At 38.8% G+C, this 72089-nt stretch overlaps 1 long non-coding RNA gene across 1 annotated transcript; it reads left to right on the top strand.

Annotated features, from left to right (window-relative positions):
• The first annotated feature begins 8123 nt into the window (after positions 1 to 8123).
• Positions 8124 to 15160, top strand: LOC138844404 (uncharacterized). Its single transcript, XR_011380184.1, has 2 exons — positions 8124 to 8205; positions 12676 to 15160. It is a non-coding gene; the product is annotated as an uncharacterized lncRNA (long non-coding RNA).
• The last annotated feature ends 56929 nt before the right edge of the window (positions 15161 to 72089 follow it).

The raw sequence follows: 72089 nt of genomic DNA on the forward strand, positions 1-72089 counted from the left end.
AGTAGTTGGATCCCTGCCACTCACATGGCAGGCCTGGACTGAGGCCAGAAGATGCCATAATATTATAAATATGATTTAAAAATTGTTCATATCTTTAGTATTAAGATTAAAAATCAAAATAATTACAATTGTAATGGATATATTAATATGTAAAGACACAGGAAATGTGAAAAGAGATAAAATGGATATCAAAATTTAGAAATGCATGGAGAAATGCTATACAAGGGTAAAGTTCTTTATTGGTATTTCTTATCTCTTTTTTGTTTCTTTTCCTGTATTTATAATTAATGTCAAGTTGATGTCATTTCTGATGAGCTTGTTATAAAAAACAAATGGTAAGCCTTGTGGTAACCACAAAGAAAAATCATACAATAAATTTACAAAAAAAGAAGTTATCAACACACAGTAATAACACAAAGGACAAATGTGAAAGAAGGAGAAAGAAAGAAACTACAATAAAACTAGGAAACAAGTATCAGTATGGCAGTAGGAAGACCTTGATTATCAACCATCACCTTAAATGTAAATAGATTTCTTCATTTAAGAAGTAGACAAAATGGACTTTTAAAAAAAACAAAGACCTAATTCTATACTGCTTACAAGAAATACACTTCACCTATAAGGAAATACGGAGACTGAAAGTGCAATTAAGGTATAAGAAATTCCATAAAAATTGAACCTAAAATAAAGCAGGAGTAGCCTTCCTTAAATCATATTAAATATATTTAAAATCAAAAACAGTAAAAAGAAATAGGAAAAGTCATAATGTAATGATAAAGGACTTAATTCAATAAGATGAAATAAAAATATTTGCATACAATATCTGAGCATTTAAGTGCATATAGGAGGTATTAATAATTCTAAAGGGAGGGACAGACTTCAATACAATGATAGTAGGGAATTTAACACTCATATTAAGAAATTGACTGATGGGGTCATTGCTATGGCATAGCGAGTTAAGCCTCTGGCTGCAGTGCCAGTATTCCCTGTGGGTGCCAGTTTTAATCCCGGTTGCCCCTCTTCTTATCCAGCTCTCTGCTTATAGTCTGGGAAATAGTGGAAGATAGCCCAAGTGCTTGGGCCCCTGCACCTATGTGGGAGACGTGGAAAAAGCTCCCAGCCCCTGGCTTCAGGTTGGCCCAGCTCCAGCCCAAGTTGTGGCCATTTGGGGAGTGAATCAGCAGATGGAAGACCTTTCTCTGTCTGTAACTCTACCTCACAAATAAATAAATAAAATATTTTTAAAAAACTTTCTTTTAAATATTAAAAAAAGACATTGACTGATATTCAGACAGAAATTCAAGAAAGAAACAGCAGAGTTTAAAGGCACTGTAGATCAATTGGAACTAACCGACATCTAAAGAATATAATAGCAACTGCTGCAGAATATATGCCCTTCTTGGGACAAGTGTTGTGCTACAGACGGTTAAGCCTCTGCTTGAGATCCTAAATTGGAGGACTGATTCCAGTCTCAGCTACACTGAATTTCTGAACTAGCTTCCGGATAATGCACCTGGGAGGCAGTGAATGATAGTTCCAGCACTTGGGACATCATCACGCTCATGAGATACCCAGGATGAGTTCCTGGTTCGTGGCATCAGCCTAGTCCAGCCCTGGCTGTTGCCGGCATTTGGTAAGTAACTAGTGGATGGAAGATGATTCTCTGTGTGTGTGTGTGTGTGTGTGTGTCTTACACCCTCACTTTGTAAACTTTCAAATTAATTAACATTTTAAAGATTTTGTATTTATTATTTATTTGAGGGGCCGAGTTACAGAAAGAGAGATGGAGAGATGGAGAGAAAGATCTTCCATCTGCTGATTCACACCCAAAATGGCCACAACAGTTGGAACTGGGCCAATCTGAAGCCAAGAGGCAGGAGCTTCTTCTGACCCCATGTGTATGCAGGGGCCCAAGCACTTGGGCCACCTTTCACTACTTTCCCAGGCTGTAAGTAGAGAGAGCTAGATTAGAAGAAGGGCAGCCAGGGCACAAACTAGCATCTATATGGGATGCTGGCAGAGAAGGTGGAGGCTTAGCCTACTATGACACAAACAATACATGCTCTTCTCAAAAGTTCATGGAACATTCTCTCAGACTTCATATCATAAGTAATAAAATAAATGTCAACAAATTTTTTAACCCTCTTAAAATTATATTGACATGTTGTATTTTTCTTTAATTTAATTAATTTAATTTTAATTAATTCTTTAATTTTTCTTTTAACCACACAACCTGAATTCTTAGGACACACAATATCAATGCTGCAGTCTGCCCAGAAGGGAACTTGAGCTAACTTTGTTTCACCTTATTCAAATAGTGTAGGTTTATTATGTATTATAGATATACAAAATATTAAAGTTATAAATATCCTAAAGTCAAGAAAGCAAGGTATATAAAAAAATTCAGAAACTACAACAGAAGCAGAAAAAGCAAAGTTTATAATAACTGATGCCTTCTATCAAAAAGACAGAAAGATCTCAAATAGACAACTTATCATTGAACCTTAGAGAATTTCAAAAATAAGAACATATCAAAACCCAAATCAGTAGAAGGATAAAAACAATGCAATATGGAGCAAAAACAAGTGAAATAAAGGCTAAAAAAAGAACAAAACAAAATGAAATGAAAAACTCTTTGAAAATATAAACAAGTTTGACAAACTGATAGCATGATTAGTTAAAAAAAAGGAGGGGTGCAGGTGCTATGGTGTAGTGGATAAAGCTGCAGCCTGCAGTGCCGGCATCCCAAATGGTTGACTCTTTGAGACCCAGGTGCTCCACTTCTGAACCTGCTCCTGCTAATGCACCTGAGAAAGCAGTGGAAGATGGCCCTGGTCCTTGGGCCCCTGCACCCACATGGGAGACTGGTAGAAGCTCCTGTGTCCTGGCTTTGGATTGGCCCAGCTCCAGCCATTGTGGCCATTTGGAGAGTTAACCAGCGGACTGAAAAGCACTCCCCCCAACCCAATTCTGCTTTCAAAAAAATAAATAAATATTTAAAAATGAAAAAATAAAACTCAAATAAAAAATTTAGAAAGAGACATTATAACTGACACCATAGATATTCAAAGGATCATTAGAGATCATTAGAGATTATTGTGAACTACCAAAAGGCAACAAATCGAACAATCTAGAAGAAAGAGACAAATTCATAGAAACATCTTAGCATGATTAAATCATGGAGATATAGAATATTGAAACATACCAATAATTAGTAGCATGATTGAATAGGTAATTAAGGGTCTCTCTTCAAAGAAAAGTCAAGATCAATTGGCTATAGAAAAGGAATGAAGCAGAAAGCATTATCCACTTAATTTTAAAATATATTATAAAGCTACAGTAACTGGCATAAAAAGGAATCCATACACCAATAGAATACAATTGAGATACTATAGGTACACAAATCTATATCCAATTGATCTTTTACAGAGATGCTAAAAACACACTTTGGAAAAAGAACTGTCTTTTCAATAATGATTCTGGGAAAACCAGATGTCCACATGCAGCAGAATACAATTCACCATGTCCAAAAATCACTCAAAATACATTCAATAATTAAATGTGAGACCTGAAATTTTGAAACTACTAGAATAAAACATGTGGGCAAATATCTTAAGACATTGGAATGGGCAAGTATTTTTCTGGATCAGATCCTAAAAGCACAGGAAATGGAAGAAAAAATGAACAAATGGGATTTCATCAAACTAAAGAGATTCTGCACAGCCAAATAAACCATTAAGGGAACAAGGAAGCAATCTACTGAACGGGAGGAAAATGTTTGCAAATTGTTATTGCTTTATGCTCATTTTTCCACCACATATGAAGGCAGTTGTCCAGTCAACTATATATATATATATATATATTAAATTTATCTATCTAACTTTATCACCCAAGAAAAGTAATGTTAAATAGGGAGAACAAAAGTGCAGAATCCCATGTGCAAAAGACAGTGAAAAATATAAAACTCCCTGATACTAAATAGTTATCAATTCTTGTTCTTCAGAAAATTGCAGACCATAGCCCTGGCTATGGAGCAATTGCTTGGGTAGGTGGTCTGACATCCCTGGTTCTATTCTTTAATAGAAATTTCCTTGCAATTGCCCTCCATGTCCCATAACCTTGCATCCAGGATGTTCTTCCTTGTTTATTATGTGCCATGACCACTTCTGAAATGGGTTTGGGAGAGTATGTCTGTTGTACTACTCAAAGGAAAATGTGTAGACTCAAATTAATTGTTAAGAATAAATGCTACAGTACAGAAACTCAACTCTCATTTTGAAAATTTATAAGTGATTAAAAAGAAGTTTTACAGATATAATAAAGATAAGGGGGGCTGAAATTAAGGAAATGGAGGACAAAAATACATAATGGATAAATTAAAAATGAGGATTTTTTGTTTTTAAGAAGATGGATAAGATAGAAAAATTAATCAACTGCTAAAAATAAGAGAACCAAAATGGCTAATATAGGAATAAGAAAGCAAATTTAAAAATCACAGCTAGAGAAAAGATCATAAGTCAATACTACATATAAATACATGCCAATAAATTTGAAAGTTCAAATGGATCATTTCTTCATAAAAATTAAACACACACACACACATACACACTCAGATATATATCTTGATATAAGGTGATAGTATTCTGTCTAAAATGACACTCAACTCTAAGGTCTTTCTTAATTTTCCTTCATTATAGATGTCATTACCTGATACTACATCATCCATGTATTAGCATATCTATATATCTAGTGTTTCCATAAAAACAAATGTAAACTGCTTGAAGGATAGTACTTCATTTGTCTTGCTCACAACAGTTTTCCTAATAACTGGATTCGTAAGTAGCACAGAGTGAACATATGATAAAGTGCTTTTGGAATCAATGAAAATGTATCCTTTCTTTGAATCTCTCATGCACTGTTAAAAGTCTATGTTCTTTCCTACTAAGTGACACATCTTAGAAAATACTTCATGTATAATTTAAAAGCCTTGGTTTTGTAAAGCAACATCTAAAATGAAGCATTGAAGAAAATTATACATAGGTTTCTTCAATTCCTAAAGAGCAGTTAAATCTATATCTTACTTTAATTTTTCTTTCAATATATAATATGAGTATGCACTTAATACGGGCTAAAGGGAACTGATACTCATCCCAAATTGGAGAACTGAGTTATTTAAGGAAAGAAATTCCATTAAATGAGAAAATTAGTATTGTAAGGTTCATTTCTTTCCAGATAAAAATAGTCATACTATTAAAGTCTCATAGAAAGCATACTCCTGATAAAGATTCTACCAATATTGTCTTGCAAAAGAATTCAAGGAAGTTACTAGACATGTCCTTCATTATAAATCACCATTAATGTGCCCCATTCAGCATTGCAATGAGTTGTTTGTAATACCCTCTATCAATAAACTGCAGCACTTAACTTTCTGGAAAGGACATTACTTGAAAATAGCTTTTTTTTCCTCCCCTATTACAATGCACAAACTTTTCTTTCTTTCGCACTATCCAAAAGTAAGATAAAGGATGGAGATAACTTAATAGCATTTTTATCCATTCACACAAAGAAACTGAAAATAGTCATGATTCTTCCTAAATGAAAGATGACAGAGTATTTTCTGGCAGACCACCAACTAGAACCTCCCTACTTAACCTTTCTAAAGCTCACCAATTCCCAATGCTTACAGAAGATAGGCAAGTTGTAACTGAGAGTGTGGAATTTAGGCAAGACGAGTGCACAATAAAAGCTGCAAGAAACCAGTCTGAGTCACAGAATGTTAAACATAGAATGTAGGAAGATGTATGTCGCTTGAATAGGAAGAGCCTTTTCTACATCATGGATGTATATTGCAGCGGAAAGGACTCTCCAGCTCCCCCTCTCTATATCCTGGACACTCTACTAACCCGTGACATAAAAGCTCTGGCAAAATGCTTCAAGGAAGGCAATTTCTTTATGGAATTCTATGTTGTCACAGCCTCCTTCACGTGTCCACATGTAAATAAAGATTTCCTTTGTGCCACTACCACTGGAAGTGGATTATTCAATGACATACCAAATGCATGGACCAACTAACTGTACCTTATAACAAAGGCCACGGGCACTGATGGGAACCTAAAGGGTAAAGAAGGCATGGACAAGAACCAAGGTAAGAACAATGGAGAACTGAGAAGAGAATCAAAACTAACATTTGAATCTAAGTGGAACCTGGAGGATAGAGGCTTCCACTTCATCCTGGTAATATTTAAGAACTCAGATGGACAGGTTGAGTTCTTCGTAATATTGCAGCAGGAAGAGTGTTGTCTTTTTAAAACATGAAGGAACAGACAGCAAACAAATAAACTTCTTGCTAATGAACCACTAATTTATGGAGACAGAAATCTCTATGTATCTCACTACTACTACCAGTGAAACTTAAGGCACTTCATTTATTTGAGCTAAAACTTAGAAACTGGAAAATGATTCTGGATCCAGAGATGAAAAAATAATAATCTGATGCTGTGTCAATCAAATTGTTAGAGGAAATGGCAGGCATTTAGTTTAACATTTAACATGCTAATTAAGACTGTTATGCCCCAAATTGGAGTGCACAGGTTTAATGCCTTACTCTGCCTCTCGACTGCAGCTCCCTGCTGATGTACATACACCCTGAGAGGCAGCAGGTGGCAGTTCAAATATCTGGGTACCTGCCTCCAACATGGGAGATCTGGATGGAGTTTCTGTCTCTCTTTCAAATAAATGAATATTTCAAAAAATTACTAGAAGATGAAAGTACATCTTAGTGCTTTGTCCTTTCACCCACCCTTGAAGACATATTTATTGGAAATTAAAGTTTAACTCACAAAGATTTTTTGGAAAAATAAGGCAATGGCAGTTTATACTCAATAATGTATTGCAGACATTTGCCAGTACAATAAAGAGAAGTCAATGAAAAGTTTAAATAGAAAAAAATTTAAAAAGAAACCTCAAAATAAAAAAAGAACCTATCATTATTTTCAGATGATATGATTATGTTTTCAGAAGTTCCATAAAAATCTATAGACAATCTTTTAAATGAATTAGAAATTTTGTAAGATATTAGACACAAGATCATTTAAAAAGTAACTGTGGGATCTGGTGTGTGGCACAGTGGATTGTTGCCTCTACTTGTGATACTAGCATCCCATAAGAGAGTGCCAGTTTGAATCCCAGCTACTCCATTTTCTATCCAGTTTCCTGCTAGTGTACTTAGGAAGGCAGCTGAAGATGGTCCAAGTACTTAGTACCTATCACTCATGTGGGAGACCTGGATTGAGTTCCTGATTTTAAGCGTCAGCCTGGCCCAGAACTGGTCGTGGCAGGCATTTGGGAAATGAATCAGAGGATGGAAGATCTCTCTGTTCTTCCCTCTGTCTCAGAACTTTAAATAAATAAATCTTTTTTACCAAAAGTAATTGCTGTTCTGTTACATCATCAAACTTGGTACAGTAATTTTTAATAAGAATACCACTTATATCATCAAGAAAAAACAAATACATCCTTAAAAACAATATTCAAAACTAAGATTGAGCCTTAAGGTAAACTATTGACTATGAATGATAATGATGTGTCAGTACTGATTCATTGGTTGTAAAAAATGTCCAGTGGGTGAGACATACATGTGTGAGGTCAAGGAGTGTATGGAAACTCTTTGTACTTTCTGCTTAACTTTACTATGAAGCGAAAACTGCTCTGAAAAAAATTCTATTTTTAAAAATTGAATATGTAGAATGGTAGCTACTCAACTGAATATTCATATAGTATTTGGTCATTCTATATCTCTTAAGTACACAAAAATTAATTCCAAGTGCACTGCACTTGTGAAACTACTTAGCTATTGAACAAAAAGGAAAGATAATGTTTTTATTTATTTGTATGCATTTCATAGATACAACTTTAGGAACACAGTAATTCTTCCCACCATACCCACCCTCCCACCCACGCTCCTACCCCTCTGCCTCTTCCCTCTCCTGTTCCCAGTCTTGTTTTTTTACTAAGATTTATGTACATATAACTTTATACACAGAATATTTATTTTAGGTAAAGAGTTCAACACTTTGTATGAGGATTAAAAAAAGAGAGAGAGAAAGAAAAAAAAAGCAAAAACTAAAAAAAAAAAAAAAAAACAAGAATAAAAACTGTACCTCAACAGTCCAGACAAAGACTGTTAGAAGTCACTGCATCTCGAAGGTAATTTTGTTTGTTTTTTAGAAACTTAATTATCTTTAAAGAAGAATCCAAGAATGATACATCTTTTGGAAGCACTTATAGCTATAAAATATGATACATAAGAAGATCCTTCACTTAATACACTAAAATGAAGTAATTCTTTGAGAAAAAGTTTTACTATTAAGTCTCATAACACAACTCTTTGAGGACAGAGGTCCTGCATGGGAAGTTAGCACACAGTGATTTCTGTTGTTTATTTGACAACTAACACTCATGTATGATGTCAGTGATCATCTGAGGCTCTTGACAAGAGCTGCCTAGGCAGTGGAAGCCTTCTGGATCCATGAACTTCTTCAGTATTTCAATAAAGCCATAGGCAAAGTGGAAGCTCCTCCCTTCTAAGGAAAGTATATCCTTCTTTGGTGGCTGCTTCTTTCCACTAGGGTCTCACCCACAGAGGTGCTTCATCTAAAACATTTTTTTGCCACAGTGTCTTGGATTGCCATGCTTGAAATGCTCCCCTGGGCTTTTCCGCCCAACCAGAATGCCTTAAGGGTTGATTCTGAGGTCAGAGTGCTACTTAAGGCAGTTGTCATTCTATGAGTCTGCTGTATCAACTGCCTCCTTTTTAATTCTATTATTTACCAAAGTCTTAGTCTAATTTATATGATCACTTTAACATTTGATCCTATCTATATGATCACTTTATCCATATGATCTCTATAACACTTAGAATGCTATTTTTACCACCCAGCTTAAGGGAATTTGGGGCCCTATGCCAAGTTTTTAAGCCATACCCTTAGAAGTAAGTCCCTAAGAATGTATACAGAACAATACTACTTCACAGTTACAAACTTCATACATTTCACAATTACAACTTTAAGGTCATGGTGATTCTTCTCTCTGTGCCTGCCCTCCTATCCATATCCCTGCCCCCTTTCCTCTTTCCTCTCTTATTTTTAACTAAGATCTATTTTCAATTAACTTTGTACACATATAGTTAACTCTATGTTAAGTAAAGAGTTCAACATTTAGTTTGAAAGAAAAAAAAGGTAAGTAAAATAAGATAAAAGAAAAGAAAGGGAAAATTTTTTTAAAAAAAATCTGTTCCTCAACAGTCAATGCATGGGCTATTCAATGTCATTGTTTCTCAAAGTGTCATTTTCACTTCTACAGATTGCTTTTTAGGTGCTCTATTAGTTATCATAGGTCAGGGAGAACATATGGTATTTGATGGTTATGTCCCTTTGGGATTGGCTTATTTCAATAAGTATGATGTTTTCCAGATTCATCCATTTTGTTGCAAATGACCAGATTTCTTTTTTTTTTACTGCTGTGTAGTACTCCGTGGTATATATACCCCATAGTATCTTTATCCAGTCTTCAGATGACAGGCATTTAGGTTGATTCCATGTGTTTGCTATTGTGAATTGAGCTGCAATAAACATGGATGTACAGATAGCTCTTTCATACGCTGACTTCATTTCTCTTGGGTAAATTCTTAGGAGTGGGATGGCAGAGTCATACAGTAGGTCTACATTCAGGTTTCTGAGTATTTGCATACTGTCTTCCATAGTGGATTTACCAGTTTACATTCCCACCAGCAATGGATTAGGGCACCTTTTTCTCCACATCCTCACCAGAATTTGTTATTTGTTGATTTCTGTATGAAAACATCATGGTTTTGATTTACATTTCTCTGATGGCTAGTGATCCTGAACATTTTTTCATGTGTCTGTTGGTCATTTGGATTTCCTCTTGAAAAATGTCTGTTTAAGTCCTTTGTCCATTTCTTAACTGGGTTGTTTGTTTTGTTGTTGTGGAGTTTCTTGATCTCTTTATATATTCTGGTTATTAATCCTTTATCAATTGTATAGCTTGCAAATATTTTTCCTCATTCATTTGGTTGGCTTTTCAATTTGCTGATTGTTTCTTTTAAAGTACAGAAGCTTCTCAATTTGCTGTAATCTCATTTGTCAATTTTGGCATTGATTGCCTATGCCTCTGAGGTATTTTCCAAGAACTCTTTGTCTATGCCAATTTCTTGTAGGTTTTCCCCAATGTTCTCTAACAATTTGATGGTATCAAAAGATAATATATTTTTAAAAAATTATTTATGTATTTAAGAGTCAGAGAGAGAGGTAGAGAGAGACAGAAAGAGAAAAAAAGATGAGAAAGAGTTCACATCTGCTAGACCAGGCTAAGGAGCTGGGAATGCAATCCAGGTCTCCCATGAACATGGCAGGAACCCAATTAATTGAGCCATCACCACTGCCTCCCAGGGTCTGAATTAGCAGGAAGCTTGAGTAGGGAGCCAGAACTGGGTATTGAACCCATGGACTCTGATGTGCAATGTGAGCATCATATATATATATATATATATATATATATATATAAAATTTATTAAAAGGCAGAGTTATGGGGCGGGGGGGGGGAGACAAAGGGAGAGTGAGAAAGAGAGATTACATCTGGCAGTAATGGCCAGTGTTGGGCCAGGCCAAAGCCAGGAGCTTCAAGTCTCTTTTCGTGGGTGCAGGGACCCAAGTATTTGGGCCATCTTCCACTGCATTCCTAGGCACATTGGCAGGGAGCTGGATTGGAAGTAGAGCAGCTGGGACTCAAACCAGCACTCATATGTGATGCCAGTGTCACAGGCAGCAGCTTAATTCACTGCACCACAACACTTTTGCTTCCACAAACTTTTTGATGTAATTTCACGTTTCCTGTGAATTGCTGATTAAATCTATAGGCTTCCTCAGATACAGTGAACAGATCTTTAAACTTAATTCATACATTTTGCATGTTATTTAATCTCATTCTACAACACTATTGTGTGTGTATGTGCGTGTGTGTATGTGTACACACACATCTTTATTCCTCTGGTATAAATGCTCAGGACTGCAGCTACCTGGTTATATGGTACATGGCATGATTAGTATTCTAAAGATTTATTTATTTATTCATTTGACAGGCAGAGCTATACAGAGAGAGGGAGAGGCAGAGAAACAAAGTTATACAGAGAGAGAGAGAGAGAGAGAGAGAGAGAGATGGATCTTCCATCAGCTGGTCCATTCCCCAAATGGCTGCAATGGCTAGGGCTGTTCCAGGCCAAAGCCAGGATCCAGGAACTAAGCCCTGGTTTCCCATGAGGGTACAGGTGCCCAAGTATTTGGGCCATTACTCTCTGATTTTTCAAGCATAAAAGCACAGAATTGGAATGGAACTGGAGAAGCTGGGTCTTGAACTGGCTCTCTGATATGGAATGCCAGCATGGCAGATGGCAGTTTAGCATTCTGAGCCAGGACACTGGCCCTGCATATTTAGCTTTTGAAAGAGTGTTAAATAGTGATTGAAGTGGTTGAAGCATTTTACATTCTCACCACCAATGCATGTATAACTCAATTTCTTAGCATCCTCAGCAACTTTTAGTGTTATTACTATTTTTAGTTTTAATTATTCTGAAGCTGTGTACTGTTATCTCATTACTGTTTTTATTTAAGGAATTTATTAATACATTAGATTCTCAGGGTTACAGCAAATGCATGCTTACTACAGCACAATTCTCACTAATTGTTATGTTGATCTGATATTATTAAAGAGAAAATATTCAATACAGTTCAAGTAAACACCGAGATCCTGTTTTGTTGCTTTTTGGGTGCAGGACTTTGAATAAATCATTGAGTTTCTCTAACTTTCAGATTTCTTTTATCTGGAAAGTGAAGAGGTTGTACTAGGCTCAAAGAAAAATACAGCTCCTTATATAATGGAATCAGTTTGAATAATATCTATAGATAGATTGTAATCAGCAATCCCTCATAGCAATGCTGGTGTCGGCAACAAGGGACATTATGCTTGTATAAAACTTTTTGTGAAAATATCATGAAAGTAAGTTAAATGGACTGAAGAAAATGGGCTGTGATTGGAAAATAAATAGTAGTTAGTCAGGCATGGAGAGTGGCAGATTATGCACTACTAGCAGGACAAGCTTTGCATAAGGCTATCTGATATTGCACTGTATTGAACTGAAAATATCATTGATTGCTACAGTACCATCAACTCTCCATTTCATAAGAAAAGGAAAAAAAGGCTAACAATTATATTGAATGATATCATCTAATATTTTTAGGTATTAAAATGTGAAAACAATGTGTGCTCTTACAATCAATGAACGAGTGCAATTTCTTCAAGCCTCAAGCCTGGCTTTATAGAAATCTGACACTGGTAAGCTGTATGACCTTTAAGTAGTTATTTGATTCCTATTAGACTCAATTTGCTCAGCTGAAAGAAAAGTATAATATGAGTAAAATGCTTCAGGAATTATAGTCCAGATTAAAAAGTCTGTGTATTAAAAAATTCCAAAGATCATTATTAGAAGGAACCATCATTATTGGCACCTGAAACACTGAGTAATCTCATTACATAAAGCAAGTGCTGAAGGATGTAAAAACTCCAGGATCATGTTTATTTTATCTATTACATTATCTCTTTTAGAGCTCATGAATCTGTGGATATCAACTTCCTGAAAAAATTTCATCTTCCACTATCTCTCAGAAATCTAGCTACTTATACCTTCAAACAAGCTCTAGGTAATAACTGTAACAATTTCTTATTCTATATCTTTCCAATCTTTATTTGGACTCACATTTATTCCTCAGTGGATACTCTCTGTATTCCTACATTTTTCTTTATCTCATAGTATTTAGTTTATTTTATCTATTTTTTAAAAAGATGTGTTTATTTGAAAGACAGAGATACACAGAGAGAGAAGGAGAGGCAGAGAGAGAGATCTTGCATCTGATGGTTCACTCCCCAGATAACTGCAATAGCCGAAGCTCTGATCCGAAGCCAGGAGCCAGAAGCCTCCTCCAGGTCTCCCACGTGGAGAGCTGGATCAGAAAAGGAGCAGCCGGGACTAGAACCGGTGCCCATATGGGATGCCGGTGCTTCAGGCTAGGGCTTTAACCCGCTGTGCCAGAGCACCGGCCCCAAGATAGCCAAATGATCTTGTGGTATAGCCATTTCTGGCACTTCTGGTTTAGTCACCAGGAATCTCATTCCATGTGAAATCTCCTGGTCACATGCACCAGAATTCCTTAGACTGATCATATCCCAGGTCAGAGTGTTTGCATTAGAGAATAAACAATATTTTTATAATTTTTTCCCTAGTTGTTTTCTTCTTTATTGTCTGAATCCCATTAGTTGGCAAGCTCATTGGCAGTAGGGACAATAAACTGCTTTATTCACTAATATCTTCTTGTACCTTTTCTCAAGGAAAAAAAATTATTTAATAGTTGTTAGAGAAGATGATGCAAGTAACCTGAGAAACATTTGTTCACAGGACTCCTCTTTTCTTCCTGACAAAGAAATCTGTGACTTATCACCACAGAAGTTGCCTCATACAATGAAATACAATGTAATCATAAATAAGTCTCGAGGACACTTTTCAAAAAAAAAAGGCAAAATTATTATTTTGATCATTAGCACTATGACTAGGGTTTAGAAGTTAAGTCAGATGGTTTAAATGAAGACAGAACTGAATCCTTTGTATTATTCCCACTTATCAGCTTGTGTTCATTTTTATTTAACCTATCCAAGCCTGATTCTGCATATTATTTTTAAAATATTTGTATGTGATAGGTTTATTTTTCTCATGAATTATGTTAATATATTAACACAAACAGAACAGATTCAAATGTAGCTCATAGACACAATTCTAAGAATATAACTCTCTTTAAGAATCAAAATTTTGCATGTAAAGAAATGAACATAAGGTCTACTAAATGGTAGGTTTTCAATAAATGTTATATTTTATGAATTCTACCTTGAAAATTAATATCTTTAACCATGACGACATTATACATTTTGGACTTTATTTTGATCACCAGCATTGCTCATTCTAACTCATCACAAATATAATTGAATAATACAGTTTCTAGAGTTCAAGCTAATAAATACTTTGAGATCATTCCCTTAATATTTTATCTTTTGAACCATTTTTTCTTAATTTAAAAATTTAAATACTATTTTTACTAGGAATTTTGAAACCACTAAAGGCTGCCCCTTGCCTAGGAAACAAAAGACCTGGCCAGTCTGATAAGCATTGTTTAGTAAATAATGTTTTTATATGTACATGTGCTATCAGAAACGAAATAAAAGAAAGAAATGAGGGAATCTAGTAAAAGGCATCAAACTCACTGGGGTCAGACCACAGTACAATGAGATAATGTGGATTTCTTACTGGGAAAATGAACTCCAATTGATGGAAATACTCTCTCAGTAGGAGAAATAATAACAGAGCTTTTCAATCTAGTTTTATAATGTGTTAATTTGAAAGAAGCTCAAATACCCACTAGCCATCAAGAATTTTCTCATTCTACTATAAAATGACAACTTATACATTCAAGAGCTTGTATTTTCAGGAGTCAGGTACTGTAGGATATTTTTCTGTCACTTACTATGGATAAAATTCTGAAAAGATGATTCATTGCTATTGAAATGTTCACAATTTATATGATGAATCTAATTATTCACCAAATTATTTATTCTAATCAAGCTTATATTCTCTGACTAGGAACCATTTTAAGAAGTTGGAAACTGTTGGCCCTGAATTCATGTAAAAGCAGCAGCTCAGCTTCTATTTCACTGCGGTGGACTGGTACACCCAGTACCCCTAGTGAGTTACTTTTTCAAAATTCATGACCTTTTGTAGTTGTTTCCCACATGGACTCTGGGATTCCCCAAATGATCTTGTCTGACCAATGAGGTGTCAACAGCTATCATCCAAGCAGAGGCTTACTCAGTGCTTAGGCATGGGTCTTCCTCTCTTGGAATGCTATTCCTACTATGGAGAGAAAGAGCCAAGTTCCAATCAATCCTCAAGGAGAAAATATCTGTATGAATGAGCCCACAAGGAGCCAGCAGAAGAACCATCTAAGCAAACCACAGAATAATAAAAATACTTAAACTACTCTTTTCAGTCACTAAGTTTTGGCATTATCTGTTTAAAGTTATAGGTTGCTGATATAAAATCTAGTTCTAGAAATGGGCACAAAATTTGGAACAGATGACATCAATTTTGAGACTGGGCAGTGAGCGGAGGCAGCAAAAGTGAAGTTATGATAGCCAAAGAACTATAAAGAAACCAATGCTAGAGACTATAAACATGGCGATCTGCATTCCATGGTAGCAAAACAATTGGTAAAACCATTCCCTAGAGTAACTCTGATATAAAATGTTCCCATTGAATTTAGGGATTCAGGTTGATTGTGGAAGCAGAATTTAACACTCCATTTTAACTGAATTTTAAGCATGGAATTTTTGAAGGTTATACAAATAGAATGAATTCTGACCCCAAATCTCCTGATGCCAGGCTTGTGGTTGGAATTCTTAAAGAATGTTTTTTTCCACTTTACTAGAACAAAACCCAAACAGGCAACTATTGTCAGTGTAAGGTTTTATTATGTATTTTTTTTTTTTTTTGAGGCAGGGCATGGGTTTCATTCATTGAAAATATCACCTCCAGGGATCCTGGATTTACGAAGGGCTTATCCTGTGTAACTCCCACTTAGGGGATGCCTGTATTTCTGCCCCACTAAGGTTACAGAAGATGGATAGATATTTCTAGGATGAATTTTGCTTCAGGGATACCTTGCTTTTCTGTATTCAGTCTATCCTTGTATATTATCTCTGGTGTTTTCTCCCACTTTCTAATTTATTCATCTATGAAATTATACAGTGAGTGATCACTTATATAAGCTCTAGAAACTTATAGTTTGGAAGAGATCCTTAATGAAAAAGTATAGAAAATAATTAACAGAAATTTGCTAGCTGTGGAAGGGGTCCTAAAACTTAAGTCTCAAATAACTTCATGGTAAGTTTCCCTCTAGTCTATATTTTTAAAGATTTATTTATTTATTTGAAAGTCAGAGCTACAGAGAAAGAGAGGCAGGGCAGACGGAGAGGTAGAAGTAGAGGTAGAGGTAGAGGTAGAGAGAGAGAGAGAGAGTCTTCCATCTGCTGGTTCACTCCCCAAATGGCGGCAATAGCCAGAGCTGGGTTGATCTGAAGCCAGGAGCTAGGAGCTTCTTCTAGGTCTCCCATGTGGGTACAAGGACCCAAGCACTTGAGCTGTCTTCCACGGCTTTCTCAGGTGCATTAACAGGGAGCTGGATTGGAAATGGAGCAGCCAGGACATGAACTGGAGCCCATAAGTGATGCCATACCATAGCCAGAGGCTATGCCACTATGCCATGGCACCCTCTAGTCTATATTTTAAATAATAAAATAATATTATTTTATTTAATAATAATTTTATTTAATAATATTTTATACATAGATTATGAAAAATATTTCTTTAGGTATCTAATGTGTCACATTGCCTGCAGTGGAAGTGTATTTACTGTTTAGTACGTATTGTTATACCCTATTTGATTGTAGCTCCATGAGCACAACAATTGGCCTGTTTCATTGTTATGTACATAGTATTACAAACAGGAAGCTCAGTAAATGTACAACAAATGAAAGGTTGATTATAAAATTAGCTGGAGTTTTTATTGATAAGATATCTTTACACAAAAAAATGAAATATCAAAGTTATTACTAGTATAGGATTATATGAGGAAAGGTAAAAATTCATTTGTTCAACAACACAAAAGTATATTACCTGCTAGAAAGTAGGTAGTTTTTTTTTTTTTTGAAAGTAGGTAGTTTTAAGTTCTCTGGAAAATCAGATTGTTCTATTGGAAGTCTGTCAATAACATATTTTCTCCAAATACTTATTTTAAGAATCCACATTCTTATTTTAAGATTTAGAGCTCTTGAGAGTCAAACACAATACTTTCACATCTTTTGTAGATAAAAATTGGATCTGTACACCTGCCAGCTACTCATATCCACGACAAAATTAGTTGGCCCTTTCTTCAAGGAAGAATATAAATTCCCAGATTTTGGAATTACAGAATGATGATTTAGTTCTGTCACATCTGATTGCTAAAATTCTCAATGACACTTTTAAAGACTATCTTAAAATGTGCACATATGGGGGCTGGTGCTGTGGTACAGTAAGCTAAGCTTCCAGCTATCATGCCGGCATCACATATGGGTGCTCCTTCGTGTCCCAGCTGCTCCCCTTCTGATCCAGCTCTCTGCTATGGCCTGGGAAAGCAGTGGAAGATGGCCCAAATCCTTGGGCCCCTGCATCCACTTGGGAGACACAGAAGCTTCTCCTGGCTCCTGGCTTCAGATGGGCCAAGCTCACTCCACTGCAGCCTTTTGGGAGAATGAACCAGCGATGGAAGACCTTTCTCTTTCTCTCTCTCTCTTTCTCACTCTCTCTTTCTCTGTCTATAGCTCTACCTCTCAAACAAAAATTTTTTAAAAAATTTGGATATATGATATGACAGTTTCAAGAGATGGGAAGCTTTCATTCCTCTGAATTTGGTAAATTGTGTCTCTACAATGAATTAGATATGGATCACATGAAATTCTTCACATAGAAACCCATATTATTCAGGGTCCTAAAGACATGACTTGACTGGTTTCTTTGCTATGTTCTGTAAATTAATGCACTGCTCTCAACCTTTGTAGGTTGAGAGATAAAAGCTTTATCAGAGTAGTATTGTTTTTCCTTTGGGACAAACAAAAATAAAAATAATAAAAACTATACAGACTACCCTTTATCCATGGATCTCCATGATTTATGTCTCACTGAATTTCTATCCAAGAAATAATTTGCCCCTGCAGAGGGACTTTTATGACTATTACAACAGACATGGATATACCTAGTTAAGTATTTTTTTTATCTTAGCTTCCAGGAAAGTAAGCCAAACTGTGTGACCAGCAGTAGTGAGGCCATATGAGCAACATAAATTTATTATATTTCTCTAAGCTTGTCTCAGTCTTCTTTTCTATTTTTATTTGTTTTGAGTTTAATTATTGAATTGAATGCATTTTAAATTTTTAATTCATGTCCAAATCATATTAAAGCATATGAGGTTAAAATAGGAAAACAGATTTTTATATGTAAATATTTTCATATTTTATTTATATGTATATAAATATATATATTTAGATTTATTTATGCATTTGAAAGGCAGTGCAAGAGAGAGAAAAACGGAACAGGAGGACAGAGAGAGCTGTATTTTCCATCTGCTGCTTCACTCCTTGAATGGCCGCAGTGGCTGGGGCTGAGCCAGGCTGATGCCAGCAGCCTGGGACTTCATATGTTTCTCTCATGCTGGTGCAGAGGCCAAAATGCTCAGGTCATCTGCTGCTTTCCCAGGCAGGGAGAGAGATCAGAAGTGGAGCATCCGGGACTCGAACCAACATCCATAAAGGATGTCTGCTTCACAAGTGGCTGCTTAACCAACTGTGCCACAGTGCCAGCTCCAATGCACATTGTAAAGGGAGACTAGACGTCACGCCTCTCAGTAGACATGAGCTAGCTGAAATGTGATCACTCAATTCAAAATCTCTGGATGTAATTAAAATATACAGTTCAGATTTTATATGAATACTATTTATCTTTCCGTTCTTTTAAGAACACTTAATGTATATCTACAACAGGCCTATTTAGAGAATAACACTGTAGATATTGTGGTATAAAATGAACATTTTTTACTAAAAGTCAAGTTGAAGCCAGCATTGTGCACACCAGGTTGAGCTGCCACGTGTGATGCTGCTCCATAGGAGCGCTGGTTTGGGTCGAAGATACTCTACTTCTGATCCAGCTCCCTGTTAATGTGCCTCAGAAAGCAGAAGAAGATGGTACAGGTACCTGGGTCCCCACCACCCATGTAGAGACCTGGCTGGAGTTCCTGACTCCTAAATTGGGCCTGATCCAGCCTTGGCCATTGCAGCCAGTTCATGGAACATTCTCCTCATAACTTTTGCTTTCAAATAAATAAAACTTTGTTACAAAATGACGTTGGAGAAACAGTAATATAAAATTAAGTAATTTCAGAGGCAAACAGTTGTCAGCAAAAAGATCAAGGTGACAGAAAGTGACTAAGACTCTCCACCAATAACCTCCCTATAAAGACACCAATTTGAGCAGCCAATAACATACCAGTCTACCTTCAAAGGAGCTGCAGAACAGATGACACACCATAGTTCCTAGTTTTAGTATAAGAATAAGACAAGATTCATTGAAGAGGACAAAAAGGAAAGAGTTGCTCCCACCATCCTTTCCCCAACTCTAAGCAGCATAACATCATAACACAGACAAGCCAGCTCCACTGCATATCTACTGTTAGGCTGAGGTTTGCAGCCCCTGCTCCAGGCTAGTACCTATGTTCTGAATTTCTGGAACTCAGTTAGTCAGGTGGGCAAGGGACTGCCTCCCCACCTCTCCTTCAGCTGTGGGCAACAGAGTATGGAGGAAGTGTCAGTTCAAAGCTGAGTGGTCCAGGACAGTAAGCACAGAACTAAATTGTGCCAAATACACAGATACACATTATGTCCTTATAAGGAAAGAAACTATAAACACAGCAGCTGCCATTCCATTTCTTGAGATTGACCCTGAACAGAGGGTTTGGTCTGGTAGGAAAAGCAATAGCAGGAGGCCTCCAGAAACCCCACAAACATCACAGATACCTGAGGCATCTCCCACTGAAGATCTCTACTGCCTTCAACAGGCTGTGAGCTCAGTTTGGGGAGCTCCTGGGTTACCACACCACTGCATTGTCCCAGAGGAAAAACTTAACCTATGTTGTGCCCTCTCCAACCTAGGATCTTGCTGAGCCATCTTGAAACTCCTCCCACCTGGAATTCTATAAAACAGCTGCTCCCAGATGCTCCACATATCTAAACTTGTGAACCAGCCAAAAGGCTTTTCCTACCCTTCCCAAGACTCCAGAAAGAAACTGGGAGGCACACCCTGAGGGGCTGAGCCTGAAGAAGCCCCAAGAAAACAACTGGGCAGCCCTGCCCAATCTCTTGCTGCTGTAGAAGCATCTGAATGGTCATGTCTATGCCTGTCCCCCTCACCTTAGGAAGCAGCCAAGAATTTTTCTTAACAGACATGGCCCATTTTCTACCTATAGGAGCAGGAGTCCGGCCCAACTCACCCTGTGATGGACCAGGAAGCAGCTGAATGACCAGTTCTCAGAAGTTTGGCCAACTGAGGTCCTTGTTTACAAGAATCTGCTTCTTGGCTCCTGGAAACAGCTGGGTACACCTCGCAAAGCAAGCTGGATACTAGAAGTTCCATGAAGTTACCTGGGCACCTTGTCTAGACTATTTATTACTTTATCCCCAAGGACACTGGAAGGCACCCACCCTACTACTAGGCACACTGCTGTACCTACCTTAACCCACAGGGGTGTGCTTGCACTTATATAATCACAGTAACTGGTAAGCACCTCATACAGTCAGGCATACTGTGTTGAGTTACCAGTGAACTTGCCATTAATAAGGGAGCTGCATCCCAACTGGTGGTGTAGTTCCACAATCTCTTCAGCTTAGACCACTGAGATAGCCCTCAAACACTGACAATATCAATTACAGTTGAGGAAGCTACATGGGTACTCACTAAAGTGTCCACCTGGAACCAAAGCCAATAAAGCATATACAATCAACATCCCAGGACACATTTTGTGCAGAAGGCTTTTAATAGGAAAGTGACTCTACAAAAATTGGTAGAAGAAATTGCCTCCAAAGAAACACAACAATTTCTATCAACAGACCACAAAAGAATAGAAATAGATTACATGACAAAGAATTCAAAATAATTATTTTAAGGAAACATTGGTCTACCCCCACCTGTTGCAGGCATTTAGGAGATATACTTACAAATTAAAGATCTCTTTCTCTCTGTATCTCTATCATTCTGTTTTAAAAAAAAATAAGTAAATCTCTTTATTTTAAAAAAACTAAATGCTTACAGGAATCCTATATTAGAAGACAAAGAATGATAACTACAATCATCAAAACATACAAAAGTTAAAGAGAAGAAAAATCTTATGATTTGCATTTTATTCTTATAATTTTAATTGATTTTCTATTTATTTAGCTAAGCTCTCCTGAGTATTAATTAGGACTATAGTGATATAATTGTTTTCCTTTATGCAATGGGTTTTGATATCAGATTTATGTTCATTTGTTCATCTCTTAAAATGAACTGGAAAGCAATTGATTCTTCTATGTTTTCTGAAAGAATGTAATACTGTGCTGTTATTTCTTCTCTAAGTGTTTAGAGTAACTTACCAGATAAACCATGTCAGTGTTTGGTTACGTCTCGGAGAATACTTTTAAAATGAACCTAATTTCTTAATTATATATGGGACTATTCAATTTTTTTCTTTCCATGTTAGTTTTTATCAATATCAATTTTATGAATTTTTGTTTTTGAGGAAATATGTGTGTTCCACATAAGCTGCCAAAACCTTTGGTATATTGTTTAACATCTTTTGTAGAATTGAAAATAGAACTACTCTATGATCCAACAACTTCACAACTGGGGATATATCCAAAGGAAATGAAGTCAATGTGTTCCAAAGAAGTCTGTACTCCATGTTTACTGAAGCACTATTCAAATTAATGAGATATGTAATCAATCTTACATGCCATCAACAGACGAATGGATAAAAATATGTCAAATACTTAATAGAATACTACTCAGCAATAAAAGGATTGAAACACTGTCATTTGTGAAGGTGTAGGTGAACATAAAGGACATTGTTTGAGAAATAAACCAGGCATAGAATGACAAATACTGCATGATCGTGCTCATTTGTGATACCTGAAACAGCTGATCTCATAGAAGTTGAGAGTAGAAAAGTGGTTCTTTGCCTTTCAGATAAATAAATAAATCTTTAAAAAAAAAAAGTAGGGTGGACAGTGCTGAGCCTTAGCAGGTTAAGCTAAACTACATATAGGTTCTGGCTCAAGTCCCAGCTTCTTCACTTCTGATCTAGTTTCCTGCTAATGTGCCAGGGAAAGCAGTAGAATATGGCACAAAGGAGACCCAAAAGAAGCTCCTGGCTCCTGGTTTTGGCTTGGCACAGCCTGGTCATTGTGGCCATTTGGGGAGTGAACCAGCAGATGGAAGATCTCTCTCTGTCTCTCTCTCTCTGTCTCTCTCTCTCTCTGTCTCTCTCTCTCTCTGTCTCTCTCTCCCTCTTTCTCTCTCTAACTACCTTTCAAATAAATAAATAAATATTTAAAAAAACAAGAAAAGTGGTTACCAAGATATAGGTACACAGGTAAAGAAAAGAGGTTAATCAATGGGTATAATGCTACATTTTGACAGAAGGAACAAGCTCCAGTATTCTAATTCAGTGAGTATATAACAAAAATGTATCATATATTCTAAAAGAGCCAGAAGAGAGGATTTTTATGTTCTTACAAAAAAGGATAAATGATTGCAGTGATGAATATGCTATTTTTCCTAATTTTATCATCACAAAGAGTATACATGCATCAAAACATCATGTTGTACCCTATGAATTTGTATAATTATGTGTCAATCAAAAATATAACATAGCACTCTTCAGGTAAGTGGCCTTTGGTGATCTGTGAAAATGGGTCACTCTTTATTTGATCCATAAAACCCGACAAAATCATTCAAATCCAGAGATTCAAATCTTCATGTTCACTTTAAGACACCAGAGAAAATGTCCAGGTCATCCAAAAAGCCTCCCAAGTACCTGAAAGATGTTACATTAAGGAAGCGATGTGTGCCATTGCATTGTCACAATGGTGGAGCCGGTAGGGGTGCCTAGGCCAAACGTGGGACTGGACTCAGGGTTGGTGGCCCAAAAATACTGTTGAATTTGTCACATATGCTTAAAAATGCAGAAAGTAATGCTGAATTTAAGGGTTTAGGTGTAGAATCTCTGGTCATTGAACATATGCAAGTGAAAAAGCACTAAAGATATGCCATCTTACCTATAGAGTTTATGGTCAGATTAACCCATACAAGAGCTCCCCTTGCCAAATTGAAATAATGCTCATTGAAAAGGAACAAACTGTTCATAAACCAGAATATGGGGGGCCCAGAAAAAAATGATCCCAGAATGCATTGAAGAAAGAAAAACTTATGGCTAAGGAATAAATTCAGCATAAAATAAAAGCAAATTTAAAGAAAAAAAACACAACATCAGACCATTAATTTAATCATCTCTGTATGGGATCATTATTACCTTATTCCCATTGAAATGTATGCTTGATGCTGTAATTCATCCTCTCATCAAACATTAGGCTTTTACTAGCTTGTGACTTTAGCTTTTCAATATGTTTTAGAATTGGGCTGATGAGAGAGCCAGTTAGGCCTAGAACACCAGCCTAATCAATGTGACTTGAATAAAATGTTTGAGAGAAAATGCTATATTAATTGTTAGAAAAAAACCCACACTGGCACCGTGGCTCACTAGGCTAATCCTCCACCTGTGGTGCTGGCACCCCGGGTTCTAGTCCTGGTTGGAGTGCCGGATTCTGTCCCAGTTGCTCCTCTTCCAGTCCAGCTCTCTGCTGTGGCCCGGGAGTGCAGTGGAGGATGGCCCAGGTCTTTGGGCCCTGCACCTACATGAGAGACCAGGAGGAAGCACCTGGCTCCTGGCTTCAAATTGGTGTGGAGCGCCTTCTGCAGCGCACCAGCTGTAGTGGTCATTTGGGGGGTGAACCAATGGAAGGAAGACCTTTCTCTCTGTGTCTCTCTCTCACTGTAACTCTGCGTGTCAAAAAATAAAAAAAAAAAGAAGAAAACCCAAAGAATAAACACACAAATGTACAGTGAGATTCCAGTGGAAAGAACGGGCCATCAAAAAAAGAGGTAACTTTTTCTGAAGGGAGGCAAGAACTTCCACTTAGATTATGGCCCTGTCTAAATAAGGTCGGAGTTTGTAAATTCAAGAGGCCTCCAGGGGCCTGTGCTGTGGGATAGTGGGTAAATCGCCGCCTGAAGTGCCGGCATCCCATATGGGCACTGGTTCGAGTCCCGGCTGCTCCACTTCCAATCCAGCTCTCTGCTGTGGCCTGGAAAAGCAGTAGAAGATGGCCCAAATGCTTGGGTCCCTGTACCTGTGTTGGAGACCTGGAGGAAGCTCCTGGCTCCTGGATTCGGATTGGCACAGCTCCAGCTGTTGCGGCCATCTGGGGAGTGAACCAGTGGATGGAAGACCTCTCTCTCTCTCTCTCTCTCTCTCTCTCTCTTTCTCTCTGCCTCTCCTTCTCTCTCTGTGTAAATCTGACTTTCAGGTAAATAAATAAATCTAAAAAAAAAAAAGGCTACCATAGCCTTGGAAGCTTGTGACAAGAGCCTCGAGTGATTACTGATGTCATAAATAGCAGTGTTAGTTGTTAAATCAACAACAGGAGTCACTGTGCACTTACTCCCTATGTAGGATCTCTGTCCTTAATGTGCTGTACTATGAGAATTAATGGCAAAACTAGTCTTCAAACAGTAATTTATACTTTCTGTGTTTGTGTGGGTGCAATCTGTTGAAATCGTTACTTAGTATATACTAAGTTGATCTTCTGTATATAAAGATAATTAAAAATGAATCTTAATGAAGAATGGGAAGGGAGAGGGAGTAGGAGATGGGATGGTTTGTGTGTGGGAGGGTGGTTATGGGGGGGAAAACCACTATAATCCAAAAGTTGTACTTTTGAAATTTATATTTATTAAATAAAAGTTTTCTAAAAAAAAAAGAAAAATGAGAATTCAAATAGACAGGTGGAAAAGAAAAGTTTCAAGAGCTATAAGTACTACATCTTTAGTACATAAGAGATAAAATGAAACCTAATGGGGCAGAGAATTGGTCAGGAATTACATTTAAAGATCAATTAGTTCCAGATCTTAAAGATCCATGAGAACAATTGAAAATACTATAAGGTTTTTTAAATAGAAGAAGAATATGAAGAAATAGTATAACTTAAACTTGTCAGCTCATAAATAGAAAGAAGTGGAATACTGTGATGTTGAAGTGTTGTTTAAATGACACTGTATTTCAGATTTAAGAGTCTGGATGAGGATGATGGAAAACAATGAAAAGGTCAATAGGACATAGGAGGATATGCCAGAAATTTCATAAAAAATTGAATTTAAAATAAAGTTAAGAGTGGGAATATGGCACAGTGGTTAACCACTATTTGGTACACCCACATCCCATATCAAAGTTCCTGGGCTAAAGTCCCAGATCCACTCTGATTCTGCTAATGCAAATCCTGGAAAGAAGCAAGGAATGGCTCAAGCAGTTGAGTTCCTGTTACCCATGTGAGAACCTACACTGAGTTCCTGCTTTCTGGCTTTGATCTGATGCTATCTTTGACACTGCAGACATCTAGGAAGCGAACCAGCTGAGAGGGGGTCTTTCTCCTCTCTCTTCCTCTTCCTTTCCAATAAAGGATAAAAACAAATAACATTTAAATGTATGCATTTAGTCTCATTTTGATGCAAAAAGATTTTGATGTCCACACTTAATTTATAAATTTATAAAAAATTTTCATGAAGTTTTTGGAACCCTTCATATGTATGTATTTTTTTCTTGACAGAGTGGACAGTGAGAGAGAGAGAGACAGAGAGAAAGGTCTTCCTTTTCCGTTGGTTCACCCCCCAAATGGCCGCTATAGCTGGCATGCTGCACCGATTCAAAGCCAGGAGCCAGGTGCTTCCTCCTGGTCTCCCATGTGGGCGCAGGGCCCAAGCACTCGGGCCATCCTGCACTGCCTTCCCGGTCCACAGCAGAGAGCTGGCCTGGAAGAGTGGCAACTGGGACAGAATCCGGCGCCCCGACCAGGACTAGAACCCGGGATGCCGGTGCCGCAGGTGGAGGATTAGCCAAGGGAGCCATGGTGCTGGCCTTTTTTTTTTCATTTTCCATATGTATCTATTTTTTAAAATTTGTACCAAAATAAACTTATCTTTATTTGCATTTTTCCATGAGTTTTGTGTAGTACCTCATACTACAATGGATTACGTAAATAAGGATAAAGAAAGAAGGAGCCCAGGGCTGTCAGACTTCTAATCAGTACTTTCTTAAATTACTCCTAAATTTCAACTTAATTTTTGTATTTGATTTTTTTGAAAATTTCATTAAACACGTACAAGTTGTCTGGTTCTGATATCATTTCAAAAACTTGAATTGTGGTACAGTAAGGGACCTCTTACTATACCCTAAGCTTGATGGGAGAGTGGTTAACACCAAGAGAGATGATTGTGAAGAAAGGGACACATGACAAGAGCTATAACCTTAGGTTGAAAAATACAGCTACCCTAAGCAAGAGCACTCCCCTGTCTTCTGTCTCCTGCCACTGATCTCAGGTGGCCAAATCCAGCAGGAAACCAGAGCATGTGACATCCCCACTAAGCTTCTTAGATCTCTGTACAATATAGAAGGCACAATAGCAGACACAGACAGACAAGAAGGCAGCGCTGAGTAACACCTCACAAATACATCAGGGTAAATTCTTAGTGGATCAGTAAGTCTACATATGGAAATTTCCTTAAGATCTTAGTCTATATAAAGCCTTTCTTAGTATGACTCAAGTTCAAGAAGCCATTTAAAATGTATATGTTTTGGCTGGCGCCACGGCTCACTAGGCTAATCCTCCTCCTTGCGGTGCCAGCACACCGGGTTCTAGTCCCGGTAGGGGCGCTGGATTCTGTCCCGCTTGCCCCTCTTCCAGGCCAGCTCTCTGCTGTGGACCGGGAAGGCAGTGGAGGATGGCCCAAGTGCTTGGGCCCTGCACCCCATGGGAGACCAGGAGGAGCACCTGGCTCCTGCCATCAGATCAGCGCGGTGTGCCGGCCACGGCGGCCATTGGAGGGTGAACCAAAGGCAAAGGAAGACCTTTCTCTCTGTCTTTCTCTCTCACTGTCCACTCTGCCTGTCAAAAAAATAAATAAAAAAAAATTTTAAAAAGTATATGTTTTACAACATTAAAAATAAGAGTTGCGTATGAAACAACAACTATAATCAGAACAAAGACAGCAGCAAAGACCCCAGCGATCTGCTGGAGGAGACTGCAACTAATATCACAAAGTGCTCAAGAACACGAAGACACAAACTTTAACATTTCAATAGAAAAACTGACAAAGGAAATGAACATGTAGTACAAAGGAAATATAATTTATTCTAAAATGTACTTCTATTCAACTTTACTCTCAGTAAAATAATGGCAAATAAGTTTCAGAAACATAATTTTTCAGTTAACAGATTGGCAAGTATTAATAAATTGGGTAGCAATTTATTGATGTCTGGCTGTTAAGATTGTGTAGGTGTAAAAATCCCATTGAGGAAAATACTTCAATATCTATGAAAATTAAAAGTGAACACATATGTTTACCCTAATTTACTCATTTTTATTAATTCCCCTCACTGAGGACAAAATTATATCAACAAACTTAAAAAATTCAGAGTCACAAAGGAACGTTATTATCAATTCCTTTCTCAGCCATGAATAATAAAAAATAAGAATGGATTTATTTTACATCCCCATATCTCTGGGAAGCCATTAATTATAAATATGTGACTCCTATAAATTGCACTAGTAAAATAAGAAAGAAACTGATTCTGAAATGTTTTTTATTTATTTATTGCTATGGGTATTTTGTCTATCATGTTTCTACTATTGATTTCCAAGATGTGTAATTTTTTTTTGTTAAACTATCTTCGAATTATTGAATAATATTATAAAATTTTATTTTTATATCTTTTAAATGGTCTCTCCTTACTATTATAACAAGAAACATTAATTAAATAGCTACCCGTGGGAAGCTCTGTGCTGAGTTCTGAAGCCACAAATATGGAAAAGAAATTGTACCATTGGATGACAGAAAATATCCTGGCTACTAGGAGTTACATAATAAACCCATCCTAAAATCTACCTACTGTCTCAAAAAAGTGATACATTCTTGACTAGTGAATCTGCATTTTGGGAAGAATTTGACACAAAGTCTATTTCTAGGTACATCAGCTTGGGTAGCTTAAAGACTAAAAGATAAAACATCAGAAGGTTCTGTTCCTCAAACAGTGGTAACATTCAATGTTACTTTGGTAACTTGAAATTTACCAAAGTGGGAGAATGGAAATCAGTAAACCCTAAAAATCAGGCTATTTATTTATTTAAGAAGTTTTTATTAAACATTTAAGTACAACCACTGAATCATTAAGACCACCTATTTAGAATTTGCAACTGAAAATTCTCAAGGGCAAAACAATGACTGGCAAATGCACATCTAAATCTTTCAAATGATACTTGGAATTGAGCAAAACTAATTGGACTGACTTCAAATTGCTCTAAAAAATCCACCATTTATATGCATCTGTTAGTATATTGTATAGTTGTACATGGTGTAATAAATATGTACATGAAATATTGATACACATGTTTAGTCAGAGTACATATTTTGTTTTTCCCCTTTTCACTAAGTGTTCCAAGAAGAAAAACTAATAGCTTTTGATAAACCAAATTAAACTAGAAGGTATTTTACTACAGTTTTTATTTTCCATTTTATAGATTTTTATTTTCTATTTCTGTAGTTATAGATCTTTATTAAGAAGTAAGATGAAGTTTTATGGGAGGCACCTACTCAGATGCCATTTCAAAAGCCATACAAATATTAAGTCCAGGGGCCAGTGCTGTGGTAGAATGGGTAAATCTGCTGCCTTTAGCAACAGCATCACATATGGGTGCTGGTTCCTTTTCCATGAGGGCACTGGGTCATGTCCTGGCTGTTCCACTTCTGATGCAGCTCCCTACTAATATGCCTGGGAAAGCAGCAGAGGATGGTGCAAGTGCTTGGGCCCCTGTACCCACGTGGGAGATCCAGAAAAAGCCCCTGTTTCCTGGCTTCGGATCAGCCCAGCTCTGGCTGTTGCAGCCATTTTGGGAGTGAACCAGTGGATGGAAGATCTTGCTCTCTGTCTCTCTGTCCCTCTGTCTCTCTGTAACTCTGCCTTTCAAATAAATAAATTTTTTTTTTTAAATATTAAGTCTGTGGGGAGCAACCCGGACTGGACTGAGTTACTGGAATTAAGACTTATTCTATGCATCTGCTCTCCCACAATATGGCGCTGGGAGAGGAGGAAACAGCTTCTACACAGCTGCCTCTTGCCAACTTGAGTGATGACCTCCAGGAGCTGATCCTGCTCCTGATTGGAGGAGAGCAGCGTACTCGGCGTGTGGGCAGCCGAGTTGGGATTGGCGGAGGAGGACTATAAAGGAGGAGAGAGACGGCATGCACCAGGAACATCTAAGGGGAACATCTAGCTGAAGGAACACCTGTGCAGCCCCCAAGAGAGCCGGCCGGCGGTGTGCCGCTCCCCTGCGGAAGTGGGGAAAGTGGCCAGGGGGAACCGCCCTTCCACGGAGGTGGAAGGGTCGGTAGCCAACCCGGGAAGAACCAGCAGCAAACCCGGGGAGGGCCGAGCAGACGAAAGAACAGCGCAGGGTCCTGTGTCGTTCCTCCATGAAGAGGGGGAGCGACATAATGGTGCCGTGACTCGGATATGAAGCCCAGGCAGGGTTTAGTGTCGTTCCTCCACGAAGAGGGGGAGCGACAAAGTCCTTTTGTATCTCTTTTGAATCCAAGGAAATTTTTTGAGTAAATCAACATCTTGGGTTTTGATGTAGGTGTATGTATCACAGAGATGATTTTAATCAGTGTGTGCACAAAATTATTTGATGTAACTTTTTTTGTATAGTGAAAATGAATTTTTAGAGCAACTAAAGGATTATGCTTTTTTAAAAAAGATTTATTATTTTAAAGAGTTACACACAAAGAGAAGGAGAGACAGAGAGAGAGGTCTTCCATCACTGGTTCACTCCCCAATTGGCTGCAACAGCCGGAGCTGTGCTGATCTGAAGCCAGGAGCCAGGAGTTCCTCTAGGTCTCTCACGCGGGTGCAGGGGCTCAAAGACTTGGGCCATCCTTTACTGCTTTCCCAGGGAACAGCAGAGAGCTGGATCAGAAGTGGAGCAGTCAGATCTCAAACCGGCACCCATGATTTTAAACTCCTTTTCATGAAGAAGGTAAAAGATTGAGTGATCCCACCACACTATATCATTACACACAGATTATTAGCAAGTAGCCTAATCTATAGCTTTTAGGTTTGGTGATATTTTGGCAGCATGCAAGGTACAGAGCTAACCCATCCAACATCCAGCTCTGCTAGCTAGTCTTTCAGCTATTAACAGATAGCAGGTGTTGAATGAAGTACTCTTACTTCTTCAAATAGCCCTATTAGGAATGTGTTATTATCCTCCTATTATAGATAAGAAAATTGAGACCAAGTAATGGAAACAGGTTTCCCAAAGGTCACATAAACAGAAAATGGCAGAATTAAAAGTAGATCACAGTGGGTTCTCTCCAGAGTCACATTCTTAACCCTTCTGCCCCTTGGTCTAAGCAAATAGAGTCTGAGCAGAGGACAACTGTTGGTCCTCCCTATTTATGGGTTCTCACATCTGTGAATTCAACCAACCAGTGATTGAAGATAATCTGAAAAAAAAAATCACACAGTTCCAGAAAGAAAATCTTGAATTTCATGTATACAAAGCACTAGCCTGAATCCACAGGAATGAAGTGATGGTCAGGCACAACCCTCTGTAGCCTCTTGATTTCAAGGGTTCCTGGGTCTCTTTCCAGCTCTCTTCTATAAGCATTTGCTCACTGATGCTCATTATATACAGTGCATTAACAACAATTTACAAACATTGACTCTGTAATAGCTGTTATAAAGAGTCTAGATATGGCAAAGTATACAAGAGGATGTGGTCTGATTATGTGTGGGACTTGAGAAGCTGAGTATCTTGATATCCTGGGATAGGGGTGGAACAAGAAGGAATCCCTGGAATGAACCCCCCCCATGGATACCAAAGGATGGCTGTACTTGATGAAATCCATCTTCACTGTCCAAATATGGCTAACTCTTCAATTTATAATGGAGAAAATTGTTAAAATATAGGCATTCCATTCAAGACTACTATGGTGAAGGTGGGGAAGAACAAAGAAATTTGAATTATTTCTTCTTTTTCTTTTTTTTAATATTTATTTATTTGAAACACAGAGTTAGAGAGAGAGAGAGAGATCCTCCATCCATTGGTTATTCCCCAAATGACCACAATGGCCAGGCAAAGGCTAGGTTGAAACCTGGAGCCTGGAGCTTCATCTGTGTCTCCCACATCAGTGGCAGGTGTCCAAGTACTCAGCCACCTTTCACTGCTTTCCCAGGCACAATAGTAGCAAGTTGGATAAGAAGTAGAGCAGCTGGGATTCCAACCAGAATTCACTGGATGCCAATGTTGCAAGCAGTGGCTTAACCCACTGTGCCACAATGCTGGCCCTGCTTCTTTTCTTACAAATAACTTAGAGCTCAGCCATCTTTGCATTGTTCCTAGAGATTGTTTCCTTTTCATCTTCCCTCTTTGAAAATTCTAGAGCACAGTTAATACATTTAACCAACTCAAGATTTAATTATTCTGAGCACTAGAGTCACCATTTTAAGCTCCCATAGTTCATACATTTTGAAATATCTATATAGATGTATAGAAATCCTTTCTCATTCCCTGAGATCCATAGGAGTAAGAGTGCTAAAGCTCACAGAGTGACAATGGAGAAAACCTGTAAAGGCCACATCAAGTAATGCTTAAATATAAAATCTATTTCCCTAATCACTTTTTCTCCTCCTTAAAGGTTAGGAAATTGCATTTGCTGGATTAGCTATTTAGTAGTTATAATAAGCTAAGCATATATTGATTTTCTTTCTGAAATGATGTATCATGGAATACTTCCCCGAGTTTGTAACATTTAATTTACACTCATCTATGTTATAAATCTAAACTTTAAAAAAAGTAAAAATGAAGCTAAAATAATGTCACAGTTGCCACAGCATTACATATACCTAACACCTCCATTGGCAAGTCTTGTGCTGCCTTTATATATTTAAATATTTCTTTCATGCTTCTTTACAAAATGTTACTTTTATTAACTTTGTGTAACTCAACCATCATTTACTAACAACTACTATGTACCAGGTATTGTGCTTGCCACAGAGATGAGAGACTGAGGATAACCTAGGCCCTGCTTCCAAAAATGTCATATTCTCAAAGAAGATGCAGGCAAGTAAAAGCCTCATTGCCTTCTCAATTGTGGTAGGCAGAATAATGTCTCCCCAAACACATCTATGTCCTAATCCCTGGAATTTGTGAATATTGCGTAACATGGCAAAGAGAAATTAAGGCTGTGAATAGGGTTAAGTTTGCTAATCAACTAACCTTAAAATAGAGAAGTTAGCCTAGGTTTTTCAGCTGGGCCCAGTGTCATTACAAAAGCCCCTAAAATTGAGGGGAGGGAGCTAACAATAGGATGTGACTAAGGAAGAAAGGCATGGGGGGCCAGCGCCGCTGCTCACTAGGCTAATCCTCCTCCTTGCAGCGCCAGCACACCGGGGCGCCGGATTCTGTCCCAGTTGCCCCTCTTCCAGCCCAGCTCTCTGCTGTGGCCAGGGAAAGCAGTGGAGGATGGCCCAAGTGCTTGGGCCCTGCACCCCATGGGAGACCAGGATAAGTACCTGGCTCCTGCCATCAGATCAGCGCGGTGCGCTGGCCGCAGCGCACCGGCCGCAGCGCGCCTGCCGCGGCGGCCATTGGAGAGTGAACCAACGGCAAAAGGAAGACCTTTCTCTCTGTCTCTCTCTGTCTCTCTCTCAATGTCCACTCTGCCTGTCAAAAAAAGAGAAGAGAAGAGAAGAGAAGAGAAGAGAAGAGAAGAGAAGAGAAGAGAAGAGAAGAGAAGAGAAGAGAAGAGAAGAGAAGAGAAGAGAAGAGAAGAGAAAAGAAAAGAAAAGAAAAGAAAAGAAAAGAAAAGAAAAGAAAAGAAAAGAAAGGCATGGGGGGAGATGCAAAATAGAAGAGACCAGCCTCAATACAAGGAATTTGTGCATCTTCTACAGAAGGAAAGTACAAGGAAACAGATTTCCCCCTACAGCCTCACAAATGGAACACAGCCCTGGTAACACCTAAATTGTAGTGAAGTATGAGCAGTGTTAGATTTCTATCCCACAGCTACAAGCTAATATGTTTGTTCTGTCCAACCCACTAAATCTGATTGTTGTAGCAGCAAGACATCAACAAAAAATGATGAAACAGAAAAATCTCATAAAATTTTTAAAGATTCCCAAAGAGAGATGTATCTTGAGTTGAAAAAAAATCAGTGCGCCAAGGCACAAATACAGTGACAATAAGTTTTTAAATGATTTTCTCCTTGGTCTTCAAAAGGTCAATACAGTCTTTATGGGTACTTGCTGGGTTACTACAAATTTAAGAATAGTAGAAGAGCTATCATCAGAAGACTTAACAAATTACCATTCTCTTCTTTGGGGGATCCCTTTTTACTTTTCTGAGAGATAACATCAAAATATGGCACAAAATTAGAGTCCAATGGTGGAAAAAGGTTTCAGTAATAAAAGAATCAAAAGGTACTTTTCTTTCCATTCCATTACAGATGGAAAACTAGGATCTGATTTGCTATCTGAATTTCCTATACAGAGGTAGTATTTAACATTATGTAATTTTGAAGTATATATCCTTTGGGTCCTACACAAACAATAAACTTTGCAAAATTAAAAATTTAAAGTGTGTAAGTATAGAAACCCAAGATATGAATTTAGATCAGAGAATACTTGAAAAGATTAAAAACAGAAGTAGCATTGCTGCAGCCAATGGCCATGAATAGCCACCGTGAGGGATTATGCATGGATGTTATTGAGAAAGTGAATGCAATCGTGTTCATGATCACTGTAATGGATACACATTGACTGGAGTTATAATCAGATATTTTTTAACATAAGCATGATAAACAGTGGTGAAGCAGAGAGATTCTCTCTTTCTGTTTCTCTGTCTCTGTCTCTCTCCTTCTCCCCCTCCCTCTCTCTTCCTTCTCTCTCCCTGTCTCCTCTCTGTTAGAGCTTAAGTCACTCTTTGAAGAGGAAACAGAATAACTCGTGAGGCCTGGCCTACTCAGCAACTCAAAGGAAACCCCTGAGGATAAGTTACAAGAAAAAAAATTGCAAAATGGATCCCAGATGTTAGTCTATAGCATTCAGACAGACTACAATCCAAATATCTATGGAGGAAAACTATGAGATGTTTATTGTGAATAAAAAGAAAAGAAGCTAAGAGACTTCCAGGGAATTCAGTGTTCATAGTGACAGTTTATATATATGTATATATATATATAATAAATATATTATACACATACATATATTTTATTTTACATATATTATTATTTAAGAGGCAGAGCTACAGACAGGTCTTCCATCTGCTAGTTAACTCCCCAAATGACTATGATGGCCAGAGCTGGGCCAATCTCAAAGCCAGGAGCTTCTTCCAGGTTTTCCACGTGGGTGCAGGAGCTCAAGCACTTGAGCCATCTTCCACTGCTTTCCCAGGCCATAGCAGAGGGATGGATTGGAAGAGGAGCAGCCAGAACTCAAACCGGTGCCCATATGGGATGCTGACAACACAGGTGGAGGCTTATCCTATTAAACAACAGCAGTGGCCCCCAAAGGTTCTAATGATCACCTGAAGGGGCAGATTTTTGGCACAGCAGTTAAGTCAATTTGAGATTCCTGCATCCCACATCCTAGTGCCTGATTCGAGTCCTGGCTATTCCACATCTGATCTAGCTTCCTGCTCATGTTCACTGTGGGACACAGCAGATGACATGGCAAGTACTTGCATCCCTGCCACCACGTAGGCAACCAGGATGAAATTCTGGGCTCTTGGTTATCTCTCTCCCTTTCAGATAAAATTTAAAATAAATTAAATAAAATAAATATATATGCACCTGCAGTCAACTCTCAGAAACAGCTATTTAGGGGGCCCTGTGAGTAGGGGTTTCTCTATAAATTGCCTGTTAAATTCCTACCTCCTCTACTACATGAATGTATCTTTGTGAGGAGTTACCTCAAGTGCTGTGCACCAATGCACTTTTAAGAATCAAGCACAAGGCTGGCACTGTGGCATAGTGGGTAAAGCTACTGCCTAGAGTGCCGATATCCCATATGGGCACCAGTTCAAGCCCTAGCAGTTCCACTTCCAATCTAGCTCTCTGCTGTGGCCTGGGAAAGCAGTAGAGGATGGCCCAAGTCCTTGGGCCCCTGCATCAATGTGGGAGACCCAGTAGAAGCTCCTGGCTCCTGGCTTTGGATCAGCCCAGCTCTGGCCATTGTGGCCATTTAGGGAGTGAACCAGCGGATGGAAGACCTCACTCTGTATCTCTCCCTCTCTCTCTATGTGTAACTTTGTTTTCATATAATACATGTTTAATCAATCTTCCTTAAACATATCAAGTAATTATTTTAACATTTTTGATGACTATTTTAAGAGATCTTAAATTCTTTTCAGTAAAATCATAGATTTTTTAAAAATCAGGATTTTATACTTTACTCATATGAACCCAAATATGTTAAGATACATATACAACAGAGACAAGATAGAAAAACTCATATTGTTCCAAGCATCTCTGACTGGTGGGCTAATGAGTATTGCACATGGTCTCTTTTATATTTTTCTTTGTTGTGGTATCTACCCCACAACTGTAATAATGGTGTGAAAGACTATAAAAGTTGACTGATCATTGTATTTTCCTTTTCCCTTGCTTAAATATTTTAGTGTGTATTGGTAAGAATGTGAACCAACAGAAACACTAGTATAACCATTTTGAAATGCTGTGTGGCAGTATCTGCAAACATCAAGCCTTCCACTCATAAGTATATATACAATAAAATGCATACTTATATTCACCAAAAAAACATATACTAGAGGGCTCAAACCACACTATTAAAAACAGTCCCAAGCCAGCACTGCAGCTCACTAGGCTAATCCTCCACCTGCGGCGCCAGCACCCTGGGTTCCAGTCCTGGTTGGGGCGCCAGATTCTGTCCTGGTTGCTCCTCTTCCAGTCCAGCTCTCTGCTGTGGCCCAGGAAGGCAGTAGAGGATGGCCCAAGTCCTTGGGCCCTGCACCTGCATGGGAGACCAGGAGGAAGCACCTGGCTCCTGACTTCAGATCAGTGCAGTGTGCCGGCCGTAGCGGCCATTTGGGGGGTGAACCAATGGAAGGAAGACCTTTCTCTCTGTCTCTCTCTCTCACTGTCTAACACTGCCTATCAAAAAAAAAAGGGCTGGCGCCGTGGCTCACTAGGCTAATCCTCTGCCTTGTGGCGCCAGCACACCGGGTTCTAGTCCCGGTCGGGGTGCCAGATTCTGTCCCTGTTGCCACTCTTCCAGGCCAGCTCTCTGCTGTGGCCAGAAGTGCAGTGGAGGATGGCCCAAGTACTTGGGCCCTGCACCGCATGGGAGACCAGGAGAAGCACCTGGCTCCTGCCTTTGGATCAGCACTGTGTGCCAGCCTCAGCATGCCGGTCGCGCCGGCCATTGGAGGGTGAACCAACGGCAAAAAGGAAGACCTTTCTCTCTGTCGCTCTCTCACTGTCCACTCTGCCTATCAAAAAAGAAAAAGAAAAAGAAAAACAGTCCCAAACTGTATACAGTTAAAATGTCCATTACTAACAGAATTAAACTATGGCATATTCATACAATGGAATACTCTACAGAGATGAAAATAATTTATCACCAGCTTCAGTAATATCAATAGGTCTCTCAAATTTTAGCAAAAGAACTCATGCATAAAAAACACTGCATGATTTCATGTCAACAGTGTATAAAATCAAATCAATATTATCAATGCTGCTATCATTCATGATAGTGGATACCATTGGAATACTGATTAAGGGGGGGGACGGAGTAGGGATTCTGGGGTGCTAGAATGCTTAATTTTTAATCTAGGGACTAGTTCTTCATTGAGTTTACAAAAACTCTTCAAGTCATGCACTTATTTTATATGCTATTTACTTTAGTATCATATACTGTAATTAAAAGCTAAAACTGAAAAAAATTGTTAAAGAAATTTACTTTTTTCAACCAAATATTGAAATACTTGTCCCATGCCGGCGCCGCAGCTCACTAGGCTAATCCTCCGCCTTGCGGCGCCGGCACACCGGGTTCTAGTCCCGGTCGGGGCGCTGGATTCTGTCCCGGTTGCCCCTCTTCCAGGCCAGCTCTCTGCTGTGGCCAGGGAGTGCAGTGGAGGATGGCCCAAGTGCTTGGGCCCTGCACCCCATGGGAGACCAGGAGAAGCACCTGGCTCCTGGCTTCGGATCAGCGCGGTGCACCAACCGCAGCGGCCATTGGAGGGTGAACCAACGGCAAAGGAAGACCTTTCTCTCTGTCTCTCTCTCACTGTCCACTCTGCCTGTAAAAAAAATAAAAAAAAAATAAAAATAAAAAAAAGAAATACTTGTCCCTTTGAAACTTTACCTGATTCAATGCATATCATATCATTATCATATTATATCATATCATATCATTACCTGAATTTTGTGTAAATATAATGGTTTTTAAAGTATTTATGCATTTGCACATCAATACAGGAAGACATCCCCAACACTGCAAGAATTCTGTATTCATCCTCTTGTGTTTCTCAAAGCCCCCTTGTGGATTTGTCTATTATAACACTTTGATACTATACAAAGACTACTCATTTATGACCCTATCTTACTAGCATGGGGTATTGGCTATTTTAGGGTAGAGATCTTATCTTTCTGTCATCTAACAGTAGGCATTCAACACAGTTTTATTGGATGAAACTCAACTCTCTCATTATTATACTGTGAGCTACTGAGCAAAGGAGTTGGCTTATTCATTATTGGATCTCTGGTATCTGTTCCAATGTCTAGAGCTATATATTAGATTCCTAATAAATGCTTGTTGTATATTAAAATATATACTATTTCAAAAAATTTAGATTATACAATTTCTGAATCAATTCCTGTGAGTGGCCTGTTCACAGCCTTAGAATTACATTTTGCTCTTCAGAGCTTCCTCTGTGCAAATTCAAACAAGAGTGGTCAGATATGCCTTTACAGATTATAATTTCTATGGAGTTAAAAATATTCCAACATTTTTGGGAAAACTTACAATGAATAGGTGTTCCAGATTAACACAATTATTTTAACCCAATAAATATTTACCAATAAGCTATTTAAAGTATTATTTTGGTCATGGTGGGGGTACAATGCCTAAGATTTTGTCTTTACCTCTATAAATTCACTGTCCAGTAAGATAGATAAAAAGAACCATCCTGGACAACTCTAACCTTTAACATCTCAAGCAAGGTGTCTAATGGTGTAAATGAAGATAAATAATAGCTACAGGAGGGAGCGATTCTTATGTGATAGATCATATGAGCTTATTATCAAATGATATATGTTGAATGATATATAGGCTATGTATGCATGTTCAGGATTAGAATATTAAACCAATAGACAAGAAATCAAGGTCCTGGACTCCAGAAACAAATTAGCACAAGTGACACCTCCCTACTCCTCTATACCATAGTATTTGAAAATCTTCAAATCATAATCAACTGGTCTTGGGACAAAAGAGGGTGGTAATTCCAAGATGGTGGAATAAGGAAGGGCATACTACTCCAGGCTAGGGGAAAAATGATTTAAAAAAAAAGTGGAGAAAGTACATTCTCAATGGAGATTTACAGAGAAAATCACAGTGGAAATTCTATGAAGGAAGAAGAACAATGTGGGTTGATGTGGAAAGTGTGGACAGGTAGCATGAGCATGGTCACAATATATGACTCCAGTGGCCAAGAGCCAAAATAAGTGCTAGCTTTGGAGAGTCAGGTGAGATCAGACAGCAGCAGCCCATGCCACTGGTGATATAGCCCGAGGGAGAGCTTGGTGTGAGTCTGACCTGGAGCTCTAAGGGGGATACAGTATCTGCTAACCCAGTGAGAAAAAGGGGGGCATGTTTACCTCTCCCATCTGCCTCACAATGGTGCAGGGAAACTGGCTGAGAAAGGACAGGCACCATTTTGGGTATAAGCAGCAGCTGCAGAAGTTCTTGCAACCGGCTGCAACAAGATACCATCTTCTCAGCAGTAACAGAGGCAGCAGCTCAGGTGCACACACCTGGCAACCAGCATGGGAAAGGTAAATTGTGAAATGAACAGGGGCTGTGGGCAACAGTGCCTGTGCTTGTGTGTCATGCAGAGATTCTACCAGGGAAAAATCCACATTCCCCACTGATTTTGAGTCTGGCTGGGAGGATTGACAGGGCAGAGCACCCATGTAGGACTGGGTACAAACTGAGTAGGTGGAACATCCACAGGCAGCTGGCTCTGGTAATGTCTCTGCCTCTCTGTGGACAGGCTAGGGGGACAGAGTATATCCTCTATACCCCATGATTGTGGAAGCCTTGTGTGCTGAGACTGTGGGAACTCTGTGACTGCATGAAAGGGAGCGGGGTGTAGCTGGGTCTCTGGGTAATCAATGTGAGTGGCTCCACAAGCTCAGAGCTCTGTGATAGCATGGGGTAGGTCATTGCAATGGAATCCATGTTCACAGTGAAGATGGCACAGATCCTTTGTGTGGTTCAAATGGCAACATGGATGCTTATTGCACCCACTGTGGGCTAACACCTGGGCATTATTCACCTTGGAAGAGAGGAGGTAAGGGTGTGATTACGTCAGCAAAAAAAGGAGGTCTACCATGTCCAACATGGGTGACACCCCAGATACTGGCCCCACCCTGAAGCACTGACCAGAGATCTCTCACCACACGCAGCACACAATTCTGGGTATTCACCAAAATGACAGACATTCCACTAAGCCATAGAGGCATAGTTCAAAGATAAAAGCCATCAGAAGAAAAAAAGCAATAAGTATTTCCATAAATGTCTAAAAATGAACACAAAAATTCAAGAAACAAGAAAAGGAAGAAAATATGACCCTCCCAAAGGAATACAACAATGCTTCAATATTAAAATATGAAGATGAAGAGACTGAAGAAATGCCTGAAATGGAATTCAAAAGATTAATAATAGGATTACTAAGAAGCAATTAGGAGCAAATTCTCAAATTAAAGAAATCCATACATGACATGAATAAAAAATTTTCCCATGAAATTGAGATTTTGAAGATAAATCAAAATAAAATATTAGAAATGAATAATTCAATAAAAAGCCTCAACAACAGACTTGGTGAGACAGAAGAAAGAATAGACAAATCTTTGGAAATTTTTTATTCAGACCAAAAAGAAGAAATTAGAAAAACTAGAGAGTGTTTATGGGATATTATCAAATGACTCAACATACTGGTCTTAGGAGTTCCTAGAGGTGTGGAAACAGAGAATGGATTAGAAGTCCTATTCAGTGAAATAATTACAGAAAACTTCCTTAATTAAGAGAAAGAAAGGGAGGTATAGGGACACAAGGCACAAAGAACTCCTAATAGACAGGACCAGAAAAGATCTTCACAACAAAAAATTGTAGTCAAACTTTCAACAGTAAAACATAAAGAAAATATTCTAAAATGTACACAAGAGAAATGCCAAATTACATTCAGAGGATCTCCAATTAGACTCACAGTGGACTTCTCATCAAAAATTCTACAGGCTAAGAGAGAATGAAGAGACATAGTCCAAGTCTTCAGTAAAAAAAACTGTCAACCCAGAATACTTTACCCTGCAAAGCCCTTATTATTAATGAAGGTGAAATAAAAACCTTCCATAACAGAAATTGAAAGAATTTATCACCATTCGTCCAGACTTAACAAAAGAGGCTTAAGGATGCGTTATGCACAGAAACACAGAAAGACAGTCATCATTATGAAAGAATGTGAAGGCAGAAAATCTCCCAGTAAAAGTACAAAGGAAATCCAAAGAAAACAATAGAAAAATTTATGGAAAAAATGGCAGGGCCAAGTCGTTACTTATCAATAGTCACCTTGAATGTAAATGGCTTCAACTCTCCAGTTAAAAGATACAGACTAGCTGAATGGATTAAAAAACAAGACCCATCTATTTTCTGCCTACAAGAAATACTCCTCACCAACAAAGATACCTACCGACTGAAAGTGAGAAGATAGAAAAAGATATTCTGCACTAACAGAAAGAAGAAAAGGTCAATTGTAGCCATCCTTCCCAGGGCTGATACTGTGGCATAGTAGGTGTCACCACCCATGGTGCCAGTATCCTATATGGGTGCCAGTTCATATCCCAGCTGCTCCACCTCTGATCTAGCTCTCTGCTTTGGCCTGGGAAAGCAGTGAAGATGGCTCAAGTGTTTGAGTCCCTGCACCCACATGGAAGACCTGGAAGAAGATCCTGGCTCCTGGCTTCAGATCAGTCCAGCTCCAGACATTATGGCCATTTGGGGAGTGAACCAGCAGATATAAGACCTTTCTCTCAGTCTCTCCCTCTCTCTGTCTGTAACTCTACCTGTCAAATAAATAAATAAAATCTTTAAAAAAAAAAAGAGGTGCAGGAAGGAGAGAAACTTTTTGAGAAGAAAGATAAAAGGAATTCCTGTGATAAGGGCAAAGGGGACCCAAGGTGGTATCTGCATCTGGCCTGCAGATCCAATGGGAGCAGGGGGTCTGAAGTCTCTAGGATGAGGGCCACCATGAAAGAGCAAACTGACAATGATTTCATATGTTGACACAATGAAAAATATTGTTAATTTATACATTTCCAATAAAGCACAGGGACAAAACTTAAAAGATGACTTACATAGAAAATTATACAAATAGAAAAATGATTAATCCTAAGGAAGTTAAAACATTCTACAAGTTATGATATATAATCACTCCTTAGCCCTGTACTGAAAAAATCCTTATATAGTTGTTATATATAAAAAGTAATAAGTGATACAACCAAAAAAAATGAGGTAAAGGAAATTAGTATATGGAAAAGGGTCACCCAACAGTGAGATGATCCTTGACCAAGGAACCAAGTGCTATTGATAAATATACAAAATTGATTAAAAGCAGTATAAGAACATTTGGAGGGGGGCTAGCACTGTTTCATAGTGGGTAAAGCCACTGCCTGCAGTGCCAGCATCCCATATGGGTGCAGGTTCTATTCCCAGGTGCTCCACTTCTTATTCAGCTCCCTGTTGATGTGAATGGGAAAGCAGCAGAAGATGGCCCAAGTCCTTGGGCCCCTGCACCCATATGGGAGACCTGGAAGAAGTTCCAGCTTTAGGTTGGCCCAGTTCTGGCCACGGCGGCCATTTGGGGAGTGTACCAGCAAATGGATGCTCTCTCGCTCTCTCTCTCTCTCTCTCTCTCTCTCTCACACACACACACACACACACACACACATATCTCTGCCTCTTTCTTACTCTGCCTTTCAAATAAATAAAAAACTGTTTTGCAAAAAGAACATTTGGAGGAATGGAATAAAAGGAGAAAACCAGGGAAAATAAGAACATGGAAGAGCTGTAAGCCGCTGTCCCTGTGCAGCAGGACTGGAAGCAGGAAAGTGCTGGGGCAGGAGACAATTTTCTCTAGAACCTCTAGAACTTCTTCATCCAGCTATGTGGCTACTCTACAGTGAAAAAAGAAATTAATCCTTAAGCTGAAATGAACACTAAATTTACTGTTTATAACAGACAAGTTCAATTTCTTTTACTTACTTAAAATTAAAAAAAATCATAGACAAAATATGAGTAGCATACTAAAGATTGTTTGAAGCTTTTTCTTTATTTCTAATGTTATTTTTGACCCTTCAGTAATTTAAAATAGGAAACAAGAGCACCAAAAATGATAATACCTAAAAATATGAGCTTTTCAGGAAAGGAAAAACATCAGTTGGAAAAAGGCTCACTGGGGCAGGGGCAGTAGGAGGCAGGATAAAAGCTATAACTACATAGTATTCCAATGTAGTTATTATCATAATGTCTTAATCTAGCTGTCATTGTTGTGATTTTTTAATATTTATTGAGTGTTTGCTATACACCAGTCAACCTACCAATTGTTTTACATGCCAAATTCCCACAGCATTACAACTCCCTTCTCATACAAATGATGTTCTATCACATTACCTTCTTTTATTTCCTTCTTAGCAAGCATAACTCTCTGAGTTGATAGTGTCTTTTTGTTGGAGATGTTTTTTACATATTTACTGTCTATTTACAATCTAATGTTCAGAAATTCAGAAATGTAACCTCTGTTATTTATTATCTGGAACATGAAAGGCACACTGTAAATAAAGTTGATGAAATCAAGTCAGAGGTAGGTTACTTGCTCAACTTATAAAATGTCCTTAGCTGAGAAATACTTAAAATAATTATTTATCAAGTTGTGTGTGAAACAATCCAAGATGTGTTAAGTGTGAATATGTAATGTACATGGAAGATGATTTTGCAAGTATATAAAATAAAATATTAACATTGACTTTCTCAAAATGGAGGGTAGACACATTTTTCTGTCTCTACCTATTCTAATTTTCTACAATAAACATAATCTTCAAAGGAACCATAATAAAATTGTAATGATGTTTACAAAGAACACATGCTGCAAACATTCCCACCCCACCTGAGGACCAAATGTAACACCATTGCCTCATTATCATGGCATCATTGAATAAGCTGCTGCTAAACTAACTGATGCCCAATCAAGTCAGAGGAGTAAGCTCTTTTTTATGAGTCTTCTTAAGACATGTTCAGGGGACCAAGGCGGAAGTTAATTCTTCTGTGATCAAAATTACTGACTAAAGTTTAGCACAATTTGTGTATACCTGTCTGAAATGCTTGTGAGCAGAAGTGTTTTAATTTTTATTGTTTTTTGGGCCTGGGCATATTTTCGTGAGTATCCCTATCTCAGAACCTTAAATCCAGAATGCTTCATAATATGAAATATTTTGAACCTCCATGAGATCACTCAAAGTTTCGGATTTTGGAGCATTGTGATTTTGGAGTTTTGGATTAGGAAAGCTCAGACTGTAGCACTGTATATTGTTTGGGAGTAGGAGTTACAAACAGCTACTGACAATATCCCTTCCTACCAAATCATGAAGACTCCAAAAGTATTTCCCGTTCATACTCCACTTTCTCATTCAAGTCTAAATCCAGGTACTCTAAATTTTCTTGGTTTTCATTTTCAGTCCTTTTGTTGTTATTTAAAAAAAAAAAGATTTATTTGTTTGTTTGAAAGGCAGAGTTACAGAGAGGCAGAGGCAGAGAGAGAGAGAGAGAGAGAGAGAGAGAGAGAGGTCTTCCATCTGCTGGTTCACTCCCCAAATGGTTGCAATGGCCAAAGCTGAGCTGATCCAAAGTCAGGAGCCTGGAGCTTCTTCCAGGTCTCCCATATGAGTTCAGACGCTCAAGCACTTGGGCCATCTACTGCTTTCTCAGGCACATTAGCAGGGAGCTGCATCAGAAGTGGAGCAGCTGGGACTTGAACCAGCACTCATACATGATGCCAGCAGTGTAGGCAGCGACTTTACCTGCTATGCCACAGCACCAGCCCCCATTTCCAGTCCTTTTAATAGTTCAGTTTCCGGAGCCAGCACTGTGGCATAGCGGGTAAAGCCACTGCCTACCGTGCCAGCATCCTATATGGCACCAGTTCTAGTCCCGGCTGCTCCTCTTCCGATCCAGCTCTCTGCTACGGCCTGGGAAAGCAGTTAGAAGAATGGCCCAAGTCCTTAGGCCCCTGCACCCACATGGGAGATCTGGAAGAAGCTCCTGGCTCCTGGCTTCGGATCACTCAGCTCCGGCCATTGTGGCCAATTTGGGAGTGAACCAGCAGATGGAAGACCTCTTTGTCTCTCCTCTCTCTGTGTAACTCTGACTTTCAAACAAATAAATAAACCTGAAAAAAAAATAGTTCAGCTTCTTTTCTTGCTCCCCCTTCCTCTCATCACATCCATTCTCATACACGAAACTGCGAAATCTTGAGACTCACATCAGTCTGAGTATGAAAATTCAGTCTGAGTCTAAAAATCAGTCTGAGTATGAAAATTCCATTATAGACTTCTTTCATGAATCAATTTGCTTCTCTCTAAAGCTGGGTTTGATGGCCTAGATTCAGTTCTCCATGCACTAATATAGAGATTGTTTACTTAATGGACTGAAACATAATAAAAAATTTTCTCTTCACCTCATTTGACCTACAAGCAAGCTTTCATTTTAGCTTTCACTTATTTTATTGCTTTTTTTTTGTTTTGCTTGTAATAACACAAATCTAGTTAGACTAGCTGGTGTGTCAAATCCTGTTAAGAAAATAAGCCATTCCATCTTATACCATATATTTTCAAATAATTAAATCAGTAGGGAAAATTAACCCAACAGTATGTATTACTGTTCAATTTATAAAATTAAATGTTAGAATGATTAAAAATATATATGTGTATGAGTAGAGTTGAGGCAGGGAATATTATTATAAAATATATTCAATTAAGAATCAACTTTCACGTAAAAATACAGAAAATATATTTTCATAATTCATTGACAAATGTTTTCTGATGCATACAGCATCATATAAAACATGTAATGATTTTGAAAAATCTAAGATGGCATAGTATGTAGCAGCCTCTATTATTACCCAAGTAGACCTGTTGTACAATCAACTCCTCAACTACCTATTGAGATAAAACCAACTCAGATGAGACACACCAGCTGATCAGCTTACATATTCAGCACAAGTTCACTACTCACTGCATAGAGAAATAGACATCATCACCTACAACCAGATGAAAGAACAGCCTCTATAAGGAGAAAAGTATTACACAAACAAAATTGAAACAGCCATCAGATGCATTTGGGAAGTCAGTATTTTGATGGCTAACCAAGAAAAGAGAAACAGCAAAGTCACCAACTTCCACATGTTGATTTCATTAAATAGCTGCTTCTTTTATTATACTATTAGTAACCCAATCAAATACTCTGCATTAAGCAACCTGTATGCATGATGCCACACGTAGTTGAGGCTTGCTTTCCTATGTTAAATATTACTTTTTTTTTCTTTTTTTTTTTTTTTTTTTTTTTTTTTTTTTTTTGACAGGCAAAGTGGACAGTGAGAGAGAGAGACAGAGAGAAAGGTCTTCCTTTGCCGTTGGTTCACCCTTCAATGGCCGCTGCGGTCGGCGCGCTGCGGCCGGCGCACCGCGCTGATCCAATGGCAGGAGCCAGGAGCCAGGTGCTTTTCCTGGTCTCCCATGGGGTGCAGGGCCCGAGCACCTGGGCCATCCTCCACTGCACTCCCTGGCCACAGCAGAGAGCTGGCCTGGAAGAGGGGCAACCGGGACAGAATCCGGTGCCCCGACCGGGACTAGAACCCGGTGTGCCGGCGCCGCTAGGCAGAGGATTAGCCTAGTGAGCCGCGGCGCCAGCCCTATGTTAAATATTACTTGGGAGAAAACTAAGGTTCAAGATCAGACTACAGATAACATGTAAAGTGAAGTAAATCAGTAAATCCAAGACCTCTAGAAACCCTAAAGTAGAAAAATAAGCCTTGGGGCCGGCGCCATGGCTCACTTGGTTAATCCTCCGTCTGCAGCGCCGGCATCCCATATGGGCACCAGGTTCTAGTCCCAGTTGCTCCTCTTCCAGTCCAGCTCTCTGCTGTGGCCAGGGAAGGCAGTGGAGGATGGCCCAGGTGTTTAGGCCCCTGCACCCGCAAGGGAGACCAGGAGGAAGCAACTGGCTCCTGGCTTCAGATCAGCGTAGCTCCGGCAGTAGCAGCCGTTTCTGGGGTGAAACAATGGAAGGAAGACCTTTCTCTCTGTCTCTGTCTCTCTTACTGTCTATACCTCTATCTGCCAAATAAAAAAAATAAGCCTAATAATAATAAGTGACTTTATTTCATTCCCAGGGAACAGGATGCCACATTATTTTTTTCCACTTCAGATTTCCACTTCAGATTTTCCAAGTGGCCCATGGCATGTGATAACCTTTATGCTTCAGTATTCCTGTGCAGAAAATTGGGATTATATATTTTATTACTTTTAGTTTATCATCACAGTGGTAAGAGGATTAATTTGTTTATACTTGTAAAAGTGATTTTGAAATCCTATCAAGAACCAGACTGACCATCTTGAATAATTATTATTTTTCTTCAAATGATCGTAAAATGTTTTTATTTCTTTTATGTATTCATCGGCAAACAAAACTTCAAAAGGCAAGTCATCAATGCACCTTGATGAAATCAATGCTACTCTCTGAAAATAATTTTTATTATTATTAAAATATCATGTAAATTTTAGCAGCTACAAATAAAACATTTCAGAAACTAGATCCCATAGATTCAGCACCTTCACAGGTTTGATGTATTGTTCAGCATATTTCTTTGCAGAAAGCTAATCTTTTTCCTGGTATCTCACACAGCTAACGCTAAAATGAACGTGCAATTTTCTGAGGCTTTCCCAGTGGAACAATGTGTATCACATAGCAACATCTGCCAACGAGAAAGCCACACAGCCGGCTTCAGTTTTTTTCCCTCATATAAAGATGATTTCATCCAATTGCAGGAAATGTTCGCAATATCGATACTATTTTAAAATTCTCTACTAAGCAAGTCTGTGGCTATTTTACAGCATTCAGTAACTATTATTACACCTTATATTCTGCATTTCCAAAGAAATGTCACATGTGCTTAATAATTCAGTGCAGGTATAATTATTCCTGTTTTACATATAGGAAAACTGATATTCATAGGAAATGGTTGCCTTAGTCAAGGTCAGAAAGCTGAGCTTATATAGAACCAGGACTGGATTCATTATTGCTTTCTTTTCAGACCTTCATTGCCATTTTCATGTATATGTGAACCAAAAATAAATAATAGCAGGACAAAGTTGTGCACTAACATGCTATTTTATAACAAACTGGGTCATATGTATTATGACAGAAAGCATTATGTCTATTGATTGCTCTAATTTCTATGTATTCATAGAACAGTTTGGTTTTTGTGTTGTAAATGATGGTGGCTTGGAACTGCTGCAAATTGCTAATGCTCCTGGGCACATTTGGCAGCAGCCTGAGGCAAGCAAACCCACAACAAGCAAATTACATTGTTGTAATAGTTTATCACCAAGAGCTTACAGATAAATGACAAAGGCATTGGAAACCCCAAGGAAATCAAATAGAAATAAAAGTGGTCAAAATTTATATAACAGAACAGAAGCCACTTAGAGTATATAGTACAAAGGACAATAAACAGGAGCTCCAACCACTTGCTCTAAGAATTCATGAGCTTTGAATATAAAGCTATGATGAATTTGGAGGATCTCAAGTGCTATTTGATATCAAGCCAAAAGCTCGATACTCAGGCCAGGAGAGCATTCCAGGCAGAGAGCATGGTGTAGGAGATGGAACAGAGGCAGATGTGGAATTAATGGATCAAAGAGTTTAGTTTATTCAAAAGCTGTATCCATCTTCTTAAGAGAAACATAAATAATGTTCAAGCACATGGGAAATACGGTAATTCTCTGATACTCACCACTGGAGTATAGTTAGTTTCTTTGTATTTCACTTTCCCACTCATTCATCGTGTTCTATACCATGCTTATCCTCTATACCGTGCCACTTTCCAAACCAATTTGGTAATTTTTGCCTCATAGATCAAACTTATTGTTGATGAATAACAAATACGATAAACAGATGGAAAAATACATAAATACAAACACACACACACACACAAACAAGGCTTTCAGTCATTCAGTTCCCAGACATTTTCTTTTTCTTTTTTTTAAAGGTTTATTTTTATTTATTTGAAAGACAGAGTTACAGAGAGAGGTAGAGACAGAGAGACAGGTCCTCTATCCACTGGTTCACTCCCTAGATGGCCACAACGGCTGGAGCTGTGCCGATCCGAGGCCAAGAGCCAGGAGCTTCTTCCGGGCCTCCCACACAAGTACAGTGGGCCATCTTCTACTGCTTTCCCAGGCCATAGCAGAGAGCTGGACTGGAAGAGGAGCAGCTGGGACTAGAACTGACACCCATATGGGATGCCGGTACTTCAGGCCAGGGCGTTAATCCGCTGCGCCACAGCACCGGCCTCCACAGATATTTTCAAATATCATTAAGTGCCAGTGCCTACATCTTGACACATTCACTGTCCTCCATCCCACACTTTCGCCACCTTTTACATTGTTCAAGGGAGCCTTCCCTAACTGTTCCAGGTGAAAAAATAAACCCCTGCTGAATGCTTTCATCATTCCCATATCTTTCACAGCAGATAGTCATTGTATAATTACTCAATTAGAGACAGTAATTGTGTGCCAATGTGATGCTTAAATAAATATCTATCAGTATTTCAATAAAATTGCTATGTTTTCTTAGACTGTAAACTCCATGAAGGATAAACAATGATATATTTTGCTCAACACTATATTCCACTACCTTGGAAAGAGTAGACCAACAACTCCTTGTTGAATAATTGAGCCCTTTCCAAGGACAATTCTCAAATTGAGAGAAGAGTGGAGGTATGAAAGAGAAGTAAGGGCGGGGCCAGTGTTGTGGCATGGCAGGCAAAGCCCTGCCTGCAGTGCCAGTATCCCATATGAGTGCCCATTGGAGACCCGGCGCTCCACTTCCGATCCAGCTCTCTGCTGTGGCCTGGGAAAGCAGTAGAAGATGGCCCAAGTCCTTGGGCCCCTGCACCTGAGTGGGAGACCTGGAGGAAGCTCCTGGCTCCTGGCTTCAGATCGATGCAGCTCCGGCCGTTGCAGTCAATTGGTGAGTGAACCAGAGGATGGAAGACCTCTCTCTCTCTGCCTCTCCTTCTCTCTGTGTAACTCTGCAATTCAAATAAATAAAATCTTAAAAAAAAAAAGAAAGAAAAAGAAGTAATGGCAATTAAACCAGGAAAGGGTGATTCATTTACCTATTCAGACTTAGAATCCTATCAATTCAGTAGTTAGTGTGCTGGTTTTAAACCCAGTCAATTTTGACAGTACTCCCCCTCTGTTCTTTTTACTATATATTGGAACCTTCATTTATTTTGTAGGGTTTGGAGCATAATTTTCCTACTTGCCTGATTATAAAAACTATACATACAATGTATTAATGGATTAAATGTTTTATATGTTATTTAGCTTTTAGTCATGAAGGAAAGCCAAGATTGTAACTGCTTCTCTAAAAACATAACCTGTGATTTACATAGCTGTCTATATTAAAACATTCCTCATCCTCATGTGTTCTCTGTGAAGAAAAGCAAAAACTCATCTATTAGTAGGAACACAGACATAATGTAGTGGAAAACCCTTCAGAAACCTAAATAAAAAGATGACTGAAACAAGATGTAAAATCTTGGCATCTATGTCTTCATATTGTATCCGTCTTCTTCGCTATCTTCACCTTTGGGTCAGACCCTTCCTGCTCAGCTCTGCACATAGATGTGTTACACTAGAGAGATCGGCTTGCAGCTTGAGGTACCTGCAAATAAGCCCTTACACAGAGCTTGCCACTCCCAAGATGAAAAGAGATATGGCCTGACATACACATGGGGTTTTTCCTATCATCTCTTCTGTTTCATCAAGATAAATGAGAACATTTTAAGTTGTTATCAAGTAGGATATCCTTAGATTACTCACATTAGTGCTTGGAAAGCAGTATGAAGAAGCATGTGGCATTCAATGTACTACGCAATCATTAAAACCATAGTTACTTGGCATACATCATATATCTAACGTAGATTCAAAAGTTTGGCTAAGATAAACAAGTAATTTCTCACAAATCTCTTATTCTACCAGATTGAGGCAGACATAAATAACTACATAATCATTCATTTCATAACAATATGTTATTAATGCGGTGTGAGATAAGTAGAGAAGATTGTGAGAATGTTAAAAAAAATACCTTGGGCCAGTGCTGTGGTGCAGTAGGTTAAAGACCCAGGCTGCAGTGTCAGCATCCCATATGGGCACTGGATCTAGGCCCAGTTTGCTCCTCTTCCCATGGCCTGGGAAAGCAGTGGAGGATGGCCCAAGTGCTTGGGCCTCTGCACCCAGGTGGGAGACCCAGAAGAAGCTCCTGTAGCCTGGCTTTGGATTAGTTCAGCTCCAGTCATTGACTCTGCCTCTCAAATAAATAATTCTCAAGAAAAGAAAAGAAAAGAAACCTCATCCAGGCTTCAGAAGGCAGTGTTCCAAAGACATCCTTGAGAGAGCTAGATTTCAGCCTAGTACTGCTCAAAGTAAATAGGAATTAACTAACAGAGTACTTAGAGAAGTTCATGACGAAACAGAATTCAAATTATGAAACTGGGACAGAGCTTGTGGAGCAGTAGGTTAAGCTGCCTCTTGGGACTCTTGCAACTCATGCTGGTTCCAGTCCTGGTTTCTCTGCTTCCAAACCAGTTGATGGCCCAATTATTTGGGTCCCTGCCACTCACATGGGAGCTTTGGATGGAGTTCCTGTATCCTGGCTTTGGTCAGGCCCAGCTCCAATTGTTAAGATCATTTGTGGAATAAACCAGCAGATAAAGATTCTCTCCCTCCTTCTCTCTCTTTCTCTGCTGTTCAAATAACAAAAAATTTAAGTAAGAGTTTATTTTGATGAAAAAGAAAAATTTTGGAGCAAAATATTTTCATAATACATAGAGAATGTATACTTTAAATTCCATTTCCATGACCTATATGAGTATCCTTATATTGTTATTTGGACAGATAGTATCTAAATGTCTTTTATTTATTGGATATATTTGCCACATAATGAGCTTTGGTGAGGGACAGAGTCCATCCGAGTCAACAGATGCTAAAAATGCCAGATCTTACCCCCTATTCTGTCCCTCCTGACATTAAGATTTTTCTATTTATGAAAAAATTCCAGATCTCATTTCCTGAACATCCCTTCCAGTCAGAATGTGGCCACATTACATTTACCCCACCAACAAGACATAGCAATAAAGACTGAATTGGGAGCAAGTGACACAAATGAGTAGGGACTGGAAGGAATGTTTTCTGTAAGTAGAAGGTGATACAACAATAAAGAGTTGTGTGGGTAACAGGATTGGCAGGGTAAAGAGGCACATATGAGACTGGGTGTGGATGACAAGTTCTGCACCACACAAACAATTTGAGGAGTAGTTCCTAGCTACATCACCACAAGTTCTGTTCTCTAGAGAACTCTCAATAATTCCATGAGCCTTCTAATGTTTTTTAATTCAAAACTTTATTTTAGTAGTTTTTGAATTTTATTTGTCCTAATATTGTTTAATAATTTTTTCTCCTTAAATTATTCAGAGTTGGATTTGCCATTTTAAACTACACAAAGGAACGGGTGAGAGAGAACAAGAGGTTCCTGGTGAAAATGAGAATTAGTATGAGCTGCAGTTGGAACAGCAGAGTAGCTGAGAGAGAATGTGACAGACGCAGAAAGAGAACTGGATAGGGTCTATACAGCAGAGAAGTCCAGAGAAGGATGCTTTATTTTAACAGCAATGAGAAGTCATTAAAGAATTTTAAGCAGACAAGAGACATGATAAAAAAATTTGCATTTTTAAAGGTCACTCAATTATTGTGGCTAGATAAAAAATTTGACTTATGAAATGCAAAGAGAAAGCTAGAGTTTTGAAATGCTGTGAAGTAAAATAAGTAGGTTTTGGCAAAAGGACATATAGGTAAGAACTGAGCATTCTGCTTACACAACAATTTGTTACTTATACAACAAAAGTGCATGACAGATGGAGTAATTCTAATATACATGCGTTCTGTGGCTGATCTAATTTGCATATGTTCTACTAAGCCAAACATAGTAAAGAGAATCACATAGTTCATGTGCACATTGATATTTCTACTGTTTTCCTAGCCCAAAATGCATAGATTATGTTTATCTTTGATTTGTGTTTTGGTTCTTCAGTAGTTTATTACCTGATGTCATCAGTTTAATATCAACTTAATCCTTTTTCATACATTCAGAAAGCACTAAGATAATTATTTTTGTTAGAAATGAGCAAAAAACACATTCAAGGGTTATACAAATAGAAGAGCTGAGAATCAGTTTGGTTGATACCTGCTATGTTACTAAATTAATAAATGAAATTAATAAATGAAATAGTAATTAAGAAGAATAAGAATTACTTATGCTATCAAATAAAAATAAGTAAAATCTAATAGGTGAGTGGAGTGTTCTTTTGTTGCTTTCTATTTGGAATTCTGCAAAACAGTGTCCACCTTTGATGTGGTGTGTATGTTCTTATCCAATTAAAGTCTGAGATGGTTATTTAGCCTGTCTTGGCAGATAGGATACATACATTGTATGCCATGAAAGACTGTCAAAGAGATTGTGTAATCCAACTCAACCTCCTAGAGTTTCCAATCTCAATCAAGAACAAAGTCATATCATAGCCATTTCCCTGTAACCCTGATGGAAGGAATGGAACACATGGAAAAGACCTGAATTCAGACTAATGGCAACAGTCCAGCTGAGTCTACACTAATAACAGGGGAGCAAGTCAAGATGAGTCAAACAGAAGCTGACCTAGAGACATATGAGAAAGGAAATTAAATGATTATTGTTGGAATCTATTGTTGCTTGTTACTACTATTATCTCAATTAAGAAAAAATGAATAATGACAATGTATGTTTAAAAGTATTAACAATAAGTAAAACATTCATGCTCCCTAACAATGATAGCAGCAATTTTAAACAGTTGGACACCTATCTTTAATTTGGGTAAGTTAATATTGGAAATCTGCTACTCAGTCTTAAAAATGGGCCAATATCTCTTCTGTAAACTTTTATTTATCTGCCTTTAATATAATAAAACTCACTCACCACTAAACTACAATTCAAAATCATATCATTTTGAGGGATATGGGAAGTATTTTCAATGATCACAAATAGTTAATTTTTAAGCTACTTGGTTTTATAGTAAACATGAGTGAGTATACAAACATCACACAGATCTCAAATTTAATGAAATCTGCACTTTGAAACTTTCTAAACTCACATGAAATGTGTTTAACAATATATGAAAAATAAAAGAATAAAGTCAAAATATAGAAGTTGTTTATCATTGAAGTTAATTGTTAGGGTTGAGTTGAAAACCATAATGATAATGTATTCCATTTATTGTGAGAGGCAGCAACATAAGACATTTGTATAAAGTGCTCTTTATATTCTCCTCTGCAAAGGAGGCATTATTATCTCTACCCAAGAGATGAAGAAACTCAAGCAGGTGTGAATTGATCTGCCTGAGAACACACAGCCACTCAAACAAGGCTGTAGTCAAAAAGATTTGTCCAGGGGTGGGCATTGTGGTGCAGCGGCAGATTAATCCACTGTATTGGATTCCCCAACCCATATCAGAGTATCCTGGATACTGTTCTTAAAATCTAGCTGCTTGCTAGTGCACCTGGGTAGCATCGGAAGATGGCTCAAATACTGAAGGCCCTGACACCCATATGCAATACCTACATGGAGTTCCTGACTCCTTACTTCAGCCTGGTCCAGCCCCAGATGTTGAAGGCCTTAGGGGAATTAGCCAGTAGATGGAAGATCTCTCTCTGTCTCTCTCTCTCCCCTTGTGACTTGCAACTAACTAAATAAATATTTTTAAAAAAGATATGTCTAAGGGCCAAAACAATTAAGATGCTTGTGTCCCAAATCCATGTGCATGAGTTAAATATCCCAGCTCATGACTCCAGTTTCTTATTCATACAGAAATTGGGAAGCAGTGGTGACAGCCCAAGTGGTTGGGTTTCTGTAACCTATGTGGGAGACATGGAATGAATTTCTGGCTCTTAGCTTGCACTAGCCCAGCCCAAGCCACTGTGGGAATTAAAGGAGTGAATTAATGAATAAGATCTTGCTTTCTCTCTCTTTCTCTACCTTTTTCTGTTTATACATTTGAAATAAATAATAATTTAGATGACTTTAAAATAAAAAAGTTTTTTTTAAGATTCATTTGTTTACTTGGAAGGCAGAGTTAAAGAGAGAGACAGAGGGTAAGACAGAGAGAGGGTTAAGTCTTCCATCCTCTGGTTCACTCTCAAAATGGCTGGAATGGCCAGGGCTAGGCCAGATCAAAGCCAGGAGCCAGGAGCATCTTCTAGTTCTTGCATGTGGGTGCAGGGGCCCAAGCACTTGGGCTATCCTCCACTGCTTTCCCAGGCATATGAGAAAGTAGCTGGAATGGAAGTGGAACAGCCAGGATGCAAACCGGTGCCCATATGGGTCTCCAGCATTGCAGGTGCTATGCCATAGGGCTTTTCTGACACCATAAGTACAGTGCTATTCACAGAGTGTCCTAAGATCACTCAAATTTTAATACTTCCAAATACCTACACATTCCTAAAACTGTTTGCTTGGTGCCGGCATTGTGGCATAGCAGGTAAAGCCATTGCCTGTGATGCCAGCATCCCACATGGGCACTGGTTGGTATCCCAGCTACTCCACTTTTCACCCAGCTCCCTGCTAATGTGCTTGGAAAGCAGCAGGAGAATGCCCAAGTCTTTGGGCCCCTGCACCCACGTGAGAGATTTGGAAGAATCTCCAGGCTCCTGATTTCAGCCTGACCCAGCCTGGCTCTTGTGGCCATCTGGGGAGTGAACCAGTGGATGGAATCAATCAATCAATATCTCTCTCTCTCTCTCTCTCTTTCTCTCTTTGTGTAACTCTGACCTTCAAATAAATAAATACTTTAAAAAAAAAGTGCTGAGTTGGAGAGTTGGCATACACTGATTTCTCCAAGATAAGTTAGCAAAAGCAGCCACTTTCCCAGCTTCCCTTTCTTCTAGGATAAAATTGTTCCCTTGAAGGACATCAGAGTGATGAGTTTTGTTTTGATTTTGTCTTTCTTTTTTAAGAAAAATATGAAGCATATGAAGTCTTCAGCATCCATACCTTAATGGCTCCTGTTCTGCAACCAAGCACAGAATTATGATTTTCCAGGAGCAATCCCTTTAGACAATTAAAAGCAGCTTCCTCATGATTTTTCCCTCATATTATATGCTGCCATATGGCAACAAGAATCTACCCAGCATAGCATATGGAAAACTTGCCATGCATGGGAAAACATTAGAGAAAAAAATACAGAAACAAGAAATGCTGCCATTGCTCATACCACTGCATAAGAAAATCGCTTGCCACTGGTGCCAAGGCATAAGTCGTTTAGCATATCTCTTAAAGTGTGATTTCTATTTTATGTTTAAAGTCTTGGTTACCCAGAAATTCCCTGCTAGTGTTCATCCCTAATTGGATACCAGTTGGATAAGAATGTTTTGCTGTCTGATTAGTAGCCTCAAAGGACCAACCCAGAATGCCCTTTGCCTCATACCTCTTTTTTATTCTTACTCTTCATTTACATTACCGTTGAATTTGATTCTCAGGATAGATGTTTCTAAACCATTCTTAACTACTGCTTCTCCTTCATCTCCCATATCCAACCAGACAAAAAATTCCATCAATTTTACTTAAGAAATATCTTTCAATCTGGTTTCTCTTTTCTGTCATCCTTGTCTTTACATTCAAGCACTTATTGTTACTTGGGAAATGATTATAACAGTCTCTTTTTTTTTTTTTTCTCCCATAGGGACGTACTCTTTCATCAATCGATTTTCCAACTGTTGATAGAGTTAGAGTTCTAGAGCACAACCCAGATCACCTCACTTGTATCTTTCAAGTCTTGTGTTGGTTTAACAGAGGATAAAGACTTGGACCCAAACTTCATAGCATAACAGGTCAGGGCTTCATCACCTGATGTCAGTAAATCTCATTTTCATGACTGCTAGGTTCCTAATATCATTTTTTAAAATTTTGCCTCAAGAACATGTGTCTTTTTAAATTTCCATGTCTCTTGTAAACTAAGCCTCATGTGCCCTGCAAGGCACTCCTTCTACCATCCTGCCCTTACGGACTCTAACTCATATGTGAAGTGTTCCCTCCAGGGATGGTTAGTTGCTTCTTCCATGCTTTCATAGCTCTCAGGGTACATCATCGTTACCTATTTCTAAGTTTGAATTTTCCTCTTGTTGAACAGGTCTAGGACAGAGACAAGTTCTATGAGATCTGACACTTAAAAGGCACTTAATAAATAATTGCTGAATGAGTTAATTAATGAGTCATTCAACCAATGCTCCAGTACACTGTTTTAGAAAGATTTGATTTCAACATATAAAGAGTTATTTAAGGGGCCGGCGCTATGGTGCAACAGGTTAATGCCCTGGCCTGAAGCACCGGCATCCCATATGGGCGCCAGTTCTAGTCCCGGCTGCTCCTCTTCAGTCCAGCTCTCTGCTATGGCTTGGGAAAGCAGTAGAAGATGGCTCAAGTCCAAGGGGCCCCTGCACCCACGTGGGAGGCCCGGAAGAAGCTCCTGGCTTCTGGCTTCGGATCGGCACAGCTCCAGACATTGCGGCTAACTGGGGAGTGAACCAATGGATGGAAGACCTCTCTATCTCTCTCTGCCTCTCCTCTCTCTGTGTAACTCGGACTTTCAAATAAAATAAATCTTTTAAAAAAAGAGTTATTTAAAATAGATCTTGGAAACTGTAAAAGGAATTAGTTTAAAAAGAAAAAAGAAAAGAGATATAGACTAAAAGGTTTATACATGTGATACAACATAATAATTTATCACAAATAAACTTGATTTATTCAAAGGATACTACAAATGCAGTTTTATATGAAGTCATCCTCATAATATTTTAGGCCTTCTGCATACTTGTGGCTTGGGAAGAACTGTTTCCTTCCTGAGGCAGGCATGGTGGTACAGGGTGGTACAGGTACATGGTGGTACAGGGTGGGACCCTCACATTCAATAACAGATGTCAGTTCAAGTACTGGCTATTTCATTTAAAGTCCAGTTCCAGGTTTTTGATCCAACTTCCTGACAATGCAGCTGGGAAGCAGTAGATGATGGCTGAAGTACTTGAGTCCCTGACACTCCTGTGGGATACTTGAATAGAATTCATGATTCCTAATACAGCCTGGTCCAGACCTGGCTGCTGTGGCTATTTGTATAGTAAATCATCAGATGGAATCTCTCTCTCTCTCTCTCTCTCTCTGTGTGTGTGTGTATGTGTGTGGGTCACTCAATTCCTTTCAAATAAATAAGAAAAAAATTTTTAAAAGATTTATTTATTTATTTGAAAGTCAGAGTTAGAGAGAGGCAGAGAGAGAGAGAGAGAGAGAGAGAGAGAGAGAGAGAAACTACCGGAGCTGAGCCGAACTGAAGCCAGGAGCCAGGAGCTTCTTCTGGGTTTCCCATACTGGTGTAGGGGCCCAAGGAATTGGGACATCTTCTGCAGCTTTCCCAGGCCATAGCAAAAAGCTGGATCGGAAGTAGAGCAGCTGGAACTTGAACCGGCGCTCATATGCGATGCCGGCAGTGCAGGCACGAGCTTAACCTACTAGACCATAGTGCCAGTCCCAGGAAAATCTTTTTTTTTTTTTTTTTTTTTTGACAGGCAGAGTGGACAGTGAGAGAGAGAGAGACAGAGAGAAAGGTCTTCCTTTGCCGTTGGTTCACCCTCCAATGGCCGCCGCAGCCGGTGTGCTGTGGCCGGCGCACTGCGCTGATCCGATGGCAGGAGCCAGGAGCCAGGTGCTTCTCCTGGTCTCCCATGGGGTGCAGGGCCCAAGCACCTGGGCCATCCTCCACTGCACTCCCGGGCCACAGCAGAGAGCTGGCCTGGAAGAGAGGCAACTGGGACAGAATCCGGCGCCCCGACCGGGACTAGAACCCGGTGTGCCGGCGCCGCTAGGCGGAGGATTAGCCTAGTGAGCCGCGGCACCGGCCGGAAAATCTTTTTTAATAAGCTTTCTTCCTGATCTTTTAATTCCATCACACATTTTCTATTTGTCCTTTTGATTTATATTACAGTAGTTCTTGCATGCTGGCTGTTACAAATTACTGGAATCTTCCTGAATTTCAGATTCCAATTCAGCATACTAGTTGTTCAGTGTGTATTACACATTCTGCAATGTGCTTGCTACATTTTTTTATATTTTCCCTTTAAGCAGGTTTTTTTTCTACTACTAGTCCATACTAGTAATTTTGTTGTTGTCTTGGATTCCAGATCTTTTCATTGCTACCATTACTGTTGCTACTGTGTTGCTATTGCAACACTACTCCCTTTTTCTGATTCTAACATGATTTGTGGCACTATTTTATATTCAATAAAGTTTCTATGAAATTCCTAATTTCTCACTTTGTTCCTACAAACATCCTCAAGGCTAAACTTTTCTATCTGAGCCACCTGCCAACAAAATTAATTTTGATTTTCTTGGCCTTCTAGAAACACATGCTTGGCTTGGTCATCTTATTGTTCATGATGCCGTAGGTCACTTCATCCATTCTGGTATTGCTAGTAACTATAGCTCCACCATTCTCAAATTTCATCTTGCTACTAACTGATAGTCCAGCCCATAATACTCATCACAACTCTTGTGCAATATGTTCTGACAGCATCCCTATCTCAAACATCAAAGACTTACTGAAATTACAGATAAGCTTCAAAGCCCTTTATAACTCTATTAACTTAGTCTTTAATTTATATTAATCTGCCTCAACACAAAAGTTGCACATTCGTCTACCAAGTTCCTAATTTTTCTAGTCCACTTTCAGATAGTCAATATTGATTATCAGCTTTTAATAATTGAAAATAATTATTATAAAAGAAGACCTCACATATACTTCATGCATATTTTATTCGTCCTTTCCGGTTTTGTGTGAGTCTTAAGAAAGAGAAATATACAGAATCATATGTAGGGGAAATTTTAAAAAGAAAAAAGCTACATCAACATTGAGGATGCTAAAACAACTGTCACAATGCATAGATGTCATTGTTTTCTTTACATATTGAATACAGTTATTTGTAGTGATGGAATAAGATACTCTTGGTCTATATTTAGACACTTCACTACCATTCAAGTTTTATTTTTTATTCTGATCAAAATATAATACAAGTGAAGCTAACAAAGCATAACATTTTTTGGCAAATATAGGCAACCAGCCACTTATTAATGTAAGTATTTTCCAAAAGTTTCCTTATAACATCCTTACTTGGAACTTCACTTTCCCAAAGAAGTAATGTTTTGAGTTTGCTTCTACCTGAAAAAAAAGCTAATTTCACCACAATGTGGCTTAAAGCAACTACTAGTAGCATTGTTTTGACTTCATGAAGCTCCAATTCACTTTTTTCCATGAAAGTATAAACTTTGGGTTAATTTTTTTTTTTTTTTTTTTTTTGACAGGCAGAGTGGACAGTGAGAGAGAGAGACAGAGAGAAAGGTCCTCCTTTGCCGTTGGTTCACCCTCCAATGGCCGCCGCGGCCAGCGCGCTGCGGCCGGCGCACCGCGCTGATCCGATGGCAGGAGCCAGGAGCCAGGTGCTTTTCCTGGTCTCCCATGGGTGCAGGGCCCAAGCACCTGGGCCATCCTCCACTGCACTCCCTGGCCACAGCAGAGGGCTGGCCTGGAAGAGGGGCAACCGGGACAGAATCCGGCGCCCCGACCGGGACTAGAACCCGGTGTGCCGGCGCCGCTAGGCGGAGGATTAGCCTAGTGAGCCGCGGCGCCGGCCACTTTGGGTTAATATTTGAGTGACAGAGACCTATCCCCATCCCAGATGAAGTACTGGTGGTAGTTAACGTCAGAGCACTGAGCAGGTGGTCCTGAGATATTTGTCCATTTGATATTTTCAGTTAGTAATTTTCAAAAACATCCAGAAAATCTATTTGAATTTCCAAATACATGTAGTCTAACCTTGGACACAATAGATGGGTAGATGGATAGATGCATAGATAGATGATAGATAGAATGATACACAGATGATATATAGAGAGATGTATAAACATATAGATGGTAAACAAGAAAAGGTAAACCACAGGTCAAGTAACCATCTTTCCTTCCATCTTTATGCTTCTAAGGCGTATTTGATTTTCAAAGCTTAACTAAACTGCTAGCTCTCATCAAATTTTAAAGGACATGATTATATGTATCTTTCATTGCATACAGTAAATGCTTAATCAATTTGATTAATTTGATAAAGAACTTCTACTTTGTCTGTGGAAATGTCTGTATCCCTCTCAGTTTCCATAGCATTTTGCCCATACCTTTGTCTGTTTTTATCACTTTTGATGTGATGCCGGTTATTTATGTGCAAGGCATATGGCCCTCATTTATAATTTCTTTGAGAACAGGGTTTATGTATGATTAACTTATCACACAACAATCAATCACAAATATATGTGAAAAGAATGGCTATCTGAAAAATATGAGCCAACTAAGTTTTGTTTTGCATTTAAATACGGGTACATAATAGAAACATGGTAACAATAATTTTCCAGTCATGTAGCACTGTTTTCAGAGTACAGACAGACCATTGTTACAAGGAGATATTTTTAAAAATGAAATTCTACTTCCCATGGACAAATAAATTCTAAAGTAGCAAGTTAACTCTCCAAAGATGCTTTGATAAACATGTTACCAAGACTAAGGACTATAGCGGTTATGTGTTTGCTTTTATTTTGCAATTATAAGACTGACACATTCAGGAATGATAATAAATCTCTTACTATTTTTAAATGAATTGGAAGAATAAAATAAGAGTGTTTCTCAGTCAGTATTTGTTTGACACTGATCTTATTGCCTATCTGCTATATCTAGCATTGACTGTAAAATGAGAATTCTAGATGCAGAATATAGTTCAGTGTTAGGTTTCCAATTCAGAGAAGGCAACATGGAAATAATGAATCATAACAAAACATGACACATGAGATCAGCTATAAAACTGCCATATAAAATCACGATTTTCTTTGTTCTTTGATAACAAAAAAAATCAAGGATGTTTCATTCAGATAAAAATTTAAGATCTGGGGCATTTGGTGCAGTAGTGAATCAACAGCTTGAGACACCATATTCCATATCACATTGCCTGGATTTTAGTTCTGCCTGCATTTCTGAATCTAGCTTCTTGCCATGCACACCCTGGGAAGCAGCAGCTGATGGCTCAGGTACTTGTGTTCCTGTCCCCTATGTGGGAGACCCGCTTTGATTTCCAGGCTCTGACTTCATCCTGAAACACCTCTGGCTTTTACAGGGATATCTGGGCAGTAAACCAGCAGGTGAGAGACCTCCCCTTCCTAATCACTCTGCCTTTCAAATAAATTAAAGCAGATCTTTTTGAAAAAGAAATTTATTATCCAATCTTGGAAATAATCAGAAAAGTCCTTATTGTCTTCAGTGCTTTTATCAGAAACTAAAATCAAACAAATAAAAATTCCATTTGACTTTTTTACAGTCAACTCTTTTTTTTTTTTTTTTAAGATTTACTTATTTATTTGCAAGTCAGAATTACACAGAGAGGAGAGGAGAGGTCTTCCATCGACTGGTTCACTCTCCAATTGGCTGCAACGGCCAGAGCTGCACCGATCCAAAGCCAGGAGCTAGGAGCTTTTTTCAGGTCTCCCATGCGGATGCAGGGGCCCTAGGACATGGGCCATCTTCTCCTGCTTTCCCAGGCCAAAGCAGAGAGCTGCATTGGAAGTGGAGCGCCAAGTCTTGAACAGGCGCCCATATGGGATGCCGGCACTGCAAACCAGAGTGTTAACCCACTCCACCACAGCGCTGGCCCCTTTGCAGTCAAGTCTTAAAATAAAAATTGTTGAGAGGGGTCAATGAAACTTGTAGTTAAACTAGTATTTTTAATTCCAGTGGATTTCATTTCTTTCTTATTCTAAAGTCAGTAATCCTAGATAACTGAGATAAATCCTCATGGTATTAAAGAAAATGCTCCAAATCGGACACTGTCGGTTTGGAGGCAGGGTGAGAAGTAATGAAACTCAGACCACCTGTCCCCAGTCTTGCTTCCCCCACCTCTGCCCAGCCCCACCACCTTCACTCTTCTGAGTCTGCACAAAACCTACTCCTATACACAAACAGAAACAGAGCACAATAAATATTATCTATCCTCTTCAGAATTGTGGGTTACCATAGAAGCAAAGCACTTGAGGTATACTGATGAGGTTTACTCAGAATTGGAATATTAACCTAAAGAATTTACGCAAAGAAACCCACACACTTACCAATATACATTGCAGGGCTTATCTTAAAATGAAAATTTTTACACTATCTGCCATGAAAACAACCATTTACCCCCAAAAAATCTAAACACTTAACATCACCTTACAAACAGATCTGTAAGTATTTATTTAGCTGAATAAAATCTAAAACTGTCAAGAAAACACCTTTAGAATCATGATCTTGCCGAGAAATCTTGAAATGTTTTCTTCAAGGACATCCTGTTTTCTGAAATGTTCTGTGAACCATCTCACTCTTGTAATTATCTTCTGTTGAATAAGTCCTTTGCATTTTATTCAAGGATATCTCCATAAAACCCAACCAAGATGGCTAAAATAGATTATTTTTCATCAATATTCTATTAATGTAACACATAATAAATTCCACTTATCCCCTAAGTTTTTTGCTGGGGAGATTACACCTAATTGTAAAAATGACTGGGGTATGTATCTTCAAGGTCAAATGACATTTGTAGAACAGGCAACAAATTTTTCCAAAAATGACACTGTGGAGTTTGATTTATCTAGTCTATTGCAAAAAACAGTCTCTCTAGTTTGTGACATCATTCTTCAAGATACATACAATGAAAATATGACTCATTTCAAGATTTTCAAGGTTTTCTTAATCACTAAATACTAAATTATTTTAATGAGAATTTTATATTATTTTAGTGTTTTACAGTATGACAAAGGATCACAGGATCTATAAACTAACCAGAAACAATTGACTAGCCAAAGGATTTCATTTTCAAACGTACAAGAAAAATTAACTCTCCAGATTAGTCATAGGTGTGCTGGCTAATAGTTAAATTCAAAATCATGATTAAAATTTATTGAAAACACTAATTTAATGTCTTTTATATAACTGTTGGAGTATAATAGGCGAGTAACTATTATGTACCAGATATGGTACAGGATCTGCTACTTGTCAATGTGAAGTTTTGTTGGGGATACACAAGTGTTACTATCTTTCTCCTTTCTTCTCCATTGCTTCTTCTTTTTCTCCCTCTACTGACTCCCTCATTATCTATATTCTGGCTTTCACCCCAATGCTCATGTATAAATATATGAAAAAAAGTCTTTTTGGGACCCTGGTAAAAATTAAGAATACAAAAAAATCTGTTTTTTTTTTTTTTTTTTTTTGACAGGCAGAGTGGACAGTGAGAGAGAGAGAGAGACAGAGAGAAAGGTCTTCCTTTGCCGGTGGTTCACCCTCCAATGTTCTTAAACTTAAGAGCACCCATGCTCTAATCCCAGTAAACTGTGAAAAAGTTACCATAGTTGGAAATTGACTTGGCAAATGTGAGCCAAGCTCTGGACCATGAGGTAACAAGTTTATCATAGTTAATCCAGGGGACCCAGTCCATCCCCATGAATTTTCAAAATGCAGAGAACCTTTTGGCAACAGTTAGAGAAATGTAATGACAAATGATCAGAGAAATAGCATGTTGAGGTTTCACTACTTGGCTGCTCGCTCTGAGAAGTAGAACTCCAGCAACTGAAACGTGGCCTCTAGCTAACAGCCAGCAATGAACTAGAGGCCTTCTCACAACCACATGGAACCAAATCCTGCCAACAGACAAATGAGCAGGGTTCCAGAAAAATACCAGCACCTTGATTTAGCTCAATGAGCTAAAATCTTATGTTTTATATATAAAATGTTATACAGATCTATTCTGATTTATTTAATAACTCTACAATAACATATTAGTGACATTTTGAGCCACTAACTTTGCAATAATTTGTTATGACAGCAAGAGAAAACTAATGTAAAGAGATTATAACTAGTGGTTAACAAAAAATAAAAATACTACCAAAATATGTGGAAAGTGCTTCAGGAGTGGTATGTATCCAACACTCCGGGTGTGTTAGTTTTATAAGCCTGCCATATCAAAATACCTCAAATTGGTTGGTTTCAATAAAAAAATTATTTTCAAACGGTTCTTGGAAGGTAGAAGTTCAAGATCAAGATACTGGAAAGTTTGGCATCTTCTAATGCCTCTCCCCTAGGGTTTCAGATGGTCAGCTTTACATTGTGTTCTTATGTATCTTCTATGAATGTAGATGTCCTAATCTCTTCTTCTTAAAACACCAGTAATACTGGATTAGAGCCTACCCATATGATCTCATTTTACCTTCCTTGATGTTTTAAAGACCCTATTTCCAAATAGATCAAAAATTTTAGTTGCTGAGATTGAGGATTTAAACTTATGACTTGGGGTGGGGGATGCACTTCATCTTGTCTCAGAGGAATTATTGAGTGAGAAATAATTCCATGAAGGAAGTGAGATACTTGAGCAGGTTGTTATTTTTCAGAAAAAAAAAAAAAAAAAAAAAAGGAGGTAGAGTAGCTTACATATGTAAGGAATTCCCATTAGTCCTGGCTGCTCCACTTCTGATCCTGCACCCTGCAAATGTACCTTAGAAAAACAAGGAAAGATGGCTCAAGTTCTTGGGGCCCTGTCAACCACATGGAGGACCCAGATGAATTTTCAGGCTCCTGGCTTTGGCATGGCTAGGTCCCAGCCATTATGGCCATTTGGAGAGTGAATCAGCAGTTGGAAGATATCTCTCTCTCTCTCTCTCTCTCTCTCTGGGGCCAGGGCTGTGGCATAGTGAGAAAAGTTGCTGCCTACAGTGTTGACATCCCATATGGGCTCTGGTTCAAGTCCCAGCTGGTCCACTTCTGATCTAGTTTCCTGCTAATGGCCCAGGAAAGCAATGGAGTATAGCCCAAGTGCTTGGGACCCTGTTTGCATGACGGAGACCCAGAGGAGGCTCCTGGCTCCTGGCTTCATCCTGGCTATTGTGGCCATTTGGGGAGAGAATCAGCAGATGGAAGATATCTCTCTGCTTCTCTTTCTCTCCTTTTCTCTGTTAACTCTTTCAAATAAATAAAACAAACTTTAAAAAATCTTTCTCTCTCCATCACTCCTTCTCTCTCTATAACTCTGACCTTCAAATAAATAAATAAATAAATAAATCTTTTTAAAAAAACCTTTCTTTGATACAAATATGTAATTAAATATTTAGAATAATAAAAATTTCATAATCAAACTCTCTCTAATTGCTCTACTATCTAGCTTCAGACCAGATGTAACCACTGTCAACTGATTCTTAAGTATTCTTCCTCATGATTTTAATTCATAAAAACACACACATACTATGATCCTACAGAATAGAATACTACTACATACACAGATGAACTGCTTTCCTTTTATAACTTGAAAATATAATAAATGTATAGTATATTGTTTTATTGATAGCAATCTACTCAGTAACATATATTTGGGTATGTTTTGCTTCTATAAATGCAGGCGTACACCTTCCGGATAGGTTAACGCCGGCGAGACCTCGGAGACACCAGACGCGTTTATCGGCTTTTCAGCTTCCACTTTATTTTTCAGCAGACTCACGTTACATGTCGCGAACGCCCGCCCTGTTACCGGCATTCATTCACAACTCCTTCATTCACCACTCCCGCTTACTACTTGCATTCATTCACAGCTCCCGCCTGTTACCGGCGTTCATTCATAACTCCCGCCTGTTACCGGCGTTCATTCACAACTCCGCCTGTTACCGGCGTTCATTCATCACTCCGCCTTTTACCAGCGTTCATTCATAACTCCGTCTTTTACCAGCGTTCATTCCTTCACTCCCGCCCACCGTCCACCTATTTATATATGATTCACGGAAAACATGTTACCAACTAAGTGTGGGAAACATGCAATAACAGGATGCTTAAAGTCAAAACAGGATCTTGCAATTAGCAACGGGCAGGGTGGAAAAAGCCCAGCACTAAACTTCTTGTCGGGAGGGGCACAGCTGGCCAGGCTGTCCCGTTCCCTGACATATAAATAAAATTGCAATGTACATTTCTTATAGACATATTTATGTCTGTGAAACTGGTTTACTGAGTAAAATTAATGGATATAATCAGAAAAATTATTTTGTTACTGCTTTGTTTTAAAACTGCCATGAACAATGGTTCTCAAATTATGGTTTCTGGACTATCAATGCCAACATCTATACTGCCTGCAAAGCTGGGAATACAAATTCTCAGATCTCAGAGATCCTCCCTGAGACCACCTGAATCAGAAACTCAGGTAGGACCAGCAATCCGTGCTTTCACAAACCTTCCAAGTGCTTCTAATACACGTCAAAGTTTAATAATCACTTTTCCAACACTCCTCCCATTCCGACTTCTTAAAGACACCTCTGGCAATCTCTGAGCTCTCTTGTCTTATTCAAATTCACTACTTGCTGTTAGGCATGAAAACATCTCCTAGAGTTTAAACAGAAAATTTAATTTCACTATCATTTCAAGATCTGAACCATGACTTAGCGAATGCGAGAGGGGAGATGATCTATTCTTTCACGTTTCTGCCTTCTTATTCCCATCTCAGCATGCTCCTCTTGGATCTTTCTTCTCTGAAATCCTAGGGGCTGGAAGAAGAGATGGTGAAACGGAGAAACCATCTTTTAGGTGATTCGTGCTGTGGTAACCCAGCCGTGAGGGTCCTTGATGAGGCAGGCATCCAAGTGTGGATTGTTCAGAAGACCCCCCTGCAGGAATCTCTAATTTGGACAGTTACATGACGAGAGCAGTGCATTTTCCCTCTGGCTGATCTGTTACAGTTCCTCACCCCAGCATCCTGTCTCCTGGCTCTACAGTCCCTGCCTTGGGCAGTCTACCACATAGCATATTATCCCTTTGTGCCAAAATCTATCCTCTGGACTGATATCGAGATGGCTCAAGACTGGGTTACCGTCCACACTGATGATTATCTGCAAACATATGCATCTGTGATATGCTGCTCATCGTTGGGAGTACAGACTGTTTCTTTGCTACCCTTCCTCTTGCCAGCTACTGGGGTTTGAGAGGTCCCAACAGAAAGTAATCCTTCCCCCCTCTGATTTTAGAACAAATGGAGATAGATACAGAAACACAAAAGAGGGAGATGGAGGTAGGAATTAGTATTATTATTAACAATGAAAGCTTGTTTCCAGGAAATTACTTAGAACTGTGCCAGCTGGGGCTGGTGTTGTGGCTCAGTGGGTTAAGCAAGCCCTGTGATTCTGGTGTCCTGTATCACAATGCCTGTTTGAGTCCTGGGTGCTCTGCTCCTCACTCAGCTTCCTGTTGATGAGCCTGGGAGGGCAGAATATGATGATCCAAGTACTTGGGTCCGACCATCCACATGGGAGACCTGGATGAAGTTCCAGGCTCCTGGATTCTGTCTGGCCCAGCCTCAGCTATTGCTGCCATCTGGGGAGTGAAACAGTATACGGAAGATTTCTCTCTCTCCCTCTCTCTCTCTCTCCCCCCATCTCTCTGCTTTTCAAATAAATGTAAAAGAAATTTAAAAAAAAGAACTGTGCCAGCAGTTTATGCTAATGTAACACTTTCAAATTATGTGCACTGTGTCATAGGCATAACTTGCAAACATAATACTCTCTCCTCCCTACCCCCTGCCACCAAGGAGCAGACTCCTTACCCTTGGCAGAAAAATGATACAGCTTGTTCCTTGTGTTCAGTCTGATTTTCAAATAATTGACAGAATAGTGAGCATGGTCAGGAACTATTTTGAGATTCATCAAGTAAATTTTTCTCTTTCCAATCAAATAAATGAGAGATAAAAAAGAAGAGAAGCAAAGCTTTAGTTTGGGGGCAGACCTGGTGGCACAGGGGGTTAAGTCGTGGCTTGAGACACCTGAATCTGATATCAGCACACCAGTTTGAGTACAGGCTACTTCTCTTCCCATCCAGCTTCTTGCTAATGCACCTGGGAAGACAGCAGATGACTGCCTAAGCAGTTGTGTCATTGCTAGCTACGTGGGAGACCTGGATGGAATGCCTTGCTCCTGGCTTCAGTCCTGGCTGTTGCAGGTATTTGGGGAGTAACTTGCAGAGGAAAGATATCTATTTTTCTCTGTCTGTATCTCTCTATCTCTCCCCCGCTCTGTCACTCTGATTTTCTAGTAAGTAAATAAATAATAAATAAACAAGTCTTTAGAAAACCTTTAGCTTAGCTCAGATCAAATTATATGCATTTATAAGCTGTAATAATATTTTAACCTAACATTCTTCCTATTATATATCTTATATAATATATGTGATCAACATCAAAGTATCAATTTTAACGCAAATACTGCATATAAGACTTCTGTTAGCATTAGAAAAATATGTGACTTCAAGTTAATGTATAAATTTTGCCTACAAAAGCATCAAAAATTTCCACAGAATTTTTAGCCCTACTTACCTTGAGGACTTCTCTCCTCTTGATTTTGCTCAAATAGCAAAAATGCCTAGACTAATACTATTTGGTACATCACAGCTATTATTGCCAATATTTTAAGCCCTTATGGATCATTTGCTTGCTGATAAACAAATTTTTTTTTCCAGTTGGGTCCAATGCTCAGCAGGTTAATGCCCTGGCCTGAAGTGCCAGCTACCTATATGGCCGTTGGTTCAAGTCCCAGCCGCTCCACTTCCAATCCAGCTCTCTGCTGTTGACGTGGGAAAGCAGTGGAAGAGGCCCAAGTCCTTGGGCCCCTGCACCCACGTGGGAGACCCAGAAGAAGCTCCTAGCAGCCATTGCAGCCAATTGGGGAGTGAACCATCGGATGGAAAACCTTTCTCTCTCTCTCCCTGCCTCTCCTCTCTCTGTGTAACTCTTACTTTAAAATAAATAAATAAATCTTTAAAAAACAAAGGAAAAGTTTATTTTGAAAATTATTTATCTCATTGTTCTGTGTTTTGTTCTATTATATATAAGCAAATACACTCAGATATTATAATTGACTTATATTATTTAATATCAAAAATTAAATTTATGTAATTAGTTACCATATTTAATTTACCCTACTGAAAATTCCATATTAAAAGAGCCAGCATTTATGTCAAATCTGTTTTCTAGCACTGTTAATTGCCTATTAGGAATATTTACTGTTTTTTGTGGAGGAAGGAGATTTTGTGCTATTTGGAGTATCAGTAATACGATTATTTTTACTGTGTGATAAGATTTATTTTATTTATTTGAAAGGCAGAGTTACAGAGAGAGAGAGAGAGAGAAGGAGAGACAGAGAGATATATCTTCCATCTTCTGGTTCATACCTCAAATGACTACAATGGCCAGGGCTGGGCCAATCTAAAGCCAGGAGCTGGGGGCTCTATCCAGGTCTCCTATTTGGGTGCAGGGACCCAAGGACGTGGCCCAACTTCCACAGCTTTCCCAGGCATATTAGCTGAGAGCTAGAATGGAAATGGATAACCCAGTACTCCCATCAGCATCCATATGGAATGCCAGCTTCCTGGGTGGCAGCTTAACCTGTTATGCCACAATCCCAGTTGCAATGGAATTTTTTAAAAGATATATTTATTTATTTGAAAGGCATAGTTACAGAGAGAGAGGGAGAGAGAGAGACACACACAGGGGTCTTTCATCTGCTGGTTCACTCCCCAAGTGGCTGCAAAGACCAGGGCTGAGCTAGGCCAAAGTCAGGAGCCAGGAGCTTCATCCAGGTCTCCCACGTGGTTGGCAGGAGCCCAAGCATGTGGCATCTTCCAGTACTTTTCCAAGGCCATTATCAGGGGGGATATAGGTCAGGAGTAAAGCAACTAAGACACAAATTGGCACACGCATGGGATGCTGGTGTCACAGGCAGCACTTTGATCTGCTAGGCCAAAACACCTACTCCAATGTGATAGAATTTCCTTAGTATTGTCATAGTATCACATTCAGTTCTTATTCCAGCTGATTATTATGAGCATGCAATCAACAACAGTGTAGAAGCTGCTATTCTAGCAACAAGTACTGGACATGGATAACAGGTGCTGGCTTGTGAGGAATGTCTCTGTAAGGAAAGTCAGGCCATCTGCATGAGTCCTATAGAGGTCTGTAATTTCAGAGCTGCCCTCAACTCTTTCTCGCCAGTCACCAGTACCTGGAGCAAGGCGAGCCCTGAAAGGCACCTCTGATTATGAAATGGCACATAGTCTTTTCCCTTCCTTCTCTTACCCTGCTGCTTATAGACTAAGCCTGTTCTCACACTTTCTCTCCTACTTTCCTCTCTATATATTGCTGGAAGGGTCATATTAATATTATGCTTCCAAAACTTCTATGGTATCTTTTAAAGTTGGGTTCCCAAAGTTCTACATAGTTTTGAATCTTTATATCTAATAGATTATATCATATATTTTTATTTACCAGAAAGTTCTCTGACACATTCCAGCTTAAATCAAATTACTGGTTATTAGCCCCTTCACTGTGATTACAGTTTCTGCCTTATATCATCCTATATTCTATTCATTCTCCATGCCCTCTCCCCTGTTTCAGCCATTCTTCACATTAATTAAATATAAAATACAGTACGATGCAGAAGCAACGAATACCTATGTTAAAATTTATGACTTAGAGATTTACCATCTGTACACTGTGGAAAATTCCTTAAATGACTGGTAACTATTTCCTCATCTGTAAAATAAGGATAATAATAACATCTCTATCACTTTATTATTTAAACAACTATAAGTGGATTAGCAGGTTAAACTGCTGCCTGCAGTGCTGGCATCCCATATGGGTGCCAGTTTGATTCCCAGTTGGTCCTCTTCAGATCCAGCTCTCTTGGGCCCCTGCACCTGCATGAGAGACCTGGAGGAGGCTCTTGGCTCCTGGCTTTGGATCGGTCCAGCTCTGGCCGTTGCAGCCATTTAGGGAGGGAATCAGCAGATGGAACTGCCTTTCTCGCTGCCTCTCTGTAACTCTGCCTTGCATACAAATAAAATAAACCTTAAAAAAATACAAGTATATAGAATATATTCTGGCATATAGAACTTACTCAATGATGTTATTTACAAATGATCTAACATAATACAAGCCATTTATGAGAAATCTTGGATATTAAAATCATAAAAATTATGTGTACTAAAGAATACTGTGGGACTGCCTTTGCTTAGGAGAATAAGGGTGGAAATAAGATATTGGCAATGTAGGAGTCAGTGACAAGGAAGGTAATTAAGACAAGATCTAACAGGTTTCAATTCACTTATTTGAAATTGCTGTTTTGAAATTTTTATAAAAT

Source organism: Oryctolagus cuniculus, chromosome 11 (genome assembly GCF_964237555.1).
Source record: "Oryctolagus cuniculus chromosome 11, mOryCun1.1, whole genome shotgun sequence".
Classification (NCBI taxonomy): Eukaryota; Metazoa; Chordata; class Mammalia; order Lagomorpha; family Leporidae; genus Oryctolagus; species Oryctolagus cuniculus.